General features: G+C 27.2%; 6 protein-coding genes across 11 annotated transcripts; 2 read left to right on the forward strand and 4 right to left on the reverse strand.

Annotated features, from left to right (window-relative positions):
* Positions 1–1,263: 1,263 nt before the first annotated feature.
* On the reverse strand, positions 1,264–2,631 carry LOC126897559 (fructosamine-3-kinase-like). Its single transcript, XM_050671259.1, has 6 exons — positions 2,509–2,631; positions 2,133–2,435; positions 1,995–2,072; positions 1,800–1,932; positions 1,563–1,737; positions 1,264–1,502 (listed from the first exon to the last, which is right to left on the reverse strand). The coding sequence occupies exons 1-6, from the start codon at positions 2,629–2,631 to the stop codon at positions 1,433–1,435; spliced, it is 882 nt and encodes a 293-aa protein (XP_050527216.1). The 3' UTR covers positions 1,264–1,432.
* Positions 2,632–15,026: 12,395 nt separating this feature from the next.
* LOC126897321 (probable methyltransferase TARBP1) lies at positions 15,027–25,714 on the reverse strand. Of its 4 annotated transcripts, XM_050670841.1 has the most exons (13): positions 25,391–25,712; positions 24,318–24,363; positions 20,530–23,011; positions 20,267–20,451; positions 20,136–20,201; positions 19,771–19,990; positions 18,594–18,755; positions 18,373–18,525; positions 17,416–17,580; positions 17,174–17,333; positions 16,227–16,495; positions 15,615–15,751; positions 15,027–15,249 (listed from the first exon to the last, which is right to left on the reverse strand). In XM_050670841.1, exons 3-13 carry the CDS (start codon positions 23,005–23,007, stop codon positions 15,096–15,098), a joined length of 4,149 nt encoding a protein of 1,382 aa, XP_050526798.1. In that variant the 5' UTR covers positions 23,008–23,011; positions 24,318–24,363; positions 25,391–25,712; the 3' UTR covers positions 15,027–15,095. The 4 variants fall into 4 exon arrangements, 3 of the variants coding, with proteins under 3 accessions (XP_050526798.1, XP_050526814.1, XP_050526806.1); XR_007702073.1 differs by lacking the exon at positions 16,227–16,495 and having other exon boundaries at positions 25,391–25,714; XM_050670849.1 differs by lacking the exons at positions 15,027–15,249; positions 15,615–15,751 and adding an exon at positions 15,758–16,107 and having other exon boundaries at positions 16,177–16,495; positions 25,391–25,714.
* Positions 23,139–24,161, reverse strand: LOC126910443 (serine--tRNA ligase, mitochondrial). The gene is made up of 3 exons (XM_050693019.1): positions 23,969–24,161; positions 23,767–23,890; positions 23,139–23,670 (listed from the first exon to the last, which is right to left on the reverse strand). The coding sequence occupies exons 1-3, from the start codon at positions 24,159–24,161 to the stop codon at positions 23,139–23,141; spliced, it is 849 nt and encodes a 282-aa protein (XP_050548976.1).
* Positions 25,715–26,065: 351 nt separating the features above from the next.
* Positions 26,066–29,357, forward strand: LOC126897434 (DET1 homolog). Of its 2 annotated transcripts, XM_050671027.1 has the most exons (7): positions 26,066–26,317; positions 26,399–26,497; positions 26,561–27,372; positions 27,696–27,845; positions 28,372–28,505; positions 28,720–28,926; positions 29,006–29,357. In XM_050671027.1, exons 2-7 carry the CDS (start codon positions 26,413–26,415, stop codon positions 29,199–29,201), a joined length of 1,584 nt encoding a protein of 527 aa, XP_050526984.1. In that variant the 5' UTR covers positions 26,066–26,317; positions 26,399–26,412; the 3' UTR covers positions 29,202–29,357. The 2 variants fall into 2 exon arrangements, with proteins under 2 accessions (XP_050526984.1, XP_050526974.1); XM_050671017.1 differs by having other exon boundaries at positions 26,067–26,317; positions 26,399–27,372.
* Positions 29,358–29,484: 127 nt separating this feature from the next.
* On the reverse strand, positions 29,485–43,268 carry LOC126897406 (cell division cycle 5-like protein). Its single transcript, XM_050670970.1, has 13 exons — positions 43,080–43,268; positions 40,194–40,459; positions 39,982–40,112; positions 35,939–36,054; positions 35,661–35,873; positions 35,445–35,579; positions 35,203–35,379; positions 34,654–35,143; positions 34,469–34,587; positions 32,799–32,990; positions 32,458–32,739; positions 29,928–30,056; positions 29,485–29,674 (listed from the first exon to the last, which is right to left on the reverse strand). The coding sequence occupies exons 1-13, from the start codon at positions 43,122–43,124 to the stop codon at positions 29,537–29,539; spliced, it is 2,433 nt and encodes an 810-aa protein (XP_050526927.1). The 5' UTR covers positions 43,125–43,268; the 3' UTR covers positions 29,485–29,536.
* Positions 43,269–43,398: 130 nt separating this feature from the next.
* Positions 43,399–45,401, forward strand: LOC126897625 (coiled-coil domain-containing protein 86). 2 transcript variants are annotated; one of them, XM_050671375.1, is made up of 4 exons: positions 43,399–43,542; positions 43,690–43,778; positions 44,032–44,236; positions 45,249–45,401. In XM_050671375.1, the coding sequence occupies exons 2-4, from the start codon at positions 43,705–43,707 to the stop codon at positions 45,330–45,332; spliced, it is 363 nt and encodes a 120-aa protein (XP_050527332.1). In that variant the 5' UTR covers positions 43,399–43,542; positions 43,690–43,704; the 3' UTR covers positions 45,333–45,401. The 2 variants fall into 2 exon arrangements, with proteins under 2 accessions (XP_050527332.1, XP_050527324.1); XM_050671367.1 differs by having other exon boundaries at positions 43,401–43,778.
* The last annotated feature ends 5,400 nt before the right edge of the window (positions 45,402–50,801 follow it).

Here is a 50,801-nt window from a genome sequence, read left to right on the forward strand (position 1 = left end):
AATGTCTTCGACTAGATACGATTTGTGATCTTTTGATGTATCATTGAAAGAAATCGGTTCGGTGAAAGCTGAGAAAAAGTGGTAACAGACACAAAAAAAAAAAAAATAAAAAAATAAACACATCTTAGTAAAATAATACCTTCTCAGCTTCGCATCGAATCTAAAATACTCTTATTAGCTATTACATTTTTTTTAAGTACTAATGTTATTCAAATTAGACATTTATTGGCCTCCTTTTTAATTTAGATATAGTTCATTTCAAAGTTAAGGAAAAGTTAAAAACAAATAGTCTAACAAATTATTAAAAAAAAACAATTTCAAAAATAACACAGAATTTTATGTTGATTTTAGTTTAAAATGTGGCAGTAATTAAACACTACCCTATTATGAACAAGTCTTAAGAAATTATTTTTTTTATATTGAAAGGGAATTTTTAGCAAAAAGATTATAAATTAATATAATTTAATTTATAAATAAATATTTCATTATATTAAGTAAAATGAAATTATTTTATATATATTAAAATATAAGGTGAATTATATCTTCAAAATTTGAGTCTTGTATTTTCTTTTCCTTTTGGGTACGCTACTTATTCGACTTAATATAAGACCATGTAAAAATTTCAATAATTAATTTTTGTATATGAATCCTTAAAACACCTATATTTCTATAAATTATTAAATGGGTGTAATTAGTACTTCTACTTAAACAAAACAGACATTTCCCAATAAGCGCAACTAAGGGTGAACTTAAAAGATATAAAATTTTCAACAAATTTACTCAATCCTAGGCTATATTAAAAAAATTATTTAATAAATATAGATAAATTATAATCATTACTTTAAAAAGTAAAATTAAAAGCATACAAAGTTATACGATAACTACACCTTACTTGATATCTGCCCAACATCAAATTTTATTATTTACTAAAATTTTCATAAATATATTTTTAGTTCTATCTCTTTTCCTTTAAAATTGAATTAATTTAAGTTTTTAAAATGGTCAAAAAATAACCTGCAAATACATGATGGAACAGACCTACTTCAGAACTCTTATAACTTTTGATACAATTAATATTTTGGTGTCATTTGGTTTTAAATAACTTGTACATTTTCAGATTTATATTTTGGTCTCATTGCCAAAATTTTTACTTAAAAATATTGAATAAATGTTTGATTAATATAATAAAAAACACTTGTAAAAATATATAATATGTCAAAAAAAATATTATTTAAAAAATAAAAATAATAATAATAAATAATTTAGTATAAGAAAAATTAATATTCGACTTCGTTATTAATTTTACATTAAACCTGTAAAAATTATACATCTTTTTGTGGTTAACATCAATAAATACTTTATTAATTTTTTATGAATCTAATTGGTCTGTATATTTTATTTTTTTAATAATTTATAGCAAAAAATTAATGAATTAATATAATTTCAATAATTCCTCAAATGTATTAATTGTTGAAATATCATAGCCTTCACCAAAATGATTCCTAAAAAATATGCTTTTACATTTAAACACTTAATTTTATTTAATAAGTAATTTTTTTTACCAATGATTTAAATAATGGAATAAATGATAAAGTAACATTCGATTGTCAAAGCCTTGAGCCTTAGGAATTATTTTAAAGTAAGCATCATAAAAATATTTGGAATATCCACCAAATAAAGTTGTAGAAGCTATATCATATTCATGATGTCCATAAAAAACAGCTGGATCATAAATAACTATAATCATAAAATAATTAATTGATTTTATATTAATTTAAATTAAATAATAATAATTTTACCAGGTTTGGAGGCACACTGTGCTGCATTTCCAGACCACAAATCTCCATGAATTAAAGACGGTTTGATTTCAATATCTTCAAAAAATTTTGGAATTATTTTTTTTAAACGTGGCCAAAAATCATTAATAATTTTCTAAAATAATAAAAATTCTTTTTGTTTAAATATAAATATTGGTTTCATAGAAAAGTGAATACTTGGATCTTCAAGCATTTATTTGACTTTGATTGCAACAATTTAATTTGATATTCCAGGCGACAATCACAAAAAAACGTCTAAAAAATACAATAACTATTTTATTCTCTTCAAAAGTATTATACATAAAATTATTTTACTATCCAATTTTCATTCCATGTATTATCCTGAGGCAAAAATCCACAGCATGTTTCTACATAAAAACCAAATTTTTTTATTGGATGTTCCTTGGACTTTAAATTATATAAATGCATATTTGCTAACTTTTCACCGAGTTCAACGGATGATTTTAAGTTTAAAGAAGTCATTTCTAAAAATTCCATTGCAATAAAATATTGACCATCTTCTGCATAACCTAATCCATAAGGTACTGGCGCTCTAATTGTATTAGTGTTACAAATGGCTTTTAATCCTTCATATTCACCATTAAACATTTTATCTGACTATTTATTATTATAATTGTTAATTATACTATTCAGTTAAGTATTATGAAATGTTTTCCTTTCAGATAATTACCCCTAATTTATTGTTTGTTTTAACAAAAATTTTGTTTCCTTCTGCAGTTAGATAAATAATACCATTATTGATACATCCACCCATAATAGGCGTGTCAATTTTCTTTATGGAAGAATTCAACATTNGGCGTGTCAATTTTCTTTATGGAAGAATTCAACATTATTTCCAATTTCTTTTCCATCTTTTCAAATTAATTTAAAATTAAAATAATATTTCACAGTAGAACCATTTCTTTGTTATAAAATTAAAAATATAGGAATTGATAAGTCATAAGAGTATATTATCACAAATAAGATAAAACAATTAATCATATATGTGATGTTATATTATGACAAAGATAACATAGACTATATAAAAACAGATAGATCCCTTGCCAAGAATGGAAAAATTTAAGTTCTCTGACATAGATTAAATACACATAGATAGACCACGCCGTACACAATTATGGCAGTCCAATTTTTATCATGAATGGTCGCAGGGAAACGATGCACTGGACGCAGGCGATTATGCTGATAGATAGCGTAAATTTTGAGTGCTTCTATTGGTTGAAATATACGTGGTATTTTAAATCTTTAATAATTATTAAATGAATGTATGATGCACATAATTAAACTGTTATTGTTATGCACGTTAATTGCATTTTATGACATAATGTAAGGTTATTTATGATTTTAACTCTTTGTAATTATTTTTCATTGAAATTTTATTTAATTTTTTATTTTAATACTATACTAAGAATCCTTAACAGGACTTTGATATAAAATGTGGTATTACAGTACAAGACTAAACTGTTGGTCTCTAAATATTTTTATAAATTATTTTAAACAGAAAGCAGTGGCAGATAAATTACTTTGTAATTAGGATGAGTTGAAAAATCTTTATGATAAAAATCATCATGTGAGCTGTGCCCCAATATCACAAAGCTTTTATATTATACTTATTTTGTATTTGTATTACTATATCAAGATATATAATAATCACATCTAATAGTCCACAATAATAAAATATATTATTATTATGGACTATTAGATGTGCATAAATGGCTTTCTTTTTATTAAGTCCGCTTCAAATATTTCATTTATTTTAGAATAGTATCCCATTAAATTTACCTACGTATGCGGTAACCAATTGAAACCAAATTTTTCAGGGATGCCAAATAATAAGTGGTAAACTGGGTGTTCGAAGTCCAATTTGACAACGCGGATAAGTGTTGTCAGGAAGAGTCAAAGTAATAACTAATTATAATATAACATTCACTGATAGAACACTGACCACTGAGAAGATGGTCAAGGCTCCTTTTATATTTACATTGTTCATTAAATAATCATTAAAATATTAATACTATAATACTTTATAGTAATTATAATGTTGCATATAAATTCCTTAAAACTAAAATTTACAAAATAATTATGGGTTCACGACACCATCGCCCTTAAAGAGAAATAATATCTAAAATATTATTTCAAAAATTTTAATACATTACACATTTGAGTCACAATAGGATACACAGCAAACTGATATAAGTTAATACAAAACAATAATACATAGAATAAATAATTAATAGTGTTTTCATACATATAAACATGTAACATATTTTAAATAACATAAATACATAAAATAACCTATTTTGAAATCATGTATTATAAATTCTAAACATTCAGAAATTATGAAAAATATAAAATTTTAAAATTTGTTAAAATAAGATATCTGATACTTTGCTTTTAATTTAATTTTTACTTAAAATTATGTTTCTAATCTAATTAATTTAACAAGCCAGTAATACGATACTCAAACATGATTTTGCATGTTTATACATTTTTTTTTTAAATAATAAGCACTATTTTTGTATCTAGCTTTTCTGAAAGGTGTAATTTCATTTTATTCATAAACATAACTTTATAATTTTTTACGAATACATTTATTATGTATCATTTTTTCCACTTAACATAGCATATAGTTAAGATATCATAATGACTCAAATAAGTATTAACTTATTGGTTCATTCTTTTTTGTAGGTATTGAGTAAATTCTATACTAGTGCCTTTTTAAAAAATATCGTTAATAAATATTTCTGACATGGTAAAAATAATTCAGATTATTTAATCTTTTATATAACTCTTTTTTTGAACAATTAATTTATAATTTTTATGAAAATAAAAAAAGAGTATAAAACAAATCAAAAAAATATTTATTAACAGACAAAACATAATATATATATATTCCTTTATAAAATTTAGAATTCTAGACGAGTTCCATGGACTATTTGACTTTTCAATGCTACCTTGCTTTAAAAGATTTTTTAATTGTTTATCAACTTCCTCGTTATGACACATAGGGTATCAATTGTTTTATATTAATTGGATGAGCATTAGGAGTAATTATTTTATGTACAATTTGATTAGTATAAGATAATTTATCATCGGATAAAATTAATATATCATTAAATTGATTGTATAGATTATTAATAGACGACTTTTCTTTGCCGTTTAAATGATTTAATTTAAGGTTTTGATTTAAAAGAGTTAATCTATTATTATTATTATTAGCATTAACATTATTATAATTGATAGTATTTACATATTATTTATGAGCACGAAATCTTGTGGTAAAAAATCAAATTTAATATTATTTATAGAAATCGAAACATCTTTTTCTGATGTGTTTAAAATCGGTATGATTGCATAATTATCTTTGATTTATGTTATACAACTTCCAATAAAAACATTTTCTTAATTACTATAAGATCATATATATAGCTAGAGATATAATTCCAGTTGTATAATTAGTATGGGTCCTTTTTACTTTAATGATAGATTCTGACAAGCCTAATTTCATGAATTCATGTGACCCTACAAATTTAACACGATTAAAAATAAAATTTAACACTTTTTGAGAGATCGTAAAACAATTGTACTATAGACCACGTAAAAGAGTACGATTTAATAATACGATATCTCGGCGCCAGGATTATATTTGGAATTGCATTAAAAACAGGATGTATTAGCTATGTTTACATCTTATTGTAACACGAATTATCATGCCTATTTTGTATTTTTGTGTTGTTTTTAAAACCTATCAATGTAAAAATATCCAACTAGATAAAAAATCTTCCCTATATCATAATCACTATTCATATTTTCACTTGAGTACTGAAGACTAAGGTCCCTTTTGCGTGGTTTTACCATTTAATATATTTATTTGTATTATTATCTGTATAATTATAATTATAACAATGAGTACACAACATGAAAATAAGTGTATTTTTTTTAATTGCGGTAAAAACATATCTTAACTTCTTATTTTATCATTTTTAGTGATCTGAACTTCGGTTAAAATTGCTTTATTTGTTTGAATATTTTTTTCTAAAATATTTGTTTTTAAAATTTTTATATTTTAAACTATATTTTATATTTTAATTTATATATTATTAAAATTTGTTTTTTTTTAATATTTCATTGTATATTTGAAAAAATAAATTACTAATTTTATACATGAAAACCTTATAATATGTGTAATTATTAATAAATATCTTTATTAGACTTGATTACTGGTAAGTTAAGAAATTAAACACCAAATAATATAAAAATCTTGACAGTGGACAAATCGGTAGCGAGAAATTGTTATGTAATAAGTTAAGATTTTCAACACTAAGAGAAAATTAAAAAAAATAAATAATAGTCAAATTTAAATCAATATTAATAAAATAAATAACACATGTTTTATCGAATTTGTATTTAAAACGAAAAGTTTCATTTAAATCAAATAAGCAATAGCCTTTTAGTATTAACTGGTTCTTATCTTAATTTGCGCNGCCTTTTAGTATTAACTGGTTCTTATCTTAATTTGCGCTAACGATGTTAGCTGTACATCAATAATCGTGACTATTATTTGAATATCAGCAAACTGGACAGTTATTATTAAATATTTAATATTTCCGAGAGGATATATAGCGCTATCTCTACGGGTATAAATTAAAAAAAAATCGGTAGCCAATTGTCTGAATGCCGTGGCCTATCTATGTGTATTTAATCTATGTCTCTGATTAGCAGCAGTTTTAGTGGTGTAGAATATATAAAATAGACACTGATAAATATTTACACAATAAATATAGGGAGGTGATCACTTTTTAACACTAAAATTGTGTGTACCTTTCAAAATTTAAAGCAACAATTTTATTTATTGTTTTTTTTTTTTTTTTTAATATTTGTGTACATATACAACACTACATAAATATTTAAATATTTAATATATTTAAATAATATAATCCAATAATTCAATTTAACAAAATAAAAACATAATAAATAATGAGTCCATGTTTAATTGAATTACATATTTTTTAAATATTTCATACAAAAACTTCTCCATTTTTCATTAATTTTGAATAAATTTTTCTATAAAATACATCATAGTAAAATTAATACATCTCAGCTTCGCATCAAAGCTAAAAACAAAAAAGAATCAATTAACATAATAATGAAGTTTCAAATCAACATACACATTCATCACATAAATTATACAATAATTACTTGATTAGTAAATTAAAAGATAATAAAAATTGAGTCCAATGCAAAAAATCTACAACAATATTATTAATTTCTATGATTTTAAAATTGTTTAACAGTAATTTAAATAATAAAATATTATATACCTGATTAATACTTACATAACTATGTAGGGACAGCTTTAGGAATCCTAATGTTGTCCCTAGACTTCTTTGGGTTAGAAACATGTAAGGTTTGAAATAAAAATTACAAACCATATTATACTTATTCAATGTATCAATTGATTTGTCTAATAAAAATTTATGAAAATTAAAAAAATGAAATTGTTAATATTAATATACAGTAGAAAATTTTATAATTACTTTTTACATTGAATTCATCAGGAAAACTCAAAGTTTTTTGCATTTTTATGTATTTGTAATTGATCACTTAAAACTAGAACTTTTGGTGTTTAAAAAGATTGTACTATTGAAATATTAAGAACTTGATTAATTTTAGATTTACTTTCATTAAAAAATCAATAAAAAAAAAAAATGTTAAAAAGATCTACTCAATTGAGTGTATTATAAAATTTGATTATGATTGTATAAATCCATTGTTAAATTGACGTGAAACTAATAATCATTTTTTTTTTAATTTATAATTTATGTAAAAACATGTTTCAAAAAAATGTAGAATGTTATAGACTGGTAGTAGCACACACAAATAGAGTTAAAAAATTAACAAATTACAAGGTAAAATTGTTTATATTTGTAATTGAATATTTTTATTATATCAAATTGGCACGACTTACGTCGCAAAAATGTGGTCGACACTGGTTTTGAGGGTAGAGATCCGTGGGCCGTTTATTAAATGAGCGACAACAGGTTATTTTACACAAAAAATAAAACAAATCGAAAATATAAACACAATAATAATAATCTTCACATAATATCGCAGCACTTTCGCTGGCGTCGACGACTCGATGTCCGGCGTGATCCTTGGGCGACAAAAGGTTAGCGGCGTTGTAGGCGACGGTGCGCGGGTGCGGATCGGTTGGTCGACGTTATCACTTTCACAACGGGAAGAAGACTCCCGTATCATTTGCGGCAGGTCATCGTCGGCCGTGCGGCACTCGCTGGACTTTGCACCGTAGCGTATGACACGCGGTATTGGTCAGTCAAGTACTCAAAGTACGGCGACGGCTCATAAAGGTGGCACGAATCGCGGGGCATCGTGTGTAACGAAGCGCGCGGGCCGTGTCAAAATATAATTCGACAATAAATACTTTAAAAATATTATAAATAGATGATTTTAACAGTTTGTATGGATAAAGGAGGTAAAGCTACTTTTTAAAATTTATTCAACTGATGTATTACAAAATTTGATAATAAATTTAATCAATTTTAGAAAATAACTTTACTATAATAAAATCAAAGACTGGTATATGGTGTATCATATATCTATTTACACAGATTGGTTGGACTATTAACAATCTTACAATTAATTGAATAATGTTACATATGTTTTACTAATAATTTTAAATAGCTAGTACTATATTAAAATTGCAAAATGATTCTTTTATTTTTTACATATCGTTTGGTTCATATACATATTATTTTATATCAAAAAATATAAATAATACAAAACAGAAAAAATATTTAAGAAATAATATAAACTTTTAATAAAAATCGAGTATAGTCGTTATTTTAGTTGGGTACTACTTTACGGTCTGGAAAACGTTCATTTGATTTCAATCTTACTTTGTTAGGATTTGGTAGTAACGTCCGATTAGTATCCTGATCGTAAATGAATCCTAATTTATTATACTTTTCTTCAATAGACAATTTAATCATATTATTGATTTCATTATGCAGGAAATCATACATATGTATCTTTGGTTTATTTATCAGTAGATTCTCATATTCAATTAATAAATTAGGCAATGTTGATTTCATAATTTCATCTTCTACACTACAAAATATTCTTAATTCTAATTCGACTTCACTTTGTCTCTCTAAAAAAAACTGATTACAGTATATTAACATATTTTTATTGGATAACGGATCATCTTGTGAAATTGATGACTTCTTATAATTCTCCGGTATTTCTATTAAAGATGTAAAAGTTTTACTAAAAATATAATGTGTGGTTTTATTATTATACCATGGGTTAACATGAAAGCTTTCAATAGCGTCCATGGCTTCGTTCATTTTCGTTGTCATTGGAACTAAATTATACATAGTGTCTAATAATATATCAGTACAAAAGTATCCATAATCATTACTCTTATCATCAAATGATGTTTTACAATGTACAATAAAAAAATCGATGATTAAGAATATTTTCATCAGAATATTACCATATGTACATGCAAGAAATAAAGTTGCAGCACGTGTATTAATATAAATTTTTTTTCCTTTAATTTTTACTTCACCAATATTTTCTAGAGAATATGTTCTACTTAGATATTTAACATTTTTTATGTCTTTAAAATTCTGCCATTCAGGGTTTTCAAAAAATTTATTTAATATTTCCATATTTTCCTTAATCTGGTTTGAACTTTTATTCGCCTTTAATTTCTCAACATTGAGTGATCTTTTTGTAGCACTCACGCTTAAAATTAATAAAAAAATTAAAATGTTTTCCTTCATTTTTTGATTACGTGTCCTGTTATTATAAAAGACTCACATTATTTCTGTGTATAAAATATAATTTCTCAAAACTAAACACTTATGTCAGACATTTCTCATATTTATATAATTAATATTGACATTTTTACGTATATTTTATTAATAGACTTAATTTTTTTACAGTTGTCTTTATTGTGAATAAATAGTAAATCAAATTTCAAAAATTATTCTAAAAATTTAATTTGGGATTCATTGTATTATATTTCTTTACATTATACGTTATAATGAACTGTTTAGCTCAAAATAGTAACTAAGGCGTAGTGCAACATATTTTATTTCATTAGGTTTTCAATTTAATACCACCTTTTAAATCTACTCTGTTGTTCCCCTAACTACAATCATGGTTATTTTAATGATAGTTACACAATATGGATGATTATATCGGGTTTTATTTTGTTTAATTATAAACGGCAATTATTATTTAACAATCTAGCTGCTAAGGAAATGAATAAAACTTATACTTATCTTATCTTAATTATGAATAATCATTTTAAACACATTATTTTTAAAATTATTTAATTTACTTAGTTTAAAAGTAGAGTAAAATAGGGGAATCAACGCCTCCTGGACCCCCACCCCACGCTCAGACGGTTTGCGCTTCAACATTTTGGCTCATCACCGATTCGGCGAACACCTGGACGAGAGACCACCCCTCCTGGTTTCTCAACTTGAGGTCCACCATGGAACTTACACCGAACGTGAACTCCGCGCGGAACTCCAAATCTTCCGCTCGCTGATCCACGTCTTGCACCGGAATAGCGTATACGGTGCATTATCCGCTTCTCCCGGGCTATCCCGACAATGGTCGCACGTCTCCGTGAATGTATTCGTTGAAACAGCCATGCCCGGACATCACTTCGGTCAGACGATACGTAATTTCCCCGTGAGTCTGGCCATTCTACTTGTCGAGCTAATTGGGTCCGATAAGGAACCTCGTTCACGCTCTCGCGGTTTCCTTTTCGGCCAGTCGTCGACGTCACCCGTTGCGCTGCGCTACAGTGTCGGTGTGATCGGACTTTACGGGGCTACGAAACGTCGGCACGAGCGCAGTCTCCCTAGCTCGGGGAATCGGTCGCGTCCTCAGGTTACAGGTAGAGGAACGGCCTACAGATATGTAGGTTAGCCTCGAAAAAAGCGGTCCATTAATTTGAACTAACGAATAACCTGTCGCGGATAGCGTGCTACTTGTTCGCTCGTTAACCCTGCAGATATGCAGAGTAGCCGTGATATAAGCTGTAGTATGCATGCACTGATAATGCTATCATTGTGCGACCTGGTTGACATGATATATACATGACCCACCATATATATTATTATATAGGACTGTAACAAGCACATTATGTTATTATAAATAAAATAAACTAAATTAAAGTAAAAGTAATCTAGTGTTCTTTATTAAATAAAAAATAAAAGAGATCCACAAACACAACATAAGCCACTCCTAGAATGGACGAAGAAACGGTAGCGATCGAGGGTAATTTCATAACGGGCGGGTGGGCCCGATTCTGTCAGCTGAGGATCCTTGGGGACAAGGGTCCGAAGTGTTCTCCCTAGCTCGGGGAATCGGGTGCGTCCTCAGGTTGTGGATAAAGAACGGCCTGCAGATATACAAGTTAGCCGCGAAATAAGCAGTCCATTCATTTGGACTGACGAATAAGCGGTCGCGGACAGTGAGCCGCCCAGACGCTTGTTAATCCTGTAGATATATAGGATAGCCGTGAAATAAGCCTATATGGACGAATAAGCGGTAGCGTTTGGGTGAGAACGGAGAATTATGGCAACGCAACCAGTGAAGTTAGCCGCTCACTGGCCGGAGGGACTGGCTATGAGGGCAGCCCCCTCAAAATATATTTATTTATGAAAATGGTACAGCGCGGAGAGAAGGTTACTGCATCAGGGGACTTGGATACCCCAGTATCAGCAGTTGGTGGGAGGCGTACCCACCAGGTGTCGTCATTAATCGAATACGCACTAAATGCAGGAGTGTTGAGGCAGGCTTCTGCAGCCAACCACGAGGTTGGTACTGCAGGGAGTGGTGGTAACCAAGCCACTCCCACCGGTGAAATAGACGGGAGGGTATTGGCAATTGAATGCTTGGAGACTAGACTGAATTTGAATTTGGAAGCTGCCACCCTCCCACATGCGTCAGTAAAACCCTCCATATTGGAGAGATTGCGGAGCGTATCTAAGGGTGGTTCGGCTAGAGTGGGTCCTTCGGGTCCAACTATGGACCCGACGTGTGCGTCATCTCGGAACCGTTTGCCGGGCTGATCAAGGACGCCCCGGGGTGGTACTTGGACCGGTCCGGGAGAGCGGCGATCGGAGTGATGAGCAGCGGCCTCACGGTCGCTGACATCGAGGTTGGCGACGGCTTCGTAGCGGCGAGGATTGGCGGCATTGACGTCATGAGCTGCTACGCGTCGCCAAACCAGCCGATCGCCCCTCTCCTAGAGGGTGTCGCCCACAGCCTGAGGGGCAGACGTTCCTCGGGTCTGCGGGGTGGCAGGGACGGGCGGATGATCCGGTCGTACTTTAGCGATCGGGTCATCTCTTACGAGAGCGCCGCGGGCCCGAGAATCCGACCTGTTACGGGAGGCGTCCCGCAAGAGTCAGTTCTCGGGCCTCTGTTGTGGAACATCGCGTACGACGCGGTGTTTCGCGTTCCGCTACCACCGCACGTGCGTGTCGTCTGCTACGCGGACGACACGCTGGTGGTGGCGGAAGGCGTCTCGGCCGAGGAGGCTGGATCCCGGGCAAACTGCGCGCTCAGCGCAGTCTCCGCCTGGATCCAGCAGGAGGGGAGTGGACTTAGCCTCGCCCTGGACAAGACCGAAGCGGTCTTGTTCACGGGCAGGTACAAGTTCACTCCTCCACGACTCGCCGTGCTGGGGGTGGAGATCCCGCTTAAGGACTCCATGACTTATCTGGGCCTCGTCATAGACAAACGTCTAAAGTTCGGGCCGCACATTACTCGTGCGGCCCAACGGGCCCAGAAAGTCATGAATTGCCTGGCGGGAATCATGCCCAATCTGGGAGGGCCGAGAGAGATGCGGCGCAGACTTTTAGTCAGCGTCGTACACTCGGTCCTCCTGTACGGGTCCCCGGTTTGGGCGGATACTCTTGAGTATTCGTCAAAAAACCGGGAAGCCCTGCTCAGGGTGCAGAGGCGGGCGGCGATCCGGACTGTTTCGGCGTACCGAACGGTGTCCGGAGTGGCGGCGGGTATCCTGTCGTCACTGCCGCCCGCCGACCTGCTCGCCGAGGAACGCGCCGCCGGGCATGAGCTCCGCCGAGAGCGAAACCGGTCCCTCGAACCCGAGGACCGCCTAGCGCTCAGGCGGATGACCATGCTCCGGTGGCGGACTCGCCTCTCGGAGGAAACGACGAGAGGCGAGTGGACCAGGTCCCTCATAGGACCCGATCGACTGGACAGGTGGGTGGACCGGACTCACGGTGAGATGACTTATCGTCTCACCCAAGTGATGTCCGGCCACGGCTGCTTTAACGAGTACTTACACCGTATTCGTAAAGCAGCCGCGCCGACGTGCGACCACTGTTCGGATCGCCCGGGAGAGGCTGATAGCGCTTTGCACACCCTCTTCCGGTGCGAGGCGTGGGCCCAGAAACGGGACTCTTTGAAGTCTCGACTAGGGTCCACGTTTCGAGTCGGGTCCATGGTGGACCTGATGTTGGGAAGCCGGGAAGCGTGGAGGCTCGTCCAGGCGTTCGCCGAGTCCGTCTTGAAAAAGAAGGAGGAAGCTGAACGCCTGAGACAGAGGCAGCCGCGCCGCCCGGTACAGGAGGATCTGAGGCGCTGGTTTAGGCCGGCGCCTTAGGTATTCGTGTTTTATGTTTTTATATTTTTGTTTCGTGAGTTATTTGTGCCCCCTTCGCTTTAACGGGGGAGGCCACACCACGTTGTGAATCAGCTCTTGATTAATTTCGGGCTGATTCACAACGTGGTGGTGTGAGTTTTAAAGACGGCGTGGGCCGCCCTGAAGTAATACCTAACGGTAGTTCCAGGGCGGTCCACAATCAAGCCGATCGGAGGAAAAAAAAAAAAAAACAAAAAAGGCTGCGTCCACCCTCCGGTCCAACTCCTCCGCCGCTTCGTTCGCGGAGATGTGTCGGTCCGGTATAGCGGGCGCCGACCATTGAGCTAGTAGTAAGCCCGTCTCGAATGCGTCGACGTCCGTGGCCGGTCCGCCCCGCCAACCCACTCGCCTACCGCGAGACGGCTCGCGGGGCACGGCCGCCGTCGCCACACTCATACACGATGTACCGATGGTCGCAACCGGTCACGTGCGGGTGCAGCGACGAGGACACCAGCGTGACGTCCACTACCGAGCTCGAGGAGTGACCCTCGGACGTTGGGGTGGAGCCCCTGTTGGCTGACACCAGCCCGAGAGCCGACATCAGGTCCAACAGGTCTTCGCCACGCTGATTCGTGTCCGCCGACCCCCAGACCGGGGAGTGGGCGTTAAAATCCCCGGCCACGATCTCCCCGCGACGCCCAAGCCTCCTCGCCCGTAGGCAGGAGGAGACGGGCTCGAGGAGTTCGACGATCGGCAAGCTGGGCGGCGCTTAGCAGCTCAAGACGTCGATGCCGTCTATCTTCGCCACTATGTAACCGTCGCCCGACTCGATGTCCGCGGTCCATCACGCCGATCGCCGCTCTGCCGGACTGGTCCAAGAACCAGCCGGCAGAGTCCCGGACCGATCCGGCGTGCGGGTCCGAGACTATGCACACGTCGGTGCCCATCTCGTACGCCGCCCGCCGGAACAGGTCCTGGGCGGCCCGACAGTGGTTGAGATTCGTTTTAACATTAATTAACAATACAGAAGGATATCTATTGATAGTCATAATTAATAATACACAATCCTTGACTGTGACAGCAATGTAATAAAAAACCAATTAGCTACCTGTATTTGTAATCCCTTGTGTATTATACATGTATATGAACTCAAAAATTTGAAACTTTAAATAAATGTTTATATCTAATAAACAAATAAAGTTATACTAAAAAATTGAATTCCATTTACTATTAAATTAAAAAGTCAAACATTTTATTAAATTCAAAATATGTGTTCCCATTCAAAAAAACAAAATTGACATCCTTACTAAGTATAAGGGATGAACTTAAAAAGTATTACATAGTTAATGATTCAAGAATAATGGGTAACTAAAGATAATAATAAAAAAAAATGTTTAAATTATATTTATTCTGTAAGTAATTGAGTGGGTTATAATAAAAAAATCATCCTGTAAATATATATACATTATCTACTCAATTTGTTGGTATCTGTAATTCTACTCATAAAAGGTGAACAAAAACAATAGAGGTTATTCATAGTATTGTTTTTTATTAAATTTATTTAAAAAAGACAATTCTACATAATGAAATAATATTAATTATTGTTGTAGACAATGTTGCTTAGTATACTCCCATATTAGGAGAGAACCAGCCACGTGTACATTTAGTGATCTAACAATTCCCAATTGTTTGATTTCTAAACACATATCCATTAAAGTTAACAAATTATGAGGAATACCAGACGTTTCATTCCTGAAAAATATTTTAACAATATTATTAGTTATCATATTAACTATAGAAAAATATATTTATTTTTAAAGGAAACCTTCTATTTTATGGGTATTAGAATATGAATAGGGAGTATTGAAAGCAAAAAGTTAAAAATTTAATTAAAAATAGGCATAATACAAGACGTTTGCAAGGTTAATCAGTATATATAGTAATTAGCATATATTTTAGTTTTAAACTAATATTTAAAATTTAAAAATTGTTATATGATTAAATAAATGAAATAATGTTTGATTCAACATATTTTTCTTTAAAAAATTTTATTTATTAAAAAAAAATGAAAACTATTTAAATTTTTTAATCCAAAATATAAGTTTTATTATATTTACCCTAGAACAAGGACACTTTTAAATGGTATTTCTGTTTCATGAAGTTTTTTACTATTAACAGTTTGTTCAGCAGCAATTATTTTGTATCCATCATTTTTCATTTTTTGCAAGTATGATCTTAAATTTTTTACCCTTACCTATTCAATGAAAATCAAATTATAGTATTTGTAACATTTTATACATTAATGTTACATTATTTCATGAATAGTATCAGATCCGTACTGGTTAAGTGCTCAAGATGATTTGAGAATAAAAATAGCCGAAAAATAAAGGGTAAAATATTAATGTAAATGCTTGTCACTTTCTAAAATTATGATAAAAAGAGCAAAAGAAAAAAGTTTAACAGACTAATATCTGTCAATTAAAAACTTAGTGACATTTGATTTTACATGTTTTACATAATGGCAGCCAAATAGATTGGCACTGGCTTCTATCTGTAGCTTATTCAATATATAATATATAATAGTGTTTCTTGTTCTTTTAAAATTGACATCTGTAATGTGCATTTTATTGATTTATATTTTATTTTGACAAAATAAATGAATAACTTAATATCACTAACAGAATCATGAATTTCTTTTAGAGGAACATTCAGCTATTATTTTAAAATACCTCTACAATATTTTGATGTTTTTCAGCTGTCATGCTTAAAGCTGTAAACTCTCTTTTTTCAATACAAGTAATATTGTCAACTATCAAGGTTGAAACTCCAAAAACTTGACAAGTTCTGGCTAAGCCACCCAAATTAGTTAATTTTTCAATTAAAGAGGCAACAACTATCAAAGAAGATTTTTTTGTTTTATCATCATGAGATTTTACAGGTATATATTTTCTTTGAGCATGATGTGTATTACCAGGTATAGTTATTTCATTTGCCATACCTACAAAAATAAACTTTTACAAATTCAGTTAAAAAAACTACTGAAAAAAAATTCAGTTTATTATAATAATAATTATTATTTTAATTATTTGACATTATTAATACAATTATAAGTTATAAATAATAGTTAGGTTAATTAAATGTAAGATAATTAAATAAAAAATTAAAGAAAATGTATCTAATTAAAATTAAATTATTTTTATTTTAACTCAAAATTCTCATATTTTAAGTTTTAAAAATGTTACAAAAAACTTTAATATAAAAACAGTGTATTCTAAAATAATATTTTAATTGCTACCTAGAGTAAGGAATAAGTAAACGTAATAAGATACATTGACTGCCAAAAATTTAATTTCTAAAAGAAATTTAATAATATCTATTGGAGATAGATAAATAATGTTAGTAAGGGACCTTAACAACTAAAGTCAGAAGAACATACACAATGCATAGCAACAAAGTTCTAATTATATGGCTATACAAGTTTTCTTTTTTTTTTCTCAATTACAAGCAATAGATTTTATACAGGGCAATAAATATAAATAGCATAATAATAAAACAATCAAAATATGAAAATGTCCTTGTTGCTTCTCATATTTTGATGTTTTTAACTATTAATATTTTTATCAAAAAGTATTAAATAATAGTTTGTTATTAGTATCTTAAATAATTATATTTGTACCTGAGGTAGTATTTTTTTCAATAAATAATGAAATGGAACATGTTGAAAGATCATAACCTTCATTGAATTTAGTACGAATAGGAAAATTCTCAATCCATTCTAATGGAAATCTCTCATCATACACTACATTACACAATCTAGGTAATTCTATACATATATTCTAAATATAAAGAATACATTTTAAGATATCATTTAAAAAAAGATTATTTTAACAAATTAAGAAATAAATATAAGAATTTTACTTTTAATGATAGTGATTTTAATACATCTAGATTTTGATAGAAAAAATCTTTAAAAGGATTGTCATATTTTTTAGCTTGTTCATTTTCAAATATTACTTTTTCAATAGATTCTGACAATATTGTATATTTTCCATCACAATAAGAACATAAATTATTAACAGTCACCTTAAATATAAATGTTAATCAAATTAATAAAAAAATATAATAAAGTAATACAAAGAAAATTTTTGACTTTACAATACTAAAAATTATTCTTAGGATAAGGTAACATTACCAGTAAATGAATACTATACTAATTATTAAGTTTTAACTAAAAATGTTCAAGCGATTTGATTGTGATAAAATGAATTAAAACCAGTATTATAAACAAATATTATATATTTTTTTAATTCTACTAAAATATTATGGTTTTCAGTACATCACTATTCACAAGGAAATTTTGTCTTATATTTAAATATAAAATGTCAGTGTATGTTAATTTAATCACTTATTTAAAAAATAATTCAAGTAGTCAAAAAGGTTATAAAAATTACATAAAAGAGAGAAATACTGTAGTAAAAAAGATTCAAAAAATCACAAAAAGTAAAAAAAATGAATATAATCTTGTTTTAGCCTAAGAGCATCTTAATAAATTTCTGACTATGGTAGTTTTTAAATAATTTTCCAAGTAATATAAATTTAAGCTTACATCTATCTACTAGACATTAAAATCAGTTGTATTTTCATATACACAAAGGAAGCCAGAGATTTTTTAACATTTGCAAAATAACACTTTTACCTATGAAAAATATAGTGTTTATGTGAACAAATTTTTACAATAAAGTAAGTAATATCTTTTCTCATGTGATTACATTATAAATATTTTACATTACAATTTGAATTTCTAACTATTCATTTACTGACATTTTATAATTTTTCATATAAAAAAATGATGTAATTTCAAATATATAATAATACTTGGGCATAAAATCGAATTTTATAACCATTTGAAAAGCAAAGAGGTATGAGAAATTTAATAGCTTCATTTGTAAATATTTCATTTTTACAAACTGTATGTAAATGATAAACAACAGATATAAAACTACACAAATAATTCTGATTTCCATATGCCTAAAAAATAAAATAAAAATACTATTAAAAAAAAGTTTACTTATAATAAAATATAAAATAAAAATTACATTTTTAAAGTCATTCCACAAATTTTTTGATATGTCTATATTCATGTTATAAATTAAAACTAGCAACCATATTATTTGATATGCAATGCTATGAATATGAGATACTTCTTTCAAACTTGAGAGTAACCATTGATAAACATTATTATTCAAAATATTAATAAACTAGAAAATAAGAATGAATGTTGAATAAATAAACCTTAAATATATTTTAAAACCACTGTTCACTGAATTAATTTTTTTGGTAATTAAATTAAATTACAAATTGTTCAATAGATTAGAAATTAAACTATTTAAAAATTACTTAATATAACAAGTAATGAATTTACATTTCTGAGAAAAAAGTAACTACAAGGGAAGTAACTTTTGTCATTTATATGTTAAATATGATATTTATTTTAATTAATTCACTTATACCAATAATAATTATAATGAGACTTCACTCAAGAACATATCTAGAAATTCAAAACTGTAGAGTGAAGGGACATAACGAAAATTTTTAAGTGACAAGCTATCATAAATACTTTTTCAATCATTTTTTAACTAATTTTGTACTGATAAAAAGCAAAAAAATATCAAACATTTTTATATTAGCAAAGGGCTGACAATAAAGGATGCATTTACCATTTACTATCCCTAAATAGCCACTGATTTCATTCAAAATAATGTCACTAGATTAAATTAATTAAACTCCAAAATAAACAGTGGTAACAGACAAAAAAAAAAAAAAAAAAACACATTATAGTAAAACCAAGCATCGAAACTAAAAATAAAGAGTCAAATTAGTGTAAAATATATTCTAATAAATAAATATAACTTAATTGGATAGTATTATTTGAATCTTGACTATTATCTCTAGACTTATTTATTGGAAATTGATAGGAAAAATTGTTCCCAAGGAGGAAAGGCTTAAAAATATTTAAATTTTGATACAAATGAGAAGCAGGAAAGAAGACTTTTTTCATATTAAATTTTAGTATATAATTCTAAATAAGTCCTATAAGGATAATGCAAACTTTTAAAATAAATCGTTTTAGATAAAGTTAAGAGTAATTTTTCAAAATTTCCCTTGAACAATTAATTAAAATTAAATTACTTTTTATTTTAGTAATTAAATAATACTAAAATTACTTTATAAGTAGTTTCATTACTGTTACTTCTAATACTGTTAAAAACAAACCTCAAAATGTTCATTACACAGTGTAATAAGTAAAAACTGAGTAACTCTTTGCTTAATCTTCGAAAACTCAGAATTATGAAAATATTTTCTATTTGGAAATGATGATTCTAGTTGAAGAATTCTTTCTATAACATCTTTCCATAAATCAACATTATTAATTTTGAACAAACACACAATTGAAATAAAACGCAAACAGCGATCATCAGGTAAAAACTTAGTTCTACAAAATATTGGAACAATTATTTTTAATTAAAAAATATCATAAAATGATTTATGTTTTTACATCATTTTTACTATTAGATGTTCAAAATTACAAATATTTAAATCAATTTAAATGTGGTATATTAGAAAACAAAAGTGCTTACGAAATACTTTTGATGGTTGGTAAATCACTACATGAGCGTATATATTCAAATGTATCCCATTCAATTCTATAATAATACCAGTTTCAATTAAATCAAGTTATTATTTACTCAAAACTAATGATTGAACTTACTTAATTGCTCCATAACGTTCAATATTGTATATAACACATTTAGCTAAAAATTGGGATAGTGAAGAGGTAAAATTAGGATAATTATTTATTTCAATTTTATTTTGCAAAATATAATCAATTAAATACAATGAAAAACAAACACTAAATTTGTCACGATATTTTTTAGTTAATAACGGTTGCATAACCTAAAAAAAAAATACTAAAATCATCCTCCATTCTATGAATTGTTAATTGAAATTACTAATTAAAATTTGATGTCTGACCTGGTTACAAAGAAAATCAGAATATTTCTTGTCTCTAAGCAAGTGGTCATCAAAAGCCATTATTATGAAAATTTTGGTTGATAATGGAAAACATGATATCCTACAGGAAGTTAAAAATTCCCAGCAAGACTCTACAAATAGTATGATTTGCTCATTATGAGTCTCTGTAGAAAGATTTCTCAAACAGTGTATCGCTGCTTTTAAATAAGTATTATAAAAGTTGTCTCGTTTTTCTAAATTTTTTTCTCTAATCCAATTAAACAAGTTTTCCATATTTAATTCAGAAACATTAGAACAAAGTTGAAAATAAGTATTAATTATTGTTAATTGTGGAATTATATGTGATCCCAGTTTTGATGAATGATAAAATAATTTACCAAAAGGTGAAAAATAACCATTCTTAAATAAATTATTTGTAGCCAGAATCCAGGCACTTTTTAAGGAGTTTTCAGAAATCTTTATGGCAAATAACCCAATCCAACTATAAATAGCTAAAATTGTAAAACTACCTGTCTTGTTTTCAAACATGAGATAACATTTATTTAACCAAATAATCATTAGTTCAAAAGTCACCAAAGTATGAGGTATCCTATTTGATGACAATGTCCTATTAAGATAGTTAAAAATAATTAGATTATCCATATAATCTTCATTTAAAAAACATTGATTAATCCAAATCAGAGTTAAACGCCAAATATTTTCGTCTAATATTTTTTTTAAATATTCGTCATAGCCTCCATGCTCATATTCCTTTTTTAATAAGTTTTCTAAAAATTCTAACAAATAAATAGAAATATTTTCAACATTAGACAGTGTATTATTTAAATAATCCATACATTTTATGTTATCTCCAAAAATATCAGATAAAATTACTAATCCAGTAGTAGTTGCTGATATGCTTTTGAATTCAGTTATGTTTTTTGATAATTGTTGATCAATTTTTTCTAAATTAGCAATATGTTTCATTGAATTGACAATTAATTTCCACGATTCGGTGTTTTTATTATACATTACAATATATTTGAATAAATCACAAAGTAAATAAGTATTAGGAAATGAAAAAAATTTGCTAATAAATACAAATAGAAATGAATAGATTGTTGTTTTTAAATAAGAGTTTGGCATTTCTTCGGTAATTACAAGCATTTTTAAAACTTGATCTACGACATTTTGGCATGATGAAACATCCTTGATATTTGAAAGTGATTTAGTTATATAAACTAAGGGAACTAAGGACCATTTAACTGATGGTAAGTAAAACAAAAAGTATTCAAACACACATTTTCCATCATCAGAACTCATCAATGTATTTAGCCATCTAGTTAGTTTCATTTCTAATTTTGGCGTAACTAAATATACATCATTTGACATCTTATACAGAAAAATATTGTTCAAAGATATAACAAACAATTGTAAAAATTGTTCTTCTTTTTTAATTAATGAGTTAGACATATTAGTGATAATGTCTATACTAACCAATACTACATGCTTGGATGTATGCTTTGTCATTTTATTGTACAATGCTAAAATCCAATTTAATGGTAGTTTATAAGAATAAATGTCAGATTCAGAATTTTCATATGATAAAGCAATTTTTTTGGCAGTATTTAGTATAGGCAAAACTAAATGTTGTTGAGTGTTTTCTAAAGTTTCCATAACTATAACATAATCGTTCCATATTTGTCTGAAATCATTCTTATTTGTATTTGCACTATATAAATAGTTTTCATCTAAAAATTCTATACATGATGCTCCAAGAAGTGTATTAGCATATCCCCTTATAATAGAATTTTCATATGTTAAAAAGATACAAATAAAATCCCAATAATCCTTATCTTTTAACAAAGTAGTAGCACATGATGGTTGAAGTAACGAACACTGCAAGTTGTATAATATTGTTAAAATGCGTTCTGGATTTGTTCCAATCACTGATTTAGCTTTGTACCACATCACATTTGCACAATAAGGTGACATAACATTAGATAAATATTTCAAAATACTTTCTAGGCGAGTTTTATTTAAGCTTGATTCAAATAAAATATCTATTAAAATATCTATTAAGTTATTTAATTGTACACACTGGTCAGATTGAACTTTACTTAATTTATACAAGTTTTCAGTACAAAACAAACTATTCTCTAATTGTTCATCCCTACAGGTTTTTAAATTAAGAGCACTGCATAACTTAATACAATTGTTTAAAAGTAATGTTATGTCACTAATATTACATGTTTGCACTATATCAATAAATGAAACCAACAGCAATTTTAAACTTTCTGATAAAGTATCATCTTGACTATATATTAATTGTTTACAAATAACTTGTGAGTATTGAATAATTAATTTATAAATATCAGATTCTTTATTTAATTCAAAACTATTTAATAATGTTGGTAAGAGTTCTATAATAGTTTTTTTCATAGAACTTTTACCATCCAAAATTTTTAACATTGATTGTAGAACTGTAATTTCTTCCATGATACTGAAAATTGAACATTAATATTAAAAAAATATAATAACAAGTATTTAGATTTAATAACAAATTTAACACATTTATTTATAATGAAAATATAAATACTATTAGAAAAAAAATTATATTTATGTTAACATTATTCATATCTATGAGCTTGAACAGGAGTAAGTTTGGGAAAACTACTAAGATTTTGAAATAAGCTTTTTCCAGTAATATAATGACTTAGTACATTAGGAATATTTATCGATCCATCAACAGTTTGATGTGTTTCTGCCAATGCGATAATCAAACGTGGAATAGCACAAGCAGTACCATTGACAGTATGAAGACAATTACCATTGGAATGAATATTTAATCTTTTAGCTTGATAATCAGAACAATTACTACAACTGGAAATTTCTCCATATTTTTTACGTCCAGGCATCCAAGCTTCAATATCATATTTACGATAAGCTTGAGCCCCTAATTCATGTTTAGCCATATCTAATACACGGTAATGTAAACCTAGTAAAGAATACAACTCTTCTTGAATACTTCTAAAATATAATGTCATTTTTTCTGAGTCCTCTGGTAAACATACTCCAAACATTTCTACTTTAGTAAATTGATGTACACGATAAACTCCTTTTTCTTCAGAAATGTTTGATACTTCAGCTCTATAGCACCGACTAATTGAACATAATTTTAAAGGTAAATCACTTTTTGGTATATTTTTATTCATTAAAAAACCAGCAAGTGCCATTTCTGAAGTTCCAGCCAAGCACCATGTATTGCCATAATAATGAGGATTTAAGTTATAAACTTGAGTACGTTCACCTTTAGTATGCATTCCACATTTTTCAATTAACTCATCTGGTAATATATCAGGGACTGATATTAACTTAAATCCTTTTTCAATCAATTTTACTAAAGTAAATTTAGTTAAAGCATGTTCAATTTTTGCTAAAGGACCAATAAAATAATAACTTCGGTCACCACAATAATTTGATAGATTGCTTGCTTTTAAACAATGTTTTAATTTTTTTAATGATTCCAATGGTAAAGGTTGAAAATCAAATTTCGGTTGTGAACATACATACTTTAAAATAGTAAAATCACCTTCAATTTTTTCAACTTCAGGATGTATCTGATTTTCATTATGGTTTAGAAAATTTGGCATTTCATTTTTATATTTATTTAAAACAACTGATAAATTATTACTCCACGATGAATAATTTTTAAATAATTTAAAAAGTGATTTATTTAGAGTTATTTGCAATATATTAACAGACATTATAAATATCATACAACTTATTTAATGCCAAAGTTTACTCACCTAAAGCATATCTTCAATCAAATTAAAATTAAAATTTTTGGTTATTCTGTGAATATAAAAAAAAATTATTATTGTTGTAATCAAATTACACAATTAAAAATAATAAATTTTTTTTCTTATTAGAGACAAATTACAAAGTGATAAAAATTGTTAAAAAAAAAAAGTATAGCAAAATATTTAGTAGATCAAAAATGACAATTTTTTTTTACCTACAATTTCAAAAGATACATCTATTTTTAAATATATAGCAGATAAGGCGTAGATTATATTATTTTTATCATTACTAATTACTCTGTCACACTCTTTCTTTACTCTATATTCAAAAATGTTAAACGAATAATTGATAATAACTTTTTTAAAAGTAGTTCAGTAGTTATGAATATTTTTCTAGTTGCACGAGAGAAATAATTTGACAGAGAAATGCATAATGATAAAAATCATATTACATTAGTCATCTACATTAAAAAATATTAATAACTTTTAAAATATTGTTATTAAGTAGTTATTAACTATGAATGTGTTAAAGCTTTCATGGATATATCCTCAAGCAGTTATTAACTAGTCATTTTTTTAGTTGAATCATTTACATTTATTCATATTACATAAACTCATTAAATATAGATGTTGCCATTTAAAAAAGTAATGTTGTTAACCTTTTAAAGAATAATTCATGGCCATAAACAATATTTAACCATTTATAAATTAATAAATAAAAAAAACTAAACTAAATATAATTTTTTGTTTAAAATTACTAATATATTAAGAGAGTTTTAGTAGTCATAGATATATCTATCATACAGCAAGTCAAGTAAATACTCAGACATCAGAAAAAATAATTAACTTCTCGAATTTTTCTAATGATGTTGAACATACTTGGTATACTATACTAGGTATGGTCATAATCATTAAAAAAATATTTCAATGAGTGATTGAACCATACTTAAGACTGTAAGATGATGACAATTCGAAGGACATTATTTTACCTAGCTAATATTCGAATATTTACTTGACTAACTAAATACGTTTTTTTTCATCAAGTTAAAGATATTTATTGATAAATAAGCAAAACTTACACAAGCTTATAAAGTAAAATAACAATTTAATTCATAATTCTTTATATCAATGAAGATATTTTCAAATCTTCTTAACAATCTTATCATCATAATCACAAATCACGTGTTTTTTAATACGTTTATCTTAAATCGTAATTTAATTAGTTTGTATGTAACTTATTCTGTCGTTTAATTCTACATTAATCATTATGAACCCTACATGACCACTATTATAATAGATAAATCTAAAAACCTAGGGTCTAATGCACATTATTGATGTATGGACTAAAATAAATTATTTCAATGAAATGTGTACAATATCATTATTTGAAAATTACACTAGAGGCCGCGGTTGTTTGAATTATCACAGATAACATGAAACATAATTTGTGATATCAATTCATGTTGACTGTAAAGACTATATGTTAAATTACGTATTGTTAACTGCACGATAAACTATTATCAATCTAATTATGAGCTTGAGTCACAGGTTTTTTTAAAAACATTGAAGTGGATAGAGTTGTATTGCACGACTTCTAAGTTATGCATTACTTCAATAATGGTTGTAATTATTTTGTGGTTGTATATTATCGAGGTTTCAATGATCGATCATTATCATAAGATCTACTACAGTGATAGGGCAGTAACTATTTAAAGTTTACAATTTCAATTTATTCAAGTAAAAAAATTATTATTTGAAATAACTATGAAAATTTTATGAATAATATAATAGTATTATTTAACTTTTATTTATGTTATTGACAAGTTTTATGTATGAACTAATAATTGATTTGATGAAAATGTTATCATTAGTTAAAACATCGATTGAATTTTACATAATGAGAATTACAGCTAAAATTTATTTTAATTTATTAAGTAAAATTTAATTATAATTAAAAATTTTCAAATATAAAAATACTCAAAAATATGGAATTTCATATTAAGCTGGTAAATAATTTATTAACTTTGTCTAATTGCGGTTTCTTTACTGTTTACTTAAGTCAATTTTACTAGTAAAAGAATTTTCAGTATTACAGTCTATAATGTATAAGGAATATGGTTCTATTAAACGTCAAAGATTACCTCACAGTAATATTATACGTTCATTGATTAATCGGGAAACAAATGGTATGAAATCACGAATCAGGTTTAAAAAATCCTTTTACCAAACTGTGTTTCCAAATTGTACAGTTATAAATGTAGAAAAACCACCATGCTATTTACGAAAATTTACTCCTGACGGTCGACATTTCATAGCTTTTTCACATGATCAACTTTCTATTGAAGTCTATGAATATAAGGGATGTTCTGAAGCTGTTACTCTATTGAAAAACTATAAAGGCAATTGTATTGGTCAGAATAAAGAAGGTGAAGCAGTTAGAATGAAAATTTTTGATCGACTATTTAAATTAAAACACAGGATAAGAGTTTCCCCAGGTGGAGAACAGCTAAATAGGGAATGTAGTTTATTTACGGATGATGGATCTTATGTGTTAGTTGGATCTGCTGCTATTATTCCTGATGATATTCGCCCCCAATTTTATGAAATTTATACTAATAATGAAGCAGTGAGTCCTAATCCTCTTTTCCCATTAGAAGATTATACATTACACCTAGTTGATATTGGATTAGGGCGATTGTGTGATTCAATACACTTTAAAGCTGATAAAATATTTCTATCACATAATCAAGGTATTTATCTATATAAAGATACATTAGCTGTACTTTCAGTTCAACATCAAACTATCAATATGTATAAAATAATTGATATGCAATTTTATTTGTTGAGAAGTATTGGACGATTTTGTTATGAAGATGATCATTTACTTGTAACATCTGTTTATACAATTATGAATAGAGCTTTGTATAGGCCTTTTAAAGAAAATTGCATTAATGGACTTAAACATAAATTGATGATATTTTTATTTAAAAAAGCTCAAAATGATTCAACAAGGACTAAATCACAGTATCCTTTGAGAAAATTTTACCAGTATTTTAATCAGGTATTAATTATTAATTATGAAACAATTTATTTCAAGTATTTAACCTTGAAAATCTGTAGTTTTAAATTCTTAACAGGGATGGAACTTAATAATGTTTCTGTAAAATAAGTAAAAATCAATGGCTATGATAAATCAAAGTTAACTTCCTCAAATAGATAAAAGGTTTTTTTTTTTGATAAAAATTATTATAAAATTGCCTAAAAATATATAATGCATATCTTTGATTTATACATATACATATATGTAAAACATTTTGTTGAGGTCTTGAATTAATTATTTAGTTTTTTATTTGTATTTAGTTATCAACATCGCTTATATTTTAGTTTTTATCTTTACGGATGTGGAAAATACAATTGTTAAATGAAAACCATATTCTAATTCGATATGCTTCAGAAGAAGTAGCTACAATAAAAATTCAAGAACCAAATACTCAAGCATCATTTTTTATGATTTATAATGTTGTTTCAACTAAGGTAATTTTTTTAAAATAGAAATGCAATTGTTTTTCCTAATAAATTTTAAATTAAATATGGTAGCATCTTAAATGTACAGTGTTTAACATTAGATAAAAAATATAAGTTCAATTCTAGTCAAATTGAAAAAAAAAACAATAAATGCTTTAGTAACTTGATATCAACTGGTTGTTAATGCATACTTAAGACTAGATTGATGAATAACTATCACCTTATAATGAAGAAATTCTATAGCAAAGTTGATTTACATTAGAATGTTCAAAAAAAATCTATAATTATTAATAAACTATGAGCTTTTTTTTTATTTAAACTTACTATTTAATGAACCCATCAATTTCATTTAGGGCTTAAATTATGTTAAATGATTTTTTAACATATTAATTGAGAAAAAATATATATATTTGCATTAAAATATTTTTTTCTGAGGCGAGGTAAAGTAATGTTTGGTGTGTATATAATAATTTTATTTCATAATTAATAAAAATAAATGAAACGTTTAAGGTAAATCATATTTTAATTATCATAGGTAATCAATGTTTTTGAAAATACGTCTGATGAATTGCTTAAAATATATGAGAATTATTGTGATTATTTCCGTAATTCAAAAGTTAATTCAGAAGGGTTTATACCTTGTTCGCCATCTAATAACATTTATTCATGGTATGTATAGAAGTTTTATTGTACTAGGTTAGTATCATTGAACAATTTTTTTTAAAACTTAGATGTTTTAAGCAATACGAGGAAGTGGTTGTCAAAATTTTTTTTAAAAGACTCAAAATTGTTAAGTTTGTCTTGTTTCTATAAATTATACATGAAATAATTTTTTTAATCATATTACTTATTTATTATATTCAACATTAAACTTATTTTATAGGGAATCTCATCAAAAATTTAAAAGTACAATAATTAATGCTAAATTTGGAGGAACAACAGAAGCTAATAAACGAATATTAGGTCAATTACCTATTGGTGCACAATCTTTTACTAGTTCACCTTATTTGGATTCATCACTTTTCAGTTATGATGAAAAGTGGGTGTCACCAATGGAGAGACCTAAGGTTGTTGGTGAATATCCTATAAGGTATGTTTAACTTTAATTTTATCTTTTAAATTTTTTTCATTATATTCTCTAACTTCTAATTTTTAAAACTATTTTTAAGATTCTACTCAAGAGAATCAGGTCTATTAAACTTTTGCTTATTTACTAGTGAAGCAAAAGGTCCAACAATCATTGATAGAAGACGTTTAGTAGCTTTTACATTTCATCCAACAGATCCTTTTGCTATAAGTGTACAAAGAGATAACTATGACTATGTTGTTAATTTTCACATTCATAAAGTTTTCATACCCGAATGAAAAATTACTATTGTTCTAAATATTAAAATCTTACAAAACGAATAGGGTAATTAAATTGATCTCATTAAATAATTGTTTATATTTTTAGTTACAATTAAAAACTAGTACTTTTCTATTACAATTATAAATAAAATTGATATATTTTTTTAATTATGTAAAATGTTTTTCAATACAATACAAATTTTGAAAAATTGTAAAAATTATTTTATGCATCATCATAATGAAATAAATTTAATTTATTAGGCAATTAATCATAATGATCAACTGATAGAGATAAACAGTATCATCTAGCATTAATTTTTATTAATAGTGAATAGCATGCATAATGAGAATCATTAAACATTGATAGAAGTCTCTTTAGCAAATTCTTCGTCTTTAGTTTGTAATTCTTTCCATCGTATCTCTAAATCTAAATATTTTTGCTGCAACATTTTCTCTCGATCTTTTTGTCGTTCAACGTCATCAGTCAAAGACTATAGTTAATTAAAAAATAGAAATTAGTTGTATTCACTAAAAGTTGTAAAAATTATATAACTTACTTTTAGCAAGTTTAAAAGTAAAATATTTAATAGATTCATAAATCAATTAAATACCTATATTTGTAATTCCTCAGATGTTATACATATATGTAATTCCAAAAAATTAAACTTTTAAGTGTTGTAACTAATATAAACTTGAATATGACTAACTTTATTTTACTTGATTCTACCTTTTATAAAATATTACCTGTAAACGTTTAGGAATAGCTGCTTCTTCTTGCTGTTGTAAAAATTTAAAAGTAGATAGCTCTAAATAAGCCTGCTCAATCTCATCTACAAGTGTTGTAAACTGTTTAATAAGTCCTTGAGAACGTGTCTAAAAGAAATAAAAATTATAAAACTGTTATGATTAAGCTTCCGCTAAGAAACAATACTCAAATTTATAGATTAAATACATTATTTTTAGTTTCGATGCGAAGCTGAGAAGATATTAATTTTACCATTATGTGATTATTTTGTGTATTACCACTTTGTCTCAGCTCTCACTGGACCGATTTCTTTCAACAATACGTCAAAAGATCACAAATCGTATCTAGTTAAAGACATTACCCTTAAAAATTGAAAAAAAATTCCCTCATTCCCTGTGAATGGGGGAAATCTACAAAAAAGTTACAATTTCAAAAATCAGTAATTTTTGACATTTTTTTTACTTTTTTTTTTTTTAAATGGCTATAACTTTTTGAATAATGAACGAATAAACAAAAATTATTTTATATGAAAATTTAAGTAATTCCCTTTTTCTTTCATATAATATTTTTGAAAATCTGACCCTTTAGCTGCCCCCAAGAGGGGATTCAAAATAATAAATTTTTTACAAAACTCAACTTTTCAACTTTAGTTTTAAAAATGTTCTGGGAATACTGTGTCTTTAAAACATATGTCAAATTAAACTTATATTATGTACTACAAATTAAAAAAAAAAATTATCCGGCGACCTGTCTTCTTTATGCAAATGGCTGCCGTAGTTAAAATATATGTTATTTTTGTGTTCAAATTTTATTTTATTTTTTTGTTTATTTTAAAGGTTTGCCATAGTAAATTTTGAATTTTTGAAAACTTAAAAATTTGTATAAAAAGTTAGATATCATCTATACTTGTCCCGATTATGCCACGTCTATACTGTGCCATGAACCTACTGTGCTACCATTTTATAAGATATTTAAAAAATATAAATATCAAATGAAAAAAATGAAACTGTCAACTTTTTAAACTTTTGATCCAAAATTTCACTGTAATTTTTTTTAAAACCATTTTTGTTTTCCTAGACTACGTTAAAAGTATGTTTTTTATTATTTAAAAAAAAATTTATTATACACTTTGTATATACAGAGTGATATTTTTGTCATAATCTACTCAATTATTTACAGAATAAATATAATTTAAACATTTTATTTTTTATTATCTTTAGTTACCCATTATTCTTGAATCATTTACTATGTAATACTTTTTAATTTCATCACTTATATCTAGTAAGGATGTCAATTTTGTTTTTTTAAATGGGAACACATATTTTGAATTTAATAAAATCTAAGAGTTTTTAATTTAATAGTAAATGGCATTTGAATTTTTAACATAACTTTATTTGTTTATTAGATATAAACATTTAAAGTTTCAAATTTTTGAGTTAATATACATGTATAATACATAAGAAATTACAAATACAGGTAGCTAAATGGTTTTTATGACATCGCTGTCACAGTCACAGATTGTTTATTATCAATTATGACTATCATTAGATATACTTTTTATATAGTCAGTTAGTGTATTTATGAAATCGCAACAATGTACCTTACTAGTGGTAATAACAATGCTGTGTACCTGCGAATATTGATAAACCTACCAATAAGATACCTGTAATTGTAATACCTTGTATATTATACATGTATATTAATTTAAAAATTTGAAACTTTAAATGTTTATATGTAATAAACAAATAAAGTTATATTAAAAATTCAAATGCCATTTACTATTAAATTTGAAATTCTAACATTTTATTAAATTCAAAATATGTGTTCCCATTTAAAAAAACAAAATTGACATCCTTACCAGGTATAAGGGATGAACTTAAAAAGTATTATATAGAAATGATTCAAGAATAATGGGTAGCTAAAGATAATAAAAAAAAAATGTTTAAATTATATTTATTCTGTAAGTAATTAAGTGGGTAATGACAAAAAAATCATTCTGTATATACAGAGTGTACAATCAATTTTTTTTAAATAATAAAAAACATACTTTTAACATAGTCTAGGAAAACAAAAATGGTTTTAAAAAAAATTACAGTGAAATTTTGGATCAAAAGTTTAAAAAGTTGACAGTTTCATTTTTTTAATTTTTAAGTATTTTCTTGGTTTATCCCTTATGTCTTCAATTTAATTTTTTTAAATAGCAACATACATATTTAACTAACCAAGAGAAGTCTAATGATAAAAATAGCAGCAAACAACCCACTCCTTCTTGTGCGTAGACATAGAAATGTGAATAATTCCAAAGTTTTAGTTCAATATATTATCAACCAGCCATTTTCTTAACCAGATCATTTTATATTTGTTACCATTATAAAATATTAGAAATGAATCAAAAAAGTTAAAACTATTAAAAAATACATGTAATTAAAAAAAGTAAAAAATACTTATTTTTTTCAAAATTTTATAATATTTATTATTTTATTATTATACTTCACAGAAAAATTAAGCATTAATAGTTTTTAATCTTACTTGATAACCACCAAGAATAATTTTTATTTTTTTTTCCATTTTTCCAGCTTTTTTAGCTTCTTTAGTCATATGACCTCTGTTCTGTTCAAGTTTTTTTTCTAATGACTCAATTCGATCCTTTTTACTTGCTAAGTTAGCTCTTGTATAACGATTTTGATTAGGTAAAAATAGTACTTGACCCAAACATTCACCCCATACTTGAGTAAATGAATCTAAAGACAATTCACCATGATTCATACCATATTTAACTACTTCCATTTCTTTTTTCAACATTTTTCTTGCCTAAAATTTTTTTAATATAGTTAACATAATGTATAATGGACAAAAAAATATTAAATTACATTTTCTATTTCTTCTTCGGTAAAATGTTGATATGGATGTGTTTGTAAATATGCTAAATGTTGACCTTCAGTTAATATAGGTTGTTTCTTTGGCCCACTTTGTGTGAGTGTTGCTACTTCTGGAGGAAGAGGGTTACGAACTGCATCATAATGCAGCATTGTAATCATTTCTTGTTTTATTAATTCTTCAGCCTATTGCAATGCAAAAGAGAAATTATCATAAAATTAAAAGAGATGTTGAATGATTTTCAAATTTATAATTGAAATATTATTTGTATTTTAAGGTTTTGTGTATAAATATTTTAACTTTTTATATCTGTATTCTGTAAATCAATCATTAATGTTTGCTCATTAGGTGAATATAAGTTTATTATAAATAAATAAACCAAATTAATTTTTTAAAAACTGTTTGTTTACATAAAAAAAGAAAAAAACTTAACAGAATCATAAGAATTATCTCATGGAATAATATTGAAAATACTATAATTAAAAAACGCACATTGTTACATGACAAACCTGATTTTGAAAGAGAGACAAAAAATAGATGAGTTTCACATACAATTTTCTTTATTAAATGCATAACTTGAAACTGCAATAATGATTAGTTGATTTAATTGCAATAAGGAGTTTAAGTTACTAAATAAACTAATAAAATTAATTGAGGCAACTCTTCAAAATATGGAAATCAAAATAAGAGTAACATTAGAAATGTCAAAGCCAGCAACGGTAAGAAAAGGCTTAAGACAAGGAGATTTGCTATCACCAATATTGTTCAATCTAATCAGAGAAACAAATTATAACAGAATAGTATTGGGAAACTCAAACATAAATCTTGGTTTACACTGACGATATAACAATATTAGGAGATACTGAAGAAACGGATAAGAGAATATACAGGAAACTCATCATTATGGCTAGTAAGGTTGGGCTGGAAATAAACAACAAAAAAATAACCCTGATTCAACCCATAGTACTGTATGCCGTGGAGACATAGTCACTTAGGAAAGCAGAAGAAACTAGATTGAAAGTATTTGAAAGGAGAATCCTACAGTAAATCTATGGCCCATGTGTCAACACAAACATATATAGTGAATGGTTTAAACGTCATAAAAGAGAACTCGAGCAACTGTTCCAGAGACCAAACATCACAAATGAAATTAAGAAAAGGAGATTGACCTAGGCAGAAAATGCATGGTGGTGAGTGGGATTTATAGTTAGATGATGAGAACCCAGTTGGTGAGAGACCTCTAGGAAGACCACGCTTACGTTGGGAAGACTGTGTGAAAAGGGACGTTGGAAGCATTAAGTCAGAGATACTATGGAGATGAGTGGCAGAAGAGAGAGATGGATGGAAAAAAATTTGTTTGGCAGTGTGGTCTCAATGACCGTAAACAAAAAAAAAATTGCAATAATAAAAGTAAATAACTAAGATAGAAAACTAAGTGTTAAAGAAATTTGCATGTTAAAAAGGATCATTAGACCTGAATTTTTATTTAAATTAGGAATTATGATATCGTTCCAACGTTATTTATCCTAATTACTTTCAAAGAAAATATTTATAAAATTAACATTGGAAAAACATACAATTATTATTATTATTATTTCAATATGGTTTCAAGTTTAGTTGATATAGAAATATATGTACTAAAATATCATTAAAATTTAATAACCTTCTGAAGATCAGTAAGAGGTGGTTCAGAATTTAAAGGCCTCAGAACAATATTTGTATCTGGAGGACGAGGTAAATTTCTTTGAATGACTTGAGATCTCAATTTCATTTCCATTTTTCCTGCAATTAAAAATTTTAAATTACTTTATTTGATGAAATCAAACTTCTAATTTACAAACAACTTACGACGAGCCATAATTTCTTCTGCACTACGCATTTCAACATCAGACTGATCTTCGATAAAGTCCTTCTGTTCATTACTCTCTTCTTCTTCTGGTTGATCTTCAGGAACAACAATTTCAAAATCATTTTTTGGTTGGGGTAGAGTACTTAAACCCACTTTGAGCTGTTCTTTTTGCTGATGATGAAAATTTTTCATAGCTTGAGGTGTATTAATAATATCCATGTCCATAGAGTCCAACTGATTAATACTTAATTGATCTCTTAGTGGTGTAGGTGTAGCTATACCAGACTTTACAACTGATCTATTACTTTGAGGAGTTTGGAAACTATCATTTAACTGTTGTGTATGTGGTGTTCCTAAGATAGTATTTGGAGTGGTAATAATTTGTCTTTGAGGAGTTACACTGCTAAAATCAACATTCTGAAGCTCAGTATTTAACCCACCTTTAAGTGGGGTATCTACATGTGTTAAAGCCATAATATTTTGAGCATCCTAAATAAAGAGTTATAGATTAAAATGAGAAATAAAAAAAAAAATTATTAAAAAATTACTTGTAAAACTTTATCTGTTGACACAGATGGAGTTCGAGGTGTGCGACCAGGAATATTATTTATTGATGGTGTATAGTCAGAGAGAAGTGCATCTGAAGCTTGCTGAACACCATTTTCCATTGCTATTTCTCGAGCAACCTCACTAGCTCTTCCAAGTTTAACCACTTGTTGTAGTTCCTACAAAAAGTTATTATATAAAATAAATAATGAATTTAAAACAAATGATTATTCTCATAATTTACTTGATCAGATATTTGAGGTTCTGGTAATACAAGTTTGCTCATTTTTCTTATTGGCTCTTGATTATTCAATAAAGCTAAAGGGACCTCATTTTCTTTTCGTTGCTTTAACTTAGCTTTATCTTTCTTTCTTTCTCTCTATAAAATAATTATAACAAATTTTTAATTTAAGTTATAGACTTTAACTGTACATTTTTTAATTTAAAATAAAACATATACTTCTTCTATTTCTACTCGTAATTCACCATCTAAATTTTGCTGTCGTAATTTTCTAAAATCTGGTGCTAATGGATCAACCTCTTCATTAGCAGTATCATAAAATCCTAAAGCTGGCTTTTTTTCAAACGGTATTTCAGCATTATAATCAATACCTCGTCTTCTTTTATTACCTCTACCTACACCTATACCAGCAGCTCGTAACTCTCTACGTTTCTATAAATATAATTAATAACATTACTCTTTTATTTTATGAAACTTTAATAAAAACTTTATTTTACTTGAAGTGCTGCAAGTCTACGGGCTTCTTCTAACTGCTTTTCACGAGCCTTACGTTTTGCTTTTTTACCTTGAGTATTAGCTAATCGAGCTCTAGCTTCAGATAGCATTTCCAATTCTACAAAATTATATAAACATTTATAATAATAAAACTAATTCATTGTTGTTAATGTAATATCATAAATCTCCAAAAAAAAAATAAAAAATGAGATTTAAATATAAAATTTTCAAAAAAAAAATAATAATATTAAAGTTAACATTATGTGTGATTTTTTTAGTCCACAGAGGTTACAGGCATTGAAGCAATTTCACATATATTATTATAAGGTTTTTACGTCACTTAAAAAAATGACTTTTTAAGGATACTCTGTGTCGCATTGACAATGACAATTTTTTATCAAATAGCATAATTAAGCTTAAATATTATGCTATATTACTCTCACTTTTTTATTTTAATTTTTAAAATAAGTGTTTGCAAACAAATTCTTAGAATACAATATTTTTTAATTTTTAAATACTTAAATAGAAGAATTGAGTTAACATAATTCTTAAACTAACTTTAAAAATAATTTTATATTAGAATAATTCTAATATATAATTATATAACATATAATATAATTGTTATTGTTAACCAGTGCAAACTATGAAAATCTAATGTTTTACTATCATAATTAGGTATACTAATTATATTGAATTCTACTTTGTTTGTGTTTATTGTAAGATACACTTTAAAATTAAAAAAAACCCAGCACAGGGGGGTCGCGGCACAGTGGTGACGTGGCATAGTTGGATCAAATATAATGATATCTGACAGTGATTAAAATCACTATCAAAAATAAACGCTTCGATGCAAATCTTTAGATAGTGTTTAACTTTAAAAAAATTGGTGTTTTATTCCAAAAGCTACTTGATCTGCTGGTTCTTATTAATATCTCGATTAAGATAAAGTATGTCGAATGAAAAAGGGTTTATTAAAAAATATTATTTCTCATAAAAAAATTGTGTGGATCCATAAACTTTTCAATAAGTTATAGCATTATAAAGTTAAATATAATATAAATAATAAAATCGAGAATTTTCACACGAAAATAGCATTCGGTAGACATTTTCGCCGTGAAGACAAGTCCAGATGTCAAATTTTATTTTTTCACATTAGAGTATATTACATTAGCTTTAATTTAAGATATATATAAAAGTGTCAGACCTTCCGGAACATTTTCAAAAGTTAAGTTGAAAAAGTTAATTTTTTATGAAAAAGTTGTCATTTTAAATCCACCCCTGTGGGCAGACAAAAAGTCAAATTTACAAAAAAAATATACCAAAAAATAGGTAAAGACATCAAGCATCTATATAAAAAAAATTTATATTGATATGTTCATTTTTGAAAAAGTTAGAGCATTATTAAGTTAAAAATATAAAAAAAAAATTATATTACAAAAATCGTAATTTTTTATTAACTTTGATGTCAACTTTCACCACGAAGACAAGTCCAGAGGTCAATTTTTTTTTTTTCAAATTAAAGAACATTACATTAGCTTTAATTTAAGATATATATAAAAGTGTCAGGCCTTCCGGAACATTTTCAAAAGTTATGTTGAAAAAGTTAATTTTTTATGAAAAAGTTGTCATTTTAAATCCCCCCCTGTGGGCACACAAAAAGTCAAATTTACAAAAAAAATATACCAAATAATAGGTAAAGACATCAAGCATCTATAAAAAAAAAAATTATATTCATATGTTCATTTTTGAAAAAGTTATGACAGTTTTTAGTAAAAATAATTGAAAAATTTTCGAAAATTAGCCATTTTTAAATTTGTAATTTTTTTGGAGGTTTCCCCCATTTACGGGGAACGAGGGAAATTTTTTCAATTTTGAAGGGTAATGTCTTCGACTAGATACGATTTGTGATCTTTTGACGTATCGTTGAAAGAAATCCGTTCGGTGAGAGCTGAGAAAAAGTGGTAACAGAAAAAAAAAAAAAAAAAAACACATCATAGTAAAACCAATACCTTCTCAGCTTCGCATCGAAGCTAAAATATTAATTATTTCTGAAAAATTAGGCTAATAACAAAGCATTTTCAAACAGTTTAACTTTAATACTACTTAGGAAAAACAAATAACTTAATATCTATAATTTAAACAAAAATGAAATAGCCATAAATAATAAAAAATATATATGAAGTTAAATAAAATATGAATTTAAGTTAGAAAATAAAAAAAAAAAACGGTAGCACAGTGGGGTTGAGGCACAGTGTGGACGTGGCATAGCTGGAACAAGTATAGATTATATCTAACAGTGATTAAAATCATTATCATAAGAAACGTTTCGATTCAAATTTGTAGATAGTGTTTAATTTTAATTATTATTATTCCCTTAATATTTATCCCGATTAGTTATTTGATTTATAATTATAATATATAATAATAATTATAGTAATGAAATTTGGTATGAAATTGATATTCAATAATTTAATACTATAATTTTTACGGAGATATCATAAAAATAATAAAGTACTTGTATATTTCTTTACTTTTAATGCGTATAAAAATTTAAAGGGCTTAATACAATACTTTTCAATAAAAAATATTAGTTACTTATAACAAACTTTAAGTTTTTTACACTTACTACAAGGAACTCTCATCAGTAACAAAAATATACTTTTCTAAATGAATTTTTCGGCATGTTTTCAAATGTGCAATTAGACTTTTTCTATCACTTCTAAGTTTTAATATTATTACTTATTATTAAAAAATAAGTATTTACATATAAAAAAAAAATAATTAAGAACAAATTAATATGTTAAAAATAAAGAAAAATGACATATTTAACCTATTTTTTTAATCTTTTAAAGTTGATTTTTGTGAAAGTTTAATAATAAAAAAAAATTTATTTATTAAAAAACTTTTAGTTCAATTTGCAAGTCTGAAATTGACATCATTAAATAGAAAATATTATGAGAATTAAAAAAATTGTATTGTTAAGATTAATATGCAGTCAGGAAATTTTATAGTTACTATTTATAGTAAATTCATCAGAAAAGCTTAATATTTTTTTACATTTTTATCATAATAGATAACTTAAATAGAAAGAATAGTTATCATTTCCTAGTAATTTTTGGTGTTTAAAAAGATTCTAAAATCATTAAAAAAAAGTAGGTCAAGTTAGAGCAGAGAAAATGAATGATATTCACAAAAAAATACCTTCTCAGCTTTGCATTTAAGCTAAAACCTAAAATATAGTATAATAATTTTAGTTTGAAGAAGAAATTTCTTCTCGCGAGGGGCGACTACAGTGATGGGATCCTTGATCTTTATTGAAGTTATTGAATCTAAATAAGATAAAAATCAAAGAAGTTGAAAATGTATTCTAAATTAAAATGAATTAAGAAAAAAATGCAAAAAATTCCTTGCCATACACAGGTTGGAACTTTGTACCCCAAGCAGTTAAGACACAAGTTTTACCGATTTGGCAACCTTACGTCGCTTTTGTCGAATGAAAAAAATGGCAATTTAAGCTAGTTCAAACTTCAAAGTTATTTTTCTCGATTTAAAAAAATTAAATAAGTTTAACTTTTTATGCTATATCAATTTAATTTATATAATATTTATGAAAATCAGTGTACTCCCTTTGACAGGTATTTAAAAAGTTAAAAAGTTATGGCAGTTTTAAGTAAAAAAAATTGAAAAAATGTTGAAAATTAGAGAATTTTAAATTTGTAATTTTTTGGTGGATTTCTTCCGTTTACAGAGAACGAGGAAATTTTTTTCAATTTTTGAGGGTAATGTCTTCGACTAGATACAATGTGTGATCTTTTGACGTATTGTTCATCAAAATCGGTCCAGCGAGAGGTGAGATTGAGTGTTCACAGACACAAAAAAAAAGAAAAAAAAACAAATCATGGTAAAATTAATACCTTCTCAGCTTCACATCAAAGCTAAAAATAAATTTGACAGATAACTGTTAAAGTTAATAATCAAACATATAAATTACAAATTGAAATAATTATTATATTCCTATTCTAAAGAAGTGAAAAAATAATTATACCATCTTCATCCATATCTTTAGGATCTGGACGAGCTGGTTTAGTTTCAGGATTAGGATCTATTTCTCCTGGTTTCAGTTTTCTTGGATCTTCTCCAACTTCTTCTCCATCTTCTTTTCTTTGAGCTTGATCTCTAAAAAGAAAAAATGCATTGTTAAATGAAATACATATAAAATTAGAAGAAGGATGGTTAAAATTAAATGTTTATAGTTACAATAAGTATTCATATCTTTCCAAACATTGAGAAGCAGTTCGACCTACAATTGGTGCAATAGTACGCCATTGGGTTGGCATAAGTTTTGCAAGATGCAAGAGTTTTTCATCTTCTTCTCGACTCCATTCTGTTTTTTTAATACTGGGATCAAGCCATTCAAACCAACGAGCTTTACATTGCTTAGCGGACTTTCGATGTAATAATGATGCAATTCGTGACCATTGATTTTTTCCATATTTCATAACAGCAGCTTTAAGAATTTCATCCTGAAAAAAGATAGGAATAAAATCAATATTTAAGTATTCTTGTAATTCATAAGCCTTGAGAAATAAATTTTAAATGCAACCATTTCTAAAGTATCATTATAAATAAATAAATAAAAAGAAACTAAATTGAACACTTACACAAATATTGACATATAAGATTTAAAAGGTTGTTCAAAAAGTCAAAAATGTCTGATGTATAAATGGTAGCTTTAATAACTTATCCTTATGATTTTTAGTTAGTACCTTCAAACGAAACGTGTCAAAATTTCATGACATTTCAACAACACATTCCTAAGATACAGTCATAGAAGAAGTAAAGCTACTTATATTATTTTGTAAACAATGGATAAAAACAAATTTTGTACGTTAATTAAACACTGCTATTTAATGAGAAAAACCACTGTGAAAACCCAAAAATAGCTTGAAAAATGTTTTAAGGACTCTACCCCTTTGAAAACAACTTTTTGTCACTGTTTTACTGAATTAAAACATGTTCATACAGACACAAATGATGCTGAACGCTCAAAACACCCAAGTAAGACAATTATGCCAGAAAACATTAAAAAAAATTCACAATATCGTGTTGGAAAACTGTAAAGTGAAAGTGCAAGAGATAGCTAACATTGTTAAGATTTCAATTAACTGTATGCATCACATTTTACATGAACATTGGGGTATGAGAAAACTATGTTCGAAATGGATAGTGTGTTTTCTAATAGTGGACCAAACACAACATGTCGATGATTCACAGAGCTGTTTGAAGCTATTTAACAAGAATAAGAAATTTTTGCATCAATATATGACAATGAATAAAATGTAGATCTACGACTACACTCCTGAATCGAAACAACAGGCAGCAAAGTGGACTGAATCCAGTAAAAGTGTTCCGAAGCAGCTAAAAATGCAACAATCAGCAGGCAAGGTGGTGACCTCAGTATTTTGGAATGCGCATGGAATTATATTTATTGATTATCTCTGACATGGTAAAATAATCAATAGCTATTACTAATTATGTTATTGGAGCATTTGAAGACTAAAATGAAAAAAGGTGAAAAAAGACCATGAATGGTCTTGCTTCATCAAAACAATGCACCATATTACAAATCATTGAAAATGATGGCAAAAAAGCATGATTTGGAGTTTGAATTATATTAATTAGAGTAGGATAATATCCTACTTTTTAAAATAAGTGTATCTTAATTTCATTGAAAAGGATATATTATATTAATCTATTGACTACTTCTAAGAAATTAAATCAATGATGTCTCCTTAGATTTTCACTGGGATAGTGTGTTTCAAAATTTAATGAGCCCTGTAAACAGGATGATCGTTTAAGAATAAGATATTCATTTTCTCAGAAACTTGAAAGTTTATAATATTTATTATTCAATGAACTGTTCATTGGTTATTGTTTGTTAATGATAAGCAACATTTGACTAATTTAATATAAAAAATACAAAAAAGGATAACTGTATCATTACACACTATTATTTTTGATTAAATACATTATGTATGGGAAAAAATAGAATATTGACTTAATAATTTATGAATATTCTTTTAAAGCAATGTTTTAAACTTTTTTACCACTGTTGACCACTTTATCAAATGTTAAAATTTTATAGTGACCTTTACCATAACTGAATAAAAAATGACTACCTAATTAATTCCTAAACCACGATTGAGAAACAATGATATAGAAAGCATACAGGTTTTGATAAATCTAAAAACTTTTATTAAACATTTTGTATTAATTTTTTTTTTTTTAATAATAATTAAGGCATTCTTAAACTGTGTTAAAAACATATTTATTTTTTATAACTTTTTCCATTTTTAGATTTTTATACTACAAACTGATTATTTTGAAAAGTTTTGTAAATAGTTATGTTAAAAACATAGCTTTTATAATTTATATTTAATAAAATTTCAAAATTTTAAAATAGCACTTTTCTTAAAAAAAAATTTTGATAATTCAATAATATTTTTAATATGAGTACTTAGTGTTACAAGCATTTATATATATTGAATGGATGAAGTATGTATTATAAATATACTCCAGTACAAACTGTACCTACTCGCATTAAATTTTTAAAAACAAAATTTATTTAAAAAATTGAATATATTTTAAATTGTTTGAAATTTCATTGTTTTTTATCATTTATATTAAATTTAATAGCCTTATCTTTAAATTAAAAAAAATATTTTATAGTAATTATTATATTATTTTATTATATCATATTGGACTGAACATTTTTGATTATAATTTACCAGTTAGGTATTTTTAGTCTAAAGTGAAATTTGCATAAAATATCAATAACTAATTGTAAGATGCTTATGGCATTTTCAGAAAATTAAATTACCTTTTATATTTAACATGTGTTATAATAAACTAAAAATAGAGTTTTAAGATGTTACTTTTAAGCAAAGAAATTTATTGAGTGAATTATGGTGAAATGTTTGAATAAATGATAAAGTTAATTGCATATTATACAATTACAAGCATATACATGTAATATGAGTTCGTATGGAATAAATAATAAATAAATTTGATTCATAAGATCATCGTTTTAACTTATATAACAATTTAAAAAAAATGACTTATAAAGATAATAAAATATTTTACCTCGGTGTTCCGCCAAACACCACCTTTGATCATAATTCGAGGCATTTTTAAAGTTTTTAAACTTTTTTGTATTTATCAAACAAAATACTGAAATTAATAATAAAAATATAATAATTTTAATGTATAATATTAACTTATGTTCCAGAAGTATAAATACGAAGATATTTAACATACAACTACCAAGATAATATATATATTAATTCGTTATCATACATCAGGTTTAAACAAATTATTTGGCACATGGTTATATAAGCCGTCTATATAATCGTTATCTAGCATCACAAATACACATAACAAAGTTAAAGCCAACATTCAGCTATCTGGTAGCTTAATGGTATTTTGTTATTGGTAGTATTTTTATCATTATTAATGATTGTCACATGGATATGGCATAAAAAATGATGATTTTTAAAATTCAGAAAATGATTTCTCCAATGCATAGTTCCATTTCTATTTACTAAACGTGTAGGTCGTTTAAAAGATTTAAATTTAGATATTAATCTTCTTTACTGAATAAATCAATAAAAAATAAATTCATAAAAATATTAAATACTCTATTAACCATATATATTTTAAACATTTTTGCATGTTTATTTATGCAATTGGACAGTGATAAATTTTAAGCATGTCTAATAAAGAAACCAATGAAATTCGAGGAATGGCCAAGTCTGGAAGATTTTGGAAAACTCCAAAAACTAAGTATTAATAAAAAATTCTTTTATTTTCTCTAGTTTTATTAACAATTTTTTAATGATTGTGAAACTTAAATAATAATAATTATTCTTTAAGTTTCTTTAATATTATAGTTATTATAATATTAGTGGTAAAATGTATTAAATATATATTAGTTGCTAGTTTAAAATTAATACTAAAGAACTTTTTAGAAAAAAGTTAGGCTGTTAAGATTTATATTTAAATTTATACTGCTTATATCTAATAAAAATTGCTATAGGTTCTCTTCAATTAATAAAACTAAAGGGCTAAAACTTTCTTTTGAGCAAAAGCAAAAATTACGACAGGATATAAAAAAAACTAGAGAACTATCACGAGCACTTATAAATGAAAGAAATGCTGAAAATGAAGCTAGAAAAGAAAGAAGGCGAGAAAACATTAAACGACGTGCACTGAATCAAAAAAAATCAGAAGTCGTTCAAGTAGTAAGTTTATGAATCACTTAATAACCTGAATATATATGTTCTTGTTTAAAATTCAAATTGGCCTTACTTATTATGATAGTTTAATTATTCTTAATAAAAATAGTTTTATATGTCAGATAGGTTATATTTAATTTTAACCTTCATTTCGCAACTTAAAAACTAAAAGGTTCCTTCTCTTTATTTTATAACTTTTCAGGAGAGCTTTTTAAGGATTTCAAAGTTCAATTTTTTTTTTTTACAAGTAGTTAAAACTTATCGCTACAATATTATTCATTAAAGTATTCAAATAAATTGATTATTATAGTAAAATATTGAGGAATAATTGAAAATTCCCAAAATTATCTTATAGAATATTAAATATTTTAAATGTTTAAAAAAAAAAATTAAATGATTACAGAAACCTTTGGTTTTTAGGCTGTGATTTGTAGAAGCTTAAGACTAATAATTTTTTTTAGTATAAAATAATGTTGTAATAAGTAATATAATTAACATGAAGTGTAGTGGTTGACCTATGTGCCGTGATCATGAAGAACATATTACACTCTCCATGAGTGCTGGTTGATCCAAGTAATTATCAGCTCTCGTCACTTGATGAGCTGGTATTTTTTAAGGCGCATAAGTTAATATTTCTGTTTACCATTATTAGTATTATATTAATTTGTTAATATATTTATAAATATTGTAATATGATGTATCATTCTGATACACTATTTCTCCCAATCCGTTTTAAAAATATTCATAATTCCTAACTACTGTTTGAAGAGTTGTTATTGACCAGTTATTTTCTATTGTATGAACTTGTTGAATATGTTGCCATTTAAAAGAATGTTAAAGTTGGTCTCTTTATAAGGGACAGATCTAAAAATATTTAACGACTCAAAAGTCAAGAAATATTCATTACTTAAATATGCAAGAAAAAAAATTATCTAAATTATTATTATTTTCTAATCATCAATAATAAATAAATCCTCCATATTTTTAATTATTTATTAGATATTTTTACTTGTTTTAGATTAAAAACCCTGCAAAAATAAAAAGAATGAGGAAGAAAGCCATGCGCCAAATAGAAAAAAGGGATACTTTAAATATGACCTAGTAGATGTTACAGATTGAATAAAATGTGATTAATCAGTTTTTTATATTTGTAATATAAATGGAGATCAACTTTGACAGTGTTTTATTTTTAGTATTATCTATGAAAAAAAAAAAATATTAATTGTAAGTCACATTCCACATTATAGCCAAATAATCAAATATTACTGACATTTATATAGAGTTAAATGCTGACAGAGTCCAGAAGTTTTTGTAATTTGTTATGTATCGTTGAAAAAAATAGATTCAATGAAAGCTGAGAAAGTGTTAACAGACACAAAAAAAAAAAATTAATAACATTTAATACATCATAGTAAAATTAATACCTTCTTAGCTTTGTAATCAAGCAATTAATTTATAACCTATTGAATTAATGATGAATTTTTCCTTAAAATCTAAATTTTTAAATGATATTAAAACGGCAATATTTCATAGAATTAAAAAAGTTTTAAGAACAAAATTTTTTTTAAATCATATTTTTTAATTGGTGGGATGAAAAATAAATTAAATCACAGGAAATAGTTTTCTAAATCAAATAATTTTCTTTTAACAAAAATTTTAAATGTTCATATTATGGAAACCCTTATAAGGTATTTTAAAATAATATAAATTTAATAATATATAATTTATATAACTATAAATAGTTGCACACCCTGACCCTCCCCAAATGACGTCCCTGGCACTCAATACATACATATAGTAAGGAGTATTCTATGTATCTTAAATATTGTAATATTATGTTACCACTTATAATATTAACACATAATATGATGTTATCATTTGTACATGTATGTCACATATGAATATACAAGATCACCAAAACGGGGTTTCCTTTTATAAAATACCAAATAACCAGCTAATTATGGGAAAAATCTACTTATGTTACAATTTTTTAGGTAACGCCTACACGCTGGACCCCCATTATAATTAATTAATTAGAATAAAAAACTTGGGTTTCCATGATCACATAAGGGATGGCAAGACTACCCATTTCTACCTATAAAAAGCCATTTTTCCAAATCAAAACCAGTGCTTTCGGTTATTTTAAAATACAACTTAATTGCAACACCCTATTCAAGATTCTCACTCTTTGGGTCGTTTTTTCTAATTTTTTTTGGACTTAAAATATTTTTGTTTTGAAGCGGGATTATTATTGATAATAAATCGAACGCTCACTTATGAATAATTTGTTTGTCATTTTTTAATTTTGAGATCAATATAATAAACATTAAATTTAAACAAGAATGAATAATTTTTACAAAATATTTATTTCTTTTTTTTTATGTATAATTAAAACTTAAATAAAAATATTTATTTAAATGATCTGGCAGCGGTGGAACGTACATTAATTAAACCTATGCTACAATAGACACATTGCCGGCCAGATAAACAAAGATAAAGATACAATAATATATAATGACTCGCACTAACAATTTTTTTAAATTAAATGACACTTAGAAATTTTAAAATGAATTTTGTTTTGGTGAATCTTAATTTAAATTTGTTTGTTTATTTTATTATATAATAGAACAAGGAGAAAAACGCTTTTCTGGGAAAATTACTTAGCGTGCTCCGATTTAAATTTTTTTTTCCAACAAAAGTATTTGGTCACGAGGACTCCGGAAAAATTATTGGCGATAGTCGAAAAATTTTTGCCGCTCGCCAGCAAGCATTTTAAAATGTCGATCGTTTTCGAGAAAAACGTTCGCTGACGCGTTTTACGATTGAAGGTTTGAAATTTTCATCAGACCCACCCAAAGATATTTCTGAGATATCATACAAAAAATTAATTCAATCCGTTCATTTTTCACCGTTTTACGAATTGGGTTTGGTTGGGTTTCTTTTCTCACACGCTTGAGACGCCAAAGCGCTCCGCCCCAAATTCTTGTGATACTTTACGACATGAAAACGATTTTTTTTTCGATTCGCAATACACAACAGCAGTCTACACGTACCGAGGAAGCGCCAAAAATCCAACAGAACTACCAAAACTGATAGCTACGTGATGAATTTCAAATGCTCGTTGGAATTTTAACAAAAAATAACAATTTTTCTGTATGCCAATAATACATGTAATAATTTAATCAAGTTTATTGTTATATATATATATATATATTGTTTGAAATTTTCTTAATAATCAGCTTACTGTTTAATTGTACTTTATTCGCTTTGAATTTATTTATTTTTTATGTCCACGAGGAGTTTATATTAAGATACGATTTTTTATTTGCGCATAGCAATATATTTTGTATATTTTATCAAGGAATGTGTTGATAAGTTATATATAAGTTTCAGGACGGTTATAAGTATATAAGTTTGTACATTCATATAATACAGTACTATTAATCGTATTTATGTATAATGTATGTCTATAATTTTAACGTAAAAATTAGTGTCAGTATAGGACATCTATGCTGTCCAACTTCAAATCATAGTAACCAATATTCTTGTCAATATTGAATTTTTACATATTCCTAGGAATAATAACCTGCCGATTTTTTTTGTAATTATTCCATAATATTAATACAATTATTATAATTAAAATATTAATAATTATTATGTATACGAGGGGCGTATTTAAGAGGAATATGGGCGATTGAACCAGAGCTATCAATATTTTTTTAGGCAACTTCTAAGATATATGAGCCTGATGGCCTGTTTTTTAGCTTCGATGCGAAGCTGAAAAGGTATTAATTTTACTATGATGTGTTTTTTTTTTTTTGGTGTCTGTATACGCTTAATCTCAGCTCTCACTGAACCGATTTTGATGAAAAATATGTCAAAAGATCACAAATCGTATCTAGTTGAAGACATTATCCTCAAAAACCGAAAAAAAATCCCTCGTTCCCCGTAAACGAGGGAAATCCCCCAAAAAATTACAAATTTAAAAATCGCTAATTTTCGATATTTTTTCAATTTTTTTTACTTAAAATTGCCATAACTTTTTTAAAAATGATCGAATCAATATAATTTTTTTTTTATAAATACCTTAGATATTTACCTAACATTTTATATATTTTTTTTATAAATTTGACCCTTTCCCTGCCCACAGAAGGGGATTCAAAATGACAACTTCTTCACAAAAAATTAACTTTTTCAACATAACTTTTGAAAATGTTCCGGAAAGACTGACACTTTTATATTTATATTAAATTAAAGCTTATGTAATATACTTTAGTTTAAAAAAAAAAATTTGACTTCTGGACTTGATTTTATATTATTTAATTTATATTTTATAAAACTTTTAGAAAAATGTATGGATCAATATTATTATTTTTTATAATAAATATTTATATACCCCTTTCATCTGGCACGCTTTTTTTGTAAATCGGATCATACCCCTTTAACAAGGGGGGTCAAAACTTTAAACATGCGTATTGTTACTATGATATTTTCAATTTAATTTTTGAAAGTATTCCGGAAATACTGACACTTATATATATTCTTATTCACTTATATATCTTAAATTAAAGCTTATATAATATACTTTAATTTGAAAAAAAAAAAAAATTGACCTCTGAATTTGTCTTCATGGTAAAAATGACTACCATATTCAAAAATGCTATTTTTGTGAAAAAATTCTTGATATTATATTTTACATTTTTTAACATTATGTTGCTATAACTTTTTAAAAAATGCATGAATCAACTTTATTCTTTAATGATAAATACTTTATATATACTTCTTTCATTCGACATACTTTTTTTTAAAATCGGACCATTTCCCTTTATACAGGGGGGGTGCAAACCTTTTAAAATGCGTATAGAAAGTAGAACTTTTTCAACTTAACTTTTGAAAATGTTCCGGAAAGACTGACACTTTTATATATATCTTAAATTAAAGCTTATGTAATATACTTTAATTTGAAAAAAAAAAATTTGACCTCTGGACTTGTCTTCGTGGTGAAAACGGACATCAAAGTTAAAGAAAAACGTACGATTTCCGTGAAAAAAATCTCGATTTTATATGTTATATTATTTAATTTATATTTTATATAACTTTTGGAAAAATGTATGGATCAATATTATTATTTTTTTATAATAAATATTGATATACCCCTTTCATCTGGCACGCTTTTTTTGTAAATCGGATCATACCCCTTTAACAAGGGGGGTCAAAACTTTAAACATGCGTATTGTTACTACGATATTTTCAATTTAATTTTTGAAAGTATTCCGGAAATACTGACACTTTTAAATATATCTTAAATTAAAGCTTATGTAATATACTTTAATGTGAAAAAAAAAAATTTGACCTCTGGATTTGTCTTCATGGTAAAAATGACTACCGTATTCAAAAATATGCTATTTTTGTGTTAAAATTCTGGGTTTTGTATTTTATTTTATTTTAAAATACCTGACAAGGGGAGTACACTGATTTTCATAAATATTATATAAATTAAATTGATATAGCATAAAAAGTTAAACTTATTTAATTTTTTTAAGTCGAGAAAAATAACTTTGAAGTTTGAACTAGCTTAAATTGCCATTTTTTTCATTCGACAAAAGCGACGTAAGGTTGCCGAATCTGTAAAACTTGTGTCTTAACCGCTTGGGGTACAAAGTTCCAACCTGTGTATGGCAAGGAATTTTTTGAATTTTTTTCTTAATTCATTTTAATTTAGAATACATTTTTATCTCATTTAGATTCAATAACTTCAATAAAGATCGAGGATCCCATCACTTTAGTCGCCCCTTGCAAGTAGAAATTTCTTATTCGTATTAAAATTATTTTACTATATTTTAAGTTTTAGCTTCTATACAAAGCTGAGAAGATATGTTTTTGTGACTATCATTTATTTTCTTTGCTTTAACTTGACCTACTTTTTCAACGATACGTCAAATGATTACCGTTCGTATCTAGTTGAAAATATTACCCTCAAACATTGAAAAAAAACTCTAATTTATCAATTAAGCAGTTAATTATCCCATGTTATCCATACNTGACCTACTTTTTTTTAATGATTTTAGAATCTTTTTAAACACCAAAAATTACTAGGAAATGATAACTATTCTTTCTATTTAAGTTATCTATTATGATAAAAATGTAAAAAAATATTAAGCTTTTCTGATAAATTTACAATAAATAGTAATTATAAATTTTCTGACTGCATATTAATTTTAACGATACAATTTTTTTANTGTTGCTATATAAATCATTTCTAAAAAAAATGATTGTTTTTTCTCCTGAATTAACAATTGATTTTTACAAATATAATCAAATTTTATAATACACTCAATTGAGTAAATCTTTTTAACAACTTTGTTTTGATTGGTTCATTTAGTTAAAATAAATCATTAAAATTAATTAAGTTCTCAATATTTCAATTGTAGAATCTTATTAAAAAATCAAATTTACTAGGAAATTATTATTATTACTTCTATTTAAGTTAATTATTACGATAAAAATGCAAAAAAATATTGAGTTTTTCTGATAAATTTACAATAAATAGTAATTATAAAACTTTCTGACT

The sequence above is a fragment of the Daktulosphaira vitifoliae genome, unplaced genomic scaffold (assembly GCF_025091365.1).
Source record: "Daktulosphaira vitifoliae isolate Bord-2020 unplaced genomic scaffold, ASM2509136v1 Scaffold_1, whole genome shotgun sequence".
Lineage (NCBI taxonomy): Eukaryota > Metazoa > Arthropoda > Insecta > Hemiptera > Phylloxeridae > Daktulosphaira > Daktulosphaira vitifoliae.

What these genes read in the sequence shown, in the direction of transcription:
- LOC126897559 (XM_050671259.1), bottom strand. Translation starts at nt 2,631, where the DNA reads ATGTTGAATTCTTCCATAAAGAAAATTGACACGCCTATTATGGGTGGA. An exon ending in AAACAAACAATAAATTAGGG is followed by an intron (nt 2,436 to 2,508) that starts GTAATTATCTGA and finishes AATAATAAATAG; the next exon opens with TCAGATAAAATGTTTAATGG. An exon ending in ACAGTGTGCCTCCAAACCTG is followed by an intron (nt 1,738 to 1,799) that starts GTAAAATTATTA and finishes TTATGATTATAG; the next exon opens with TTATTTATGATCCAGCTGTT.
- LOC126897321 (XM_050670841.1), bottom strand. Translation starts at nt 23,007, where the DNA reads ATGGAAGAAATTACAGTTCTACAATCAATGTTAAAAATTTTGGATGGT. An exon ending in AAATTCGATTTTATGCCCAA is followed by an intron (nt 17,581 to 18,372) that starts GTATTATTATAT and finishes TTTATATTTAAG; the next exon opens with GTGACTGTTAATAATTTATG. An exon ending in AAAAGTGTCCTTGTTCTAGG is followed by an intron (nt 15,250 to 15,614) that starts GTAAATATAATA and finishes AATATTTTTCAG; the next exon opens with GAATGAAACGTCTGGTATTC.
- LOC126910443 (XM_050693019.1), bottom strand. Translation starts at nt 24,161, where the DNA reads ATGCCAAATTTTCTAAACCATAATGAAAATCAGATACATCCTGAAGTT. An exon ending in AAATTATTGTGGTGACCGAA is followed by an intron (nt 23,891 to 23,968) that starts GTTATTATTTTA and finishes TGATTGAAAAAG; the next exon opens with GATTTAAGTTAATATCAGTC. An exon ending in CATTATTATGGCAATACATG is followed by an intron (nt 23,671 to 23,766) that starts GTGCTTGGCTGG and finishes ATGTTCAATTAG; the next exon opens with TCGGTGCTATAGAGCTGAAG.
- LOC126897434 (XM_050671017.1), top strand. Translation starts at nt 26,413, where the DNA reads ATGTATAAGGAATATGGTTCTATTAAACGTCAAAGATTACCTCACAGT. An exon ending in TCTAATAACATTTATTCATG is followed by an intron (nt 28,506 to 28,719) that starts GTATGTATAGAA and finishes CTTATTTTATAG; the next exon opens with GGAATCTCATCAAAAATTTA. An exon ending in GTTGGTGAATATCCTATAAG is followed by an intron (nt 28,927 to 29,005) that starts GTATGTTTAACT and finishes ACTATTTTTAAG; the next exon opens with ATTCTACTCAAGAGAATCAG.
- LOC126897406 (XM_050670970.1), bottom strand. Translation starts at nt 43,124, where the DNA reads ATGCCTCGAATTATGATCAAAGGTGGTGTTTGGCGGAACACCGAG. An exon ending in CAACAGATAAAGTTTTACAA is followed by an intron (nt 35,144 to 35,202) that starts GTAATTTTTTAA and finishes CTCTTTATTTAG; the next exon opens with GATGCTCAAAATATTATGGC. An exon ending in CTCTTACTGATCTTCAGAAG is followed by an intron (nt 32,991 to 34,468) that starts GTTATTAAATTT and finishes GCATTGCAATAG; the next exon opens with GCTGAAGAATTAATAAAACA.
- LOC126897625 (XM_050671375.1), top strand. Translation starts at nt 43,705, where the DNA reads ATGTCTAATAAAGAAACCAATGAAATTCGAGGAATGGCCAAGTCTGGA. An exon ending in TGGAAAACTCCAAAAACTAA is followed by an intron (nt 43,779 to 44,031) that starts GTATTAATAAAA and finishes AAATTGCTATAG; the next exon opens with GTTCTCTTCAATTAATAAAA. An exon ending in AATCAGAAGTCGTTCAAGTA is followed by an intron (nt 44,237 to 45,248) that starts GTAAGTTTATGA and finishes TACTTGTTTTAG; the next exon opens with ATTAAAAACCCTGCAAAAAT.